The 72,089-nt window shown below is 38.4% G+C and overlaps 1 protein-coding gene and 1 long non-coding RNA gene across 3 annotated transcripts; both read right to left on the bottom strand.

Annotated features, from left to right (window-relative positions):
* Positions 1–28,309: 28,309 nt before the first annotated feature.
* Positions 28,310–28,648, bottom strand: LOC118487141. Its single transcript, XR_004880429.1, has 3 exons — positions 28,612–28,648; positions 28,447–28,500; positions 28,310–28,355 (listed from the first exon to the last, which is right to left on the bottom strand). It is a non-coding gene; the product is annotated as an uncharacterized LOC118487141 (long non-coding RNA).
* Positions 28,649–33,121: 4,473 nt separating this feature from the next.
* On the bottom strand, positions 33,122–56,982 carry LOC110912603. 2 transcript variants are annotated; one of them, XM_022157374.2, is made up of 4 exons: positions 56,693–56,980; positions 55,833–55,943; positions 34,423–34,503; positions 33,122–33,573 (listed from the first exon to the last, which is right to left on the bottom strand). In XM_022157374.2, the coding sequence occupies exons 1-4, from the start codon at positions 56,942–56,944 to the stop codon at positions 33,499–33,501; spliced, it is 519 nt and encodes a 172-aa protein (XP_022013066.1). In that variant the 5' UTR covers positions 56,945–56,980; the 3' UTR covers positions 33,122–33,498. The 2 variants fall into 2 exon arrangements, with proteins under 2 accessions (XP_022013066.1, XP_035839582.1); XM_035983689.1 differs by lacking the exons at positions 33,122–33,573; positions 34,423–34,503 and adding exons at positions 49,673–49,934; positions 50,031–50,077 and having other exon boundaries at positions 56,693–56,982.
* Positions 56,983–72,089: the final 15,107 nt, after the last annotated feature.

Here is a 72,089-nt window from a genome sequence, read left to right as displayed (position 1 = left end):
ACTCCCGGATAAATGTGATATTTTATCACTTATTTTGTATGGACATGTGATTGTTTATTACTTATTGAGGTCGAATGCAGTATGAGATATGTACACGTATGTATGGTATCATGGAAGAACTTAGACTTTGTCTTTTATAGAAACAACCATGATACCCAGATGATAAACAGCATAAACCCCGAATATCTCAGAACCTCGGCAATCTATCAAACGAAATTTCGGTACCAAGACCATATGTCAATGAGCGGTTCCCACGTGGTTTTCAGTTCGTTATGTTTATATCTCCTGCATACTTTAAAATGATCGTGAGTCTACCGGTACATCATTAGTAGAGCTACTTATCATTTTCTTTTTCTTTTGATTTCTAGAAACATGTTTCAACCGACCTCTGATGTAATATCATTTTCTCTTATATTACCAAGAAACTCATTTTTGATTTTCTATTGTTTTTGTGTTTTTCTGAATTTTCTCCCCCTTAAATGCAGAAAGTAAATAAATTAAAGACATATTTTTGTATTTTTGTGGTTTCTCAATGTTTTTGTATTTTTCTTGAAACTTTCTCCCCCTAAAATTCAAAAATAAAATAAAGTAAAAACATATTTTTGGATTTTTGGTTTTAGAAAAATATTTACAAAAACGATTTCCCGATGTCGGTTACTCTTGCTTCACCTTTATGCCGTTTACCAAAAGTAAATAATCGAATCTTGATTTATCAAATGCTTTGGTAAAAAGGTCGGCACGTTGGTGATCGATATGAATGTGAACCACATCGATAAGTCTCTTTTCAAAGCAATCACGTATGAAGTGATATTTAATATCGATGTGGTTCGTTTTTGAGTGCTGTACAGGATTTCTAGTGATCTGTAAAGCAGCTTCATTATCAACATAAATAGGAGTAGTTAGGAATTCAAAACCGTAGTCCCGCATCTGTTGTTGGATCCATAGAACCTGGGAGCAGCAACTAGACGCAGCAATGTATTCCGCTTCACATGTAGATGTAGCCACACATGTCTGCTTCTTGCACTGCCAAGTGACTAGGCGATTGCCTAAGAACTGACATCCTGCTGTAGTTGATTTTCCATCTTTCTTGCAGCCGCCGAAATCAGAATCACTGTAAGCCTTGAGATCAAAGTTATCATCCTTAGGGTACCATAACCCGGTGTCAGGGCAACCCTTCAGATAACGAAAAATCCTTTTGACAGCAGCATAGTGAGAGACCTTCGGATTTGCTTGGTATCTAGCGAGAAGACAAGTTGGATACATAATGTCGGGTCTTGATGCGGTGAGATACATTAAGGATCCAATCATAGCACGATAAAGTGAAGAGTCTACAGCATCCCCTTTTTCATCCGGAGTAATCCCGTGATTCTGCGGAAGAGGAGTAGAAATTGGCTTCGAATCGGACATCTGGAACCGGCTCAAGATGTCTCCGACGTACTTTGTTTGATGGATAAAAATTCCAGATTCGGACTGATTAACTTGCAAACCCAAGAAGAACGTCATTTCACCCATCGCACTCATCTCGAATCGATCTTGCATCACCTTCTCAAATTCCTTGCATAACTTATCATCAGTAGAACCAAAGATAATGTCATCGACATACACTTGTACCAACAGAAGATCTTCACCTTTTTCTTTGATGAAGAGGGTACATTCGATCAAACCCCGTCTAAACCTGTTGTTCAGCAGGTAGGTAGACAGTGTCTCATACCAGGCTCGAGGCGCTTGATGAAGACCATATAACGCCTTGTTAAGCAGTAAAACTCTGTCAGGATGTAATGGATCTTCAAACCCCGGTGGTTGCTCGACATATACTTCCTCTTCGACTACTCCGTGAAGAAAAGCACTTTTAACATCCATCTGGTACACCTTGAATTTCTTGAAGGATGCGTAGGCTAGAAAGATTCTAATAGCCTCCAGACGAGCAACAGGTGCATAAACTTCATTGTAGTCAATACCTTCTACCTGACTGAAGCCTTGAACAACTAACCTTGCTTTGTTTCGGACAACAATCCCACGGTCGTCCTTTTTGCACTTAAACACCCAACGAGTTCCGATCTTCTTGTAGTTGTCGGGCCTATCAACCAATTTCCATACGCCCAACTTCTCGAACTGCTGAAGTTCTTCTTGCATGGCTTCCACCCAGGAATCATCTTTCTATGCCTCCTTCCAAGATCTAGGCTCTTCTTGGCTAACATAGCAGGCGAAAGACCAATCATTTTGTTGTCCCGATTCTCGTATCTCAGCATACAAGCCAGCATTTTCGTTATTTCTGATTTGATTCCTTGTCCTTACACCACTGAGAACATCACCTATAATATTCTGCTGAGGATGAATGTTATGAATTCGGGTTTTAGAAACTGGAGGAATTTCAACATTTGACCTCAAGTTATTGATATTTAAATTCTCGATATCATTCTGAAGCTGTTGAGTTGTAGAAGATGATGCATTTTCTTCTTGGACAATTGGCGCAGACACTGGATCCGTTGCTTCTGAAGTACCTTGAACCGGACGCGGTGCTTCACCATCATTTGCATCAACATACTCCTCATCTTCCGATGACAAATTGTAATCGACAGCATCATTAAACACCTCATTTGAAACGAGATTATTGATAGAAGAAGATGCTTGTGAGTCAACAATGATTGGGCGAGCTAACTGAGAGCCAGTCGCATTCTCGCTTTCAGACAACATTTGAGCAATTGCATTGTCATCATCAAATGTCGGCAGATTAAATGAGTCGAAAAGACCATCATAATCGAACATCCATGGATCTCCAGAAGGCTTCGGAGGATTAGAATATCTTTGAACTCTACTTCACCCCATTCTTCAATCCTTTTGGTAGTCAGGTTCCATACTCGCAGATTAGGAGTAGCATACCCAAGGAAGTAACCTTCGATAGCTTTGGCACCAAACTTCCCGTCAGGCTCAATCATGGTACATGGTGCACCAAAAGGTTCTAGATATTCCAAGTCAGGAGTCTTCTTGTGTAGGAGTTCGAAGCACGTTTTGCCATGTCTTTTCACTGTGAGAACCCTGTTTAACGTGTAGCAAGCCGAGGCAACAGCTTCAGTCCAGAATCGAACTGGAAGCTGAGACTCAACCAACATGGTTCTTGCAGTCTAAATTAAGGTTCTGTTCTTTCTTTCAGCGACTCCATTTTGTTGTGGTGTGTACCGAGAGCTGTATTCATGAAGGATTCCTTTTGCAGTGCAAAATTCATCCATAACCCTGTTTTTGAACTCGGTTCCGTTGTCGCTTCGAATTCGCCTCACCTTTAGATTATAAAGATTTTCCAACAAAGTGATCAAATTCTTTAGAATTTCTGGAGTCTCACTCTTGTGAACCATGAAGTCAACCCATGAAAATCTTGAATAGTCATCAGTAACTACCAAGCAGAAAACCTCCCCGTGCACACTCTTGTGTTTGACTGGGCCGAAAAGGTCCATATGCAGACGTTCGAGTGGCATGTTTACAGTGTTAACCTTTTTCAATGGATGTGATTTCTTGATTTGCTTCCCTTTCTGACACGGCACACAGACATCTTGAAGTTGAAAATTCTTCACATTGACACCTCTCACCAAATTGTTTTTGACAACGTGATTCATTTTTCTGAGGTGAATGTGACCCATCCGTCTGTGCCAAGAGATCGTCTTCTTTTCAGTGGCTTTTGAAATAAAGCAAGTAACTTGTTTGGACTGAGTTATTGCTTGGCTCATATCAAGGACATACAAATCATTAACTCTTGGTGCTGATAAGAGAATCCATTCTGCGGGAATCTTGAATCCTGGCTTTAGCACATAACAACCGGCATCATCAAAATGCACGGTGAACTTCTTGTCGCAGATCTGAGAAACACTCAGGAGATTGTGATCCAACTGTTGCACATAATTGATTTTGTCGAAACTCACAATTCCATTTGAGATCATTCCCTCGCCGGTGATATACCCTCCTTTGTCTCCAGCAAACGCGACATAACCTCCTCTTATACTTCGCACATCGAAAAGAAGACGATAGTCGCCCGTCATGTGCCTGGAAGCCCCACTATCAACAATCCAATGACTATTAATAGTTCCTCCTGGAGCCGCCTGCACATGCAACTAACTTATCAGTTTGAGAGGGGGACCCAAGCCTTTGTGGACTTGGGTCGTCCTTGATCATCAAGGAAGGTGATCTCAATCACTTGATGATTAGGAAAAAGAACTTGTGGTGCTCCCCCTGATTGAATTACCTGCTTTTGCTTCCAAGCTGTTTGTCCTTTACCAGTATTTGTATTAATTGTTTTAGCATTTACTGGTTTTACAGTTGTAGATTTTGCTTGTACAGGTTTTTCTTCTTTGACCTCTGATTTTAAGGCCTTTTCAATTACCTTTTGATTCTTTTGCTTTAACTTCTTTTCCCTATCTTTCAAGACACGTGGGTCTTGTTTCGGGGAAGCTGGTCGTTTTTGGTAATTGATTTCTTAGGGAGCACTCGTTTTTGCCTTCAACTTTTGCAGGTATGGGCAGTATCTTACAATATGCCCAACTGTGCCACATTCAAAGCATGTTCTCCGCTCTACAAACCTCGGAGAAACATGTTGATGACCAGACGAAGAACCAGACAATGAACTTTGTGATCTAGACGTACTAGGACCTAAATCACATCCGTTGGTGTGTTGGGTTTAATTATTTTGATCATTTCGTTTTAAAATTCTAACTTGTTTTACAAAATCAACGTTAGATTTATCCTGAAATGTTTCAAGTTTGTCTGAACCAGTAGATCCAACAAAGTTCATTTTTGGTTCTTGTTTCTTAACAGGAGCTCTTTTGTTTTGCACCTTTTGTTGTTGAACCTTAGGTTGCTCAACCCTTGATTGTTGAATTTTAGGTTGTGCAGCCTTAGGTTGAGTAGCCTTAGACTGTTCAACTTTAGGTTGTTGAACCTTTGGTTGTTCAGTCTTAGGCTGCTGAACTTTAGGTGCTTGAACATTCTTGTTCTGAGCCTTCTTTCCCTGTACCTTACCCTTTCCGGAGTTGACTTGTTGTTTTCGCTCAATTGGTAGTTTTTGGTTTCCGTATTGTTTTCTAATTTGTTCACACGGAATTGGATCACATTGAGTAACTGTAACTTTGCCACTTTTGTTCCCCAAAAACTTATCAGTGCATCCTTCAAAAATTTGCTCAATTAAATCTTGATTTACATTTTTAATTGGAAAATCTTTGTTAGAGTAGATTTTGCTATCTCCTTTGAGCGTATACAACAAGTTATTCCCTTCAGAGCTAACTACAAGGGATTCCATTGCTTTTGACATTTCAGTCTTACTCGGTTTCACTGGTGGATCACACAGAATGTGATTCTCGATAGGAATATCTGTTGTAACCGAGTTAGACTGTTGTTTCACAATTTCTTCCGATTCATCGTCCGAAGAATCAGCATCCTCAATAATGGGAGGACTCTGTTCCTTAACACATGATGAATCTGTCACATTCTCAGATTCTGATTGACCCGAGGATGATGTACCAGTTGTGAACCCGAGGCCTGCTGCAAAGTCATCTAGACCGAGTGGCACAGTAGGTTCAAAACGGGGCATATCCTCGTCATCAGGCAATTTGGAGTAATTGTGATTCATTGGGGGAGGACATGATTTGTAACCAATACATTTTGCATCCCCCTTTTTCTTTTGAACATCAATAATGTGATCCAAAACATAGCGGGAATTGGAATAGCTTTCCAATTTCTGCTTAATTGTCTCACATTCACATCGAGCTGTTGCTAACTCTACCATTTGCTTTTCAATTGTGTCAATTAGATTATTGTTAGTGTGACACCTCGGATCTTTCCGGATAACCTTTCGATGTAACAAACGTGTACGTAATCGACTAACAGTAAAAATGTATGAAAAACTATTTGTTATTTTGTGTTATATGCCGATTTACTTATGTGTATGTATATATATATATAAGTGTTATATATGTAAACCGAAACCTCGACCCGACTCGAGACCCGGAATGGTCTCGAGTGAACAATAGCGATTGGGCCGGTTAAGGCCTTGTAGCCGAAAAACCCAACCCGGAAACCCCTAGCCCAACTCGGTACATTATATAAACCCAACCCCACCTCCCTTAATCATTTTACACACTCTCTTCTCACACTCTCCTCTCATCTTCTTCACTAAACCCTAAAACCCTAAATTTCTAGCAACCAAAATCATCTCCCCATTCCTTCATATCTCTCGGATCAAGTGAGCTATCAACAAGGAAGATCGGCCGAACCAAGAGACCACCCGAACACCCCTTTTCTCTCAACCCCGAGTAACCGGTTAGTGTTTTTATGTTCATGATTGTTGATGATTGCTATGGTTTTATGCTTGTTGATGTGATTAGAGGTTTTAGTATGAATATTAAGCTTGTGGGTTCATAAATATGCTAAGGAAGGTGGCTACTTGATGATGCTTGTGGTGAATGTTTATGATGTTTGTTGTTATGATATCCGGTTTGTGGTTTGTTATGGTTTTGGTTAGATGTTTCGGACCAAGATGGGAAGTGTTATATTGTTTAAGTTGATGGGTTTTGCTATCCGATGATGTTAAAAGATTTATGCTTGATTGCTAGCTAATGTTCATGATTGTGGTTGTTAAAATGCATGTTTGGGTTTAACCTTGTTTATGATTTTGTCCGAAAAATAGGTAGGAGATTTAAACAGGATTTTTGGGTTGTTTATGAATGAAATTTGAATATGGTTGATGAATATATGATGAACAGCTTGAATGTTGCTAAAATGTTTTGAGCCTGCTGACTTTGATCCAAAATGTGCACAAAACCGACCAAGAAGCATGTTTAGTGGCATAGTACAATATTTACATGAAATAGCAATTCCATTGGGTCGTACACTGCAGGTTCTAGAAGGGATTGCCATGCACGTTATCACGGTTGCGAGTCGCAACCTTTGGTTGCTACTCGAAACCACACATGATCAGTCGAAACCTCCCAGTTGCGAGTCGCAATCAGCACGCATCAAACCTAGTTGCGAGTCGCAACCACACCTGCTAAGTCGCAATCTCCGGTTACGAGTCGTAACCAAAACGTGACGGACCGAGACCGCAGTTACGAGTCGCAACCTCGGTTGCGAGTCGCAACCACCTTAGTTTCGACTGGGCTGTTTTATGTTATTGGGCTTTGACTGTATGTCTTGTTGTTTTGGGCTTCAACTGTTGGGCCTCCTATTGACTGGACTTCATTTTGATCTGCCACTGTATGTGTATATGTTACTGTTTGTATTCCTGCCTGTTAACTGTTTGTATACGTGCATGCTATACGTGTTTACTTGTACCCGACTTGACCCATACTTGGTAACCATGCTAGGACGTGGTAACCAACGAGCTTAACCAAGTAACGTATCTTACCGAGCAACCCAAGGTGAGTTCACAACTTAAAAGCATGCGTCCCGGTGGTTTGGGACACGAGACTAAAACAACCCTATCCCCTTGTAAAGGGGATACCGTCTACATTCCTTCCCTAGTTATTGGGAACGAACTTACTTTATCTTCCCTTGTATTGGGAAACCTTTTTAGTTAATTACTGTTTATACGGAATGCAATCAACGGCACTAAACGCAACTCTATCACTCAAGTCCCTACTACATAATACCGATTAGTCGCCGGTGCCAGGCGAACGGGTTATTAGTTGATAGCGCTATTTAGGTCTTACCAGCCTCACACCGTGCCATGGTATGGGATCGGTCGTGAACTAATGTACTCAGGCATCCGTCAATGATGATAGAACATTGACATCGGGGCATCCTGCGGAAACGCAAACGGTTACCTAGTGTTCGGTATTGGAAAAACAGTTTAGTCGCTAACTTTTGGGGTAGCTCCCCATGGCATGTATAAACGGATAAATTAACTGGTGAAACAAGTTTTTGGTAATTAAAACTGGACAACTAGTGAACTCACTCAGCATTATTGTTGACCCCTTTACTGCATGCTTTGCAGGTGGCCAGTGACTGGAGCAGCTGCTTGGGATGTGTAGTGGTCGTCTGCCCGTGTGTTGGGCATTTATCATACTTACCTTATGAATATTGTTCAAAACTATTTAATTATGCTTCCGCTACTTTTTACTCTGAACTTAAGACTTTGAACACTGAACTTGATATTTGCTAATCTTATGGTTAGTAAGTATTACTTTTGTTATTAATATAAGTTGTCAGTATAATTGGTGGCTGGATCCTGGTCAGTCACGCCCTCGAAGCGGGTGTTATCCGCGGGTGGAATTTGGGGGTGTGACAGATTGGTATCAGAGCCATTGGTTATAGTGAACTTGGTTTTAAAAAGGGGAAAAATCTTTTTGAGAAAAACCAGACTATAACCCGTGACTCGTGACGACACTACACTCCAAGTACAAGGCTCGACTTATCTGACCTCATAGCTCGGACCCATATTTACTTGCTTGGTTGTCTTATGCTTTCCGTTTTGCTATACGTACTAGTTTGCCTGATTAGATAGATACATCTTCTCTCTCTTCTATCGTATTCTCGCTATCACACACTCATACTATGTTTTCTGGTTATGAAGACAATGAGTGGACGCGGACGAGGAAACATCAACATGACTCAGGCTCAGTTCACTAGCCTGCTCAACACTGTGGCTGCAGCTTTCGCAGCTCACCCGATAGGTAAACTCGTTGTTTTAGGATGTTTAGATCCTACCGCCACATCGTCTTTTCGCCTCTAAACCTATTTCGCTCCTCACAACAGGTCAGCCTGCACCTGTGCAACCACGTGTCTGTACTTTCAAGACCTTCATGGATTGCAAGCCTCTTCCGTTCAGTGGTACTGAGGGTGCCATAGGACTCCTACACTGGATCGAGAAGGTCGAAGCTGTCTTCGCTGTCTGCGAGTGTCCCCCTGCTAATTGGGTGAAGTTTGCTACTGGTACTCTGGAGGGAAGCGCACTTTCATGGTGGAAAGCGCAAATTCAAATGCTTGGTTTGGAGACTGCAAACGCTACTGCGTGGGAAGATTTCAAGGATATGATCAAGGAAGAGTACTGTCACAGGGATGACATCCACAAGCTGGAGAATGAGTACTATGAACTCAAGATGGTTGGGTCAGAGATTGAGACCTACACCAAGCTGTCCAACGACTATGCTGCTCTTTGTCCAAACATGTCTCGACCTATGTATCGAAGGATCGAACTGTACATCAAGGGTCTGGCTCCAGAAATTCGAAGCCATGTAACTTCAGCTAACCACACTACCATTCAGCCGATCGTTCGACTTGCTCACAAACTCACGGATCAGGCTGTGGAAGAGGGCAGGTTGCCCAAAAGGATCAGTGCTGCGGAAGGAAGTTCTAGTGATGGCAAACGAAAGTGGGAAGGAAATCAGGGCAAAGATGCTAACCCTACTCAAGCCCCAGCACAGCAAAGGAAAACTGACAACAACAAAGGCGCTCAGCAACAGGGTGGCTACCGGGGAAACTACCCTAAGTGCAACAAGTGTAACAGGCACCACAATGGGGCATGCAACAAGGGTCAGTGTCAGCGATGCCACAAGATGGGGCACGAAGCAAAGGATTGTAGAAGTCAGTTCCCGGCAAGGCAGAATCAGCAACAACCCCAACAGCAACAGCAGCAGGGAAACAACAGAGCATGTTTTAAATGCGGGGCAACAGGGCACATGCGAAAGGATTGCCCTGAACTGAATCAGAATCGCAACAACAATCAGGGGGCTGGGAACAATGAGCAAAACAACAATGCTGGGAATGCAAGGGGCAGAGCTTTCGTGATTGGAGCTGGAGAAGCAAGGAACGACCCCAACGTCGTGGCGGGTAAGTTCCTACTTGATGATCGTTATGTTTCTGTGTTATTTGATTCCGGTGCCGATGCCAGTTATGTATCCCTTCGCATTAGTAAGAAACTTAAGCACTCGCCTGCATTATTAAGTTCTAAGCATATCGTCGAGATAGCTAATGGTAAGAACATCGAGGCCACGCACATGGTCCACGACTGCACCTTAGAATTGTCTGGCCACACGTTTAGTATCGATCTTTTCCCTGTCAAACTTGGAAGCTTCGACGTCGTCATTGGTATGGATTGGTTATCCAAACATCGCGCTGAGATCCTCTGTCAAGAGAAAGCAGTTCGTATACCTCGCCGTTCTGGTCAACCCCTCATCGTTAAAGGCAACAAAGGTGGAGAAGTCACAGGCATTATCTCGCTTTTAAAAGCCCAGAAGTGTTTACAGAAAGGGCACACCGCTATCCTAGCACTCGTCACCAACACCCACGAAAAGGAAAAGAAGATTGAAGATTTTCCTGTAGTACGCGATTATCCCGAGATATTCCCTGAGGAACTACCTGGACTTCCTCCTCACCGTCAGGTCGAATTCCAAATCGAGCTAGCTCCCGGAGCAGCACCTATAGCTCGTGCACCGTACCGTTTAGCCCCTGCAGAACTGAAGGAACTCTCGACGCAACTACAAGAACTATTGGATAAAGGATTTATCCGTCCTAGTTCATCACCCTGGGGAGCCCCAGTACTCTTTGTCAAGAAGAAGGACGGCACATTCCGAATGTGCATCGACTATCGTGAGTTGAACAAGGTTACCATCAAGAATCGTTACCCTCTCCCGCGCATCGACGATTTGTTTGATCAATTGCAAGGATCGAGCTACTATTCTAAGATTGACCTGCGTTCAGGCTACCATCAGTTGAGAGTACGTGACGAAGACATCTCTAAGACTGCGTTCAGGACCCGTTATGGTCACTATGAATTTCTCGTCATGCCTTTTGGAATGACCAACGCACCTGCAGTGTTCATGGATCTTATGAACCGCGTATGTAAGCCTTACCTCGACAAATTTGTGATTGTGTTCATCGACGACATTCTGATTTATTCGAAAAGTCAAGAAGAGCATGAACAGCACCTACGCCTTATCCTCGAACTCCTTCGCAACGAGCAACTGTATGCCAAATTCTCTAAATGTGACTTCTGGCTTCGAGAGGTCCATTTCCTCGGCCATGTAGTTAATAAGAACGGAATTCACGTCGACCCCGCTAAGATCGAATCGATAAAGAACTGGCCTACACCTAAGACTCCCACTGAAGTTCGCCAATTCTTGGGTTTAGCGGGCTACTACCGCAGATTCATTCAGGGATTCTCGAAGATTGCACAACCTCTCACAACACTCACTCAGAAAGGCGTCGCCTACAAGTGGAATGCAGCACAGGAATCTGCCTTTCAGAGGCTTAAGGATAACCTCTGTAGCGCTCCTATTCTCTCGTTACCTGAAGGCACTGACGACTTTGTGGTTTACTGCGATGCGTCTATTCATGGGCTCGGTTGCGTGCTAATGCAACGCGAGAAAGTTATTGCCTATGCCTCTCGACAACTCAAGACGCATGAAAAGAATTACACGACGCACGACTTGGAACTAGGAGCAGTGGTTTTTGCTCTTAAGATATGGAGACATTACCTGTATGGTACCAAGTGCACTATTTACACCGATCACAGGAGTCTCGAGCATATCTTTAGGCAAAAGGAATTGAACATGAGACAACATCGATGGGTCGAACTCTTGAATGACTACGAATGCGCCATCAAATACCATCCGGGCAAAGCCAATGTCGTGGCAGACGCCCTCAGCCGAAAGGACACTATACCAAAGCGCGTGCGAGCACTACAACTTACCATTCAGTCTAACCTCCCTACCCAGATTCGAAATGCTCAAGTTGAAGCATTAAAGCCGGAAAGCATCAGGGCTGAATCCCTGCGAGGATCGAGACAGCAATTGGAACAGAAAGAAGATGGTGCTTACTATGTAACGGGGCGTATCTGGGTTCCACTCTATGGGGATTTACGTGAACTCGTGATGGACGAAGCCCACAAGTCCCGCTACTCAGTACATCCTGGTTCGGACAAGATGTACCATGACTTGAAGACTACGTATTGGTGGCCCGGTATGAAGGCCCACATAGCAACATACGTCAGCAAATGTTTGACTTGCGCGAGAGTCAAGACAGAATACCAGAAGCCAGCCGGTCTACTCCAACAACCAGAAATCCCGAAATGGAAATGGGAGCAAATTTCCATGGACTTTGTTACAGGGCTACCTAGATCTCAACGCGGAAATGATGCTATTTGGGTAATAGTAGATCGATTGACCAAGTCCGCGCACTTTCTGGCTATTAAGGAAACAGACAAGTTTTCTACCCTGGCGGAGATTTACTTAAAGGAAGTAGTTTCGAGGCACGGAGTGCCAACCTCAATTATTTCCGACCGAGACGCTCGATTTACTTCAGAATTGTGGCAAGCTATGCACAAATGCTTTAGCTCACGTTTGGATATGAGCACTGCTTATCACCCGCAGACGGATGGACAGTCCGAACGTACCATCCAAACCCTGGAAGACATGCTTAGAGCGTGTGTGATCGATTTTGGCAAGAACTGGGAGAAGCATCTACCGTTAGTAGAGTTCTCATACAACAACAGCTACCACACTAGTATTCAGGCAGCACCTTTTGAGGCATTGTACGGTCGTAGATGCCGGTCACCTCTCTGCTGGGCAGAAATCGGTGATAGTCAAATCACGGGCCCAGAGATGGTGGTGGATACAACGGAAAAGATTGCCCAGATCAGACAACGCATGGCGGCAGCTCGTGACCGTCAGAAGAGTTACGCTGATAAGCGTAGGAAGCCATTGGAATTCCAGGTCGGTGACCGGGTTCTACTTAAAGTCTCACCCTGGAAGGGTGTGGTTCGCTTTGGTAAACGGGGCAAGCTTAATCCGCGATATATCGGACCATTCGAAATTACCGAGAAGATCGGTAAGGTTGCTTATAGATTGAGTCTGCCTAAAGAACTGAGTGCGGTACACAACGTTTTTCACGTATCTAACCTGAAGAAGTGTTTGTCGGATGAAACACTTGTGATTCCTTTTAAGGAACTAACGATTGATGAACAGCTACACTTTACTGAGGAACCGATTGAGATCACTGATCGAGAGATCAAAATCCTCAAACGTAGCCAGATACCTCTTGTACGAGTCCGTTGGAACTCGCGACGTGGCCCAGAGTATACCTGGGAGCGGGAAGACCAGATGAAGCACAAGTATCCCCAGTTGTTCCCTAACGAAAATCCCAGCACTGAAGCTACGAACGAATTTCGGGACGAAATTCCAAACTAACGGGGGGATGATGTGACACCCCGTTGAAACGCTTTCACTTACACTAGCTTGACAGTGGCTGCCTTAACTTTCGGGACGAAAGTTCCTAAAACTTGGGGATAATGTGACACCTCGGATCTTTCCGGATAACCTTTCGATGTAACAAACGTGTACGTAATCGACTAACAGTAAAAATGTATGAAAAACTATTTGTTATTTTGTGTTATATGCCGATTTACTTATGTGTATGTATATATATATATAAGTGTTATATATGTAAACCGAAACCTCGACCCGACTCGAGACCCGGAATGGTCTCGAGTGAACAATAGCGATTGGGCCGGTTAAGGCCTTGTAGCCGAAAAACCCAACCCGGAAACCCCTAGCCCAACTCGGTACATTATATAAACCCAACCCCACCTCCCTTAATCATTTTACACACTCTCTTCTCACACTCTCCTCTCATCTTCTTCACTAAACCCTAAAACCCTAAATTTCTAGCAACCAAAATCATCTCCCCATTCCTTCATATCTCTCGGATCAAGTGAGCTATCAACAAGGAAGATCGGCCGAACCAAGAGACCACCCGAACACCCCTTTTCTCTCAACCCCGAGTAACCGGTTAGTGTTTTTATGTTCATGATTGTTGATGATTGCTATGGTTTTATGCTTGTTGATGTGATTAGAGGTTTTAGTATGAATATTAAGCTTGTGGGTTCATAAATATGCTAAGGAAGGTGGCTACTTGATGATGCTTGTGGTGAATGTTTATGATGTTTGTTGTTATGATATCCGGTTTGTGGTTTGTTATGGTTTTGGTTAGATGTTTCGGACCAAGATGGGAAGTGTTATATTGTTTAAGTTGATGGGTTTTGCTATCCGATGATGTTAAAAGATTTATGCTTGATTGCTAGCTAATGTTCATGATTGTGGTTGTTAAAATGCATGTTTGGGTTTAACCTTGTTTATGATTTTGTCCGAAAAATAGGTAGGAGATTTAAACAGGATTTTTGGGTTGTTTATGAATGAAATTTGAATATGGTTGATGAATATATGATGAACAGCTTGAATGTTGCTAAAATGTTTTGAGCCTGCTGACTTTGATCCAAAATGTGCACAAAACCGACCAAGAAGCATGTTTAGTGGCATAGTACAATATTTACATGAAATAGCAATTCCATTGGGTCGTACACTGCAGGTTCTAGAAGGGATTGCCATGCACGTTATCACGGTTGCGAGTCGCAACCTTTGGTTGCTACTCGAAACCACACATGATCAGTCGAAACCTCCCAGTTGCGAGTCGCAATCAGCACGCATCAAACCTAGTTGCGAGTCGCAACCACACCTGCTAAGTCGCAATCTCCGGTTACGAGTCGTAACCAAAACGTGACGGACCGAGACCGCAGTTACGAGTCGCAACCTCGGTTGCGAGTCGCAACCACCTTAGTTTCGACTGGGCTGTTTTATGTTATTGGGCTTTGACTGTATGTCTTGTTGTTTTGGGCTTCAACTGTTGGGCCTCCTATTGACTGGACTTCATTTTGATCTGCCACTGTATGTGTATATGTTACTGTTTGTATTCCTGCCTGTTAACTGTTTGTATACGTGCATGCTATACGTGTTTACTTGTACCCGACTTGACCCATACTTGGTAACCATGCTAGGACGTGGTAACCAACGAGCTTAACCAAGTAACGTATCTTACCGAGCAACCCAAGGTGAGTTCACAACTTAAAAGCATGCGTCCCGGTGGTTTGGGACACGAGACTAAAACAACCCTATCCCCTTGTAAAGGGGATACCGTCTACATTCCTTCCCTAGTTATTGGGAACGAACTTACTTTATCTTCCCTTGTATTGGGAAACCTTTTTAGTTAATTACTGTTTATACGGAATGCAATCAACGGCACTAAACGCAACTCTATCACTCAAGTCCCTACTACATAATACCGATTAGTCGCCGGTGCCAGGCGAACGGGTTATTAGTTGATAGCGCTATTTAGGTCTTACCAGCCTCACACCGTGCCATGGTATGGGATCGGTCGTGAACTAATGTACTCAGGCATCCGTCAATGATGATAGAACATTGACATCGGGGCATCCTGCGGAAACGCAAACGGTTACCTAGTGTTCGGTATTGGAAAAACAGTTTAGTCGCTAACTTTTGGGGTAGCTCCCCATGGCATGTATAAACGGATAAATTAACTGGTGAAACAAGTTTTTGGTAATTAAAACTGGACAACTAGTGAACTCACTCAGCATTATTGTTGACCCCTTTACTGCATGCTTTGCAGGTGGCCAGTGACTGGAGCAGCTGCTTGGGATGTGTAGTGGTCGTCTGCCCGTGTGTTGGGCATTTATCATACTTACCTTATGAATATTGTTCAAAACTGTTTAATTATGCTTCCGCTACTTTTTACTCTGAACTTAAGACTTTGAACACTGAACTTGATATTTGCTAATCTTATGGTTAGTAAGTATTACTTTTGTTATTAATATAAGTTGTCAGTATAATTGGTGGCTGGATCCTGGTCAGTCACGCCCTCGAAGCGGGTGTTATCCGCGGGTGGAATTTGGGGGTGTGACAGTTAGCATGTTGTTTTCTCAAAACAGCCTTTTGTAATTCAGAAACATCATGTTTTAATGACGCAATTGTTGCTTTAAACTCCTTTTCATTTCTGGTTAAAAACAAGTTAGCTTCGGTTGCTTTAGAAAGATCTACAATCAATTCTTGATTGTGTTTGTGTGTGATTTCAAACTGAATTTCCTTTTCTGCATATTCTAAACACTTTGCACATTCAATAGGAGCAGAAATAGAGTCAGAATTAGTATCACATACCTGAGAGGTTTGACTTTCTACGTGAGCCATAAAGGCTGTATGAAAAGAAAAAGATCCATCTTCAGAGAAAAACTGAGCAAGCTTCTCGGAAGTTCCAGCAGATTTCTGGCAAAGAATAGATCTCCTTTTGCATAATGCTTCAGCTTCAGCCAACAGCTCATCAACCTCCAAATCTAAAGCATCACTTGATAAATCACCAGCATCAAGTGATTCCCCATCCATGCTCCCACTATAACCCGAACTATCTTCATCTTCTGAAGACTCACCAGCAGACACGGGTTCCACTACCTTCTCAATCACTTTAGCATAACATGTTGTTCCACCATTTCCTCCTTCTCCAAGCTGAAGGTTCCAGTTACAGATTTCATCTGCTTGAACAACCAATCCTCTGTGGGGATTAGTGTTTGTGGATCCAGATGCATTTCCTCCAACAGGAACCATTGATCTGACAGTATTGTTGTTCTGTTGCTGTTGTGGCTGTCCTTGATTCCTGAAGGGATTCTGATTTCCTTGCTTAGGTGGCTTCTGACACTCCCGCTTGAAGTGACCCTTTTCACCACAATTAAAGCAAGTGACAGCATTCTTATCAAAACCATACTTGGTGTTGTTGTTGCTTTCCAAGTTGGTTCTCCCCGTCCTTTCCATAAACTCCCTTGCTCTTCGAATTGCACTAGCAAGAGCCCATTTGATATCCATCATTTCAAACTCTTCTTTATCCACTTGCTGATAATCTTCATTGGTTAGATTGATATTCCCAATCTGACCTGCAACTAATCCACAATAAGCACTAACCAAGGTGTTCAACATCTCCATATGCTCCTTGGCTATTTCGACACTGACTTTTGAAAAGTTGGAAGTGTCCAATATGACTGTGTTCGGATTAGAAGTAGCTTGAAGGTTTGAAGAGCTTCCATAAAACCCTTGCTGTTGCGGTTGTTGCTGCTGAGCTCTGCTTGGATTTAAGAAAGGCGGTGGTGTGAATTGCTGAGCTGTCTGTTGTTGTTGAGAAGAAGAATCTGGTCTTGAATACATCATCGTGTATGCTGAAGGATCGAACTGATTTGTTGTGGAAGGTCCGGTGTTTGAGATGAAAGCTGTTTGAAGCTTCGCGTGTTGAGAGGCTGGTTTTTCTCCACTAATACCACCTGCAATCCCATAGTACATCTCTGGATTCTGAGGAGTTATTGTTCTTTTTGCCTTTAGCTTTTCTTCTACATCTTTGTTCTCCAATTTTTGAATTAACTCATAAACGGTGATTGTGTCCAGAACACCATTTTCCTTGAGAATTTCAAGATAACCGCTCCATTTTGTTGGTAAGCTATCAGCGAATCTCTTCACCATTTCTTGTGGAGTGGCAGTGACTCGGAAGGCAAACATCTCACTCAACAAGTGATGGAACCTTGTAGATAACTCTGCCAAACCCTTATTCTCCATACACGTGAAACCTTCAAACTCTTTCTTCAGCAATTCTTGCTTGATCTTTCTAGATTGAGCATTTCCTTCACATCGTAACGTGAGCATATCCCACAAGCTTTTAGTAGTCGTGCAGTAAACAAACTGGTGGTAAATGTCTCTATGAAGAGCTTGTGTGAGAATCATGAATGCTTTCTTTTCTAACTCAAATTTCTTCTTATCATCATCAGACATAGTGCTGTAAGTTTCTGGATTGGATCCTGCAACTTCCAACTCATTTTCAAATGGGGTGAAGAAACACATCCATAGATCTTGACCTTGCCCCTGAACATTAGTTCTCAGCCTTTCTTTCCACCATCCCCAATCATTGATGTGATTTAGCTTTGGCGGTTTTGTGCTTGTACCAGTTTCACTGCCGTTCTGCATCATTGCTTGAATGCTGCTGCTTTGATTTGTGACCAATGCCCATTGATTTGCAGTTATCATTGCAGCTTGAGGTGGGGCAATAGCCTGCATCCATGCAGTTTTGTTGAACTCTGACGCAGATTGCGTGGCTGATGATTGCGTAGCTGATGATTGTGGAGTTAAAGTTGTTGTAGTCCACGCGGATGGATCCCACTGACCGTTTGTTCCCATTTTATAAAAATTAATATTTTAAGTGAAAATTGATTTAAAATTTGAAAAACAAGTTTTTCTTTTTGAAAATTCAATGTTCACAAACTATGTTAATATGTTGAAAAGAAACAAACAGCCGAAAGATCCTGGATCGAAAGACCTGAAAAAACACAACTGTTAAACTTAAACAGATAAGGATCGAAAGATAATACTTGTTCGAAGGATCAACAGTGTTCGAAAGATCACTGTTGAATTTCGAACAATAATTTCGAAAGATTCTCCAAGACGAAGGATCCTTATCTTTCGAATGGTAACAGTAGCTCGAATAATATATCCTTCGAAAAGATTCCTTTGATCGAAAGATAGTCTTTCGACTTCGAAGGATATCTTTCGAACAGATCTGACACAGTTGACAAAAGGTGACAGGTTGGTGAAAAAGGTGATTGGTTGGTAGACAACTTTCGGCAGAAGGTATGTTCAGACCTTACCTTTTCACCAACTCAGATTTGAAAATAAAAAATTGCCCAAAATAGAAGGTTCTTATCCAGAAACCGGTCACCGGAGTAAGCCGGAATTTTGGCCGGAAATTACCAAACCTTTTAAAACAAGATTTTAAGTTACCCAAACCTTCCTTTAACACACCCGGTTAGTTTAGAACACGTTTTTACGTCAAGAAATCCAAGAAAAACACTAAAAACGGGTGCTAAACCAAGTGAGTTTTGTCCAAACACACCAAGATCTTGTATAAACTTGGTTTTTAACATGGAAAAGAGCCACGGCTCTGATACCACTTGTAGGTCCCTCGGAGGTTGAGGTTAAACCTTATCCTTGTTATGTTTAACACTCTAGCAAGTGCGGAATCCAAGCTAGAAGGCAAACCGATAGTTTAGATGAGAACAAAAGCTACAAAGAGAAAGAGTAGACACACAAGATATCAAAGTTTTCCCTTGTATTTCAGTGGACACGGTTACAGCCCTTGACCAAACTGAAAATGCTCTCTACAAGACTTGGTTCACTCACATACACTGTCTAACTACTTTCGGATGTCTTACTGATGTCTAACTGTGAAGTGAACCATACATGGGTATATACACCCATAACAGATTGATTGTGTCGAAGGATCAGAATGTCTGTCGAAAGATCATCTATCGACCAGAAACCTTCCGAAGGATCCACATATACCTCAAAGGATGGTATATCCTTCGAGGTCCATTTGAATCCATCGAAGGTTATCTTTCGAGGTCATCGAAGGATATAATCAATCCTTCGATGACATCCTTCGAAGCAAACAAACTTACAAACTGAGTGTTGACTGTTTGACCAAGTCAAACCAGGAGGATGGTTGACTTGGTCAAACTTACATTCAAACACTTATACAAACTAACAAATGTCGTAAACAAGACTAACAAAAGACATCGTTTTATAACATTACAAAATACAGACAAAGTACAGACACAAGTGCACCAACAGTTTTTATGCTACATCACAAACCAAACCGAGTCCAGCAATTCCAGTCTTCTGATAGACGTCACTCATTTGGATAAAAGGAACAACATCACAAACGTCTATCAGGTAACACATGTTAGGCAATTTCATTATTACCCATCCTCTATCATATGTTAGATCTAAAGGGCTTTTCTTTTTTGCTGTCTATGTTCAAAACAGGTTACGTATAACACTGTAGACCAATCCGCCAGTTGCTCATGCAGGAATTTCACACGTATCGGATATCTGTGTCGCCATGTCTTTTGCGTCTATCGATTGAAAAATGTTGAAAGGATTCCACCACAATACATAAACGATAGGTGGCGTCGAGATGCCCTCCCCAAACATGTTTTTTCAATTTCCAGTCGATACGGAGTCAACCCACACGCATCGTCCGTTATGCGGAATGAAATCCTCGACCTCGTTACTGAATGCGTTGATGTGGCCAGAACCGATGAGGATGCGTTGGCAAAATTGGTTGACCAACTCAGGGATTTCAAGATCAATGTTCTTTCCAAGCAACCTTTGTTAACAACTGAAAATGAATCAAACGAGTGTCAAATGGAAGAAATAGTTGGACAGCCAATCAACATTCCAGTCGAAGTTGCTAATCCAGAAGTTGCACGCAATAAAGGATGTGGTACTCATACTCACATTTCTGGGCCCGGTGAGAAGGCCAAAGCAAAACCACCAAAACGTCCAAAGCAGCTTCGTTTATGCAAGCGTTGTGGTCTGTATGTCGACGACCACGACTCACGCAACTGCCTTAAGGTGGCTGCAATGAAAGCAGCAAAGGCAGCTGCTGAACAACAAAGGCAGACCGCCACTGGCGACTGATCCTCTTATTAAAATCTTTATGTAGTACTATGTAATGGGAGACTCTCTTCATTTTGGCCTTCTTACACACATGTAACAGTCTTTTGACATCATCCTGCTCTTCTCTGTTACGTGTGTAAGAAGGTGGAACTATTTTGATCCCATTAACCATAAATAGGATTGTAAGAAACTCTATGGCCTTGGCCACTTTTGTGTTTGTAGGACCGAAGATCTTTGGGGACCTCTGTTTTCTATTAACGGGTTTATCTTAATATTATCTGCATTTTGATATTTGTTTTTCTGTGTTTTATTTTTTTACAATGGCATAAAAACAGCTGCTTAACACATGTTAGTCCCCATAATGCTTGGGTCTTTTTAACTTGAAAGGATCAAAACAATCTGTGTTAACCACACAAAAACAGCATATATATTTACCACACAATCTGGCATAAAAACAGCTGCTTAACACATGTTAGTCCCCATAATGCTTGGGTATTTTAACTTGAAAGGATCAAAACAATCTGTGTTAACCACACAAAAACAGCATATATATTAAACCACGTCAGGTTATATAAGTATACTTCACCTCTAGACAACTTTACAATGGCATAAAAACAGCTGGTTAACACATGTTAGTCCCCATAATGCTTGGGTCTTTTAACTTGAAAGGATCAAAACAATATGTGTTAACCACATAAAAACAGCATATATATTAAACCATGTCAGGTTATAGAAGTAGACTTCACCTCTAAGCAACTTAAACAAACATTCTACTAATAGGTTACAAAAAAAAAAAAAGAAAAAAAAAACAACATAATAAAATACCAACAAGACGACATTCGTATGTCGTTTTGTTACAACATCGGGTCATCAGGTTAACACATTTCAACCATTTTCAACATACTAACTACCCATTGTTATCCTCCATCTGTAACAAGCTTTTCATCATGGTGTGGGAAATTCCTCATCATGAAAGTACAGAGAAGAGGGGCTGCGCTCACTCTCCCATGGGTCATGGTAACACCAGGACTGGATTGTTTCGGGTGAGTATGGACACAACGGGCAACCACATAATTCATGGTCTGGATCCGTCAGTAACCTAACCAACTCATCTGGTAGCCCCTTCAACTTTTCAGCTTCTGGAACAACATGTTCCCTACGGCGTGACGTTTCTTGCGACACACCAGCTACATCAGTTACATTTTTTGTTCCGCTTTCTGAAGCATCTTCACCAGAAGCTACTCCAGTTTTCCCGTCTTCTCCATTCTGGTGAGACCCTTTTCTTTCGTAGCACACCCCATACCAGCCCTCACATGCTTCCTTCCCCTTTTACTTCCGCTTCTCCATGCCTGGTTGGGTAGCCGTAACCTTACCTTCACACGGGTCCATCACATTAAAAGACTTTGGAACCGCTAACAATTTATGGTTAACTGAAGTGGTGAAGTATTACAGTATATGACTTTGGTTCTTCACTACAATACTTATAGAGGTTTTCCCTGGCTACATTTAATATAGGTCTTTGTGACTTGACTTTGATGTGACCATAAGGTGACAAAAAGCAATTGTTCCTTTTCCCAATAAAGTTGTTTTATAGACACCAACCCCTATGCTTGTAGTCTTCTACCACCAACTTTCCCCAATTTCCAATATTCGTACTACCTTTTTAGAAAGACTGTTCCCCTTGGAAGCAGCATTTTCTCATTTTCTATAATGTTACACATACCTTTATATAATTTCAAACAACCTCTAATAAAATATTATCAACTACGTCAATCAACTAGATTAACAATATTCTTACACATCTAACAACACATCAATATTCTTTAGAGTATAGAATTACTAAGTTACTAAACATCAGATTGAATATAGATAGTATATCCCCAAAAAGACATCGTGACGATGCCATACCCAACAAAACACCTACCCCGCAATAAGTTTAAAGCAACATCCCCAAATCCATCAAAGTACATTACATGTTTCCAAAAACATAGCTGGCGCAATTAATGCACAATGGTTCTACAGTAACTTCCATTTCACCCCCCTAACACGTGTTACTCTATTCGGCAATCCTCCTTGATTTTGGGCAGCATCACATTCACCTCCGAACATAATATGTGCGCTGCATACCTCTTTCTCAACTTTCTAACCTCTGCCATCTTCCTCGCCCCACTCGTGCTGAACCCACAGTTAAAACTTTTGTTTTTCCCCATATAGCACTCCATATGCCGCATCAAGAAGACCCCACAATCAGTTGTGTTTGCGCTGGTCGCCCAAGGAACCGGCATACGCTGGATGTTGCAGTACTCTATGTCATCGGCTCGCGGATTCCCAACCTCCCGAAGATATTGCACAAACATATCTTTCTGCATACGCATATACAAGCCATGGTCAATAAAAAATCAGATCCTCAATATTATCACACTTATTTGTTCAACAATTGTCAGTTTAGTAACTTACGATCTTATACGTTGTGTCCTTGTGTAGGTAGTAGACACTATCTTCTATCAACTGACCTTGTCGGGCTTTGTCATTATCAACGACATAAATCCCGGGGTCGCGTAACTCAAACACTAGCAAGTAAAAGTGTTTGTGCTCCAATATCGGGAAGAAAACAATGTCTTGATTTCGAAAGTCAGGAACGTTTTCACCGCTGTTAACCGCACCTTTTATTCCAAGCCGAAACTTGTGCATCCGCGCCTCGACTCCGCCTTCCTCAGATTTTAGCATCCACGGAAACTTTAAGCACAACAGAGAAATTAATAAGGTCAAAAAGTCGCCACACTGTAATCTCTATATACATGACACTCACCACAACTTTAGTACCAAAGAATTGCCTACTGTAAGCCTCCCGTGATTTTCGTTTCTCTTGGAAGTTTAGCACCTCCGCCCAACAGTCGATAATACCATCTGAGACCTCATTGCCAACGTTTAAACTCTTGAACATAGCCCGAGACGCTTGTACATGGGTAGGGCTTCTAAACAGCAACTCCCTGGTGTCAGATGTACAAATTATAAATTAAATTGCATACGTTAACACATGTAATTTATTGTTTTACTAAATTTTGGTACGGTGACCCCCCTACTTACACAGCCATGTGTATCGGACTATCTACATCAACCACCGACGACGAACCCTGTTCCCTCCTGCGGAAAAAATCAAAATATAACGAAATATCTAGTGTGGAACTTGGTTGATTGTTTACCCTATTATTATAAAACAATAAACCACGTTGCAGTTCTACTTACACGTTTGCCTCCATTGCCCGCTTCCTACGAGAATACCCATTTAAAAGGTGCAATGGGCATTCATCAGTGTATATGTACTGCCACAGATTTGTCTCCTTCTTAGTTATTGGCTGACCCATGTCAACAGACCTTATATAGTAAGGTGATCTGTTTGGTTCCGCTGCCACTTTCTCTCTGAAAGGGAGCTTCCTTTTTTGGGCCCCCAACTCAGCCAACATACGCACACGGTTTGCAAGCGGAATATTGTCCTCCACCTCATACATATCACCCCCACAAAGTTCCAGACCAGTTTGCCCTTTGTGGATTGCAATGGCCGGGTCATAGGAGCTAACTGGGTCTACCATTATAACCATACTCAAGTCTGTGGTAGCCTCCATATCGCCTAACACATATAAAATAAATAACTCACGTAACGCATTAAAGATTACAACACTTTTCACAGTAAATGAATGTGTTTCAGCTCACCGGAACGCTCGGTTTCTGTCCGAGGAATATCATCCATCTTCCCACTTGTGCAACCTGCACGTTTAATGCAAATAAGTATATTATATATGACTTGAACAAACCCATCAATACTAAGTTTGTTTAATGCTATATCGTACCGATTTCCTGTGACACGTTGAATTGACCCCCAATTTGTGTCATTCCAAGACTCCAATTGGGGCCATCTAAATTCCGTTCATCAAAAACAGTATCGCCTTCGCACACTGTGTGTATGATTAACACATGTTAACTCACTAAATGATACAGGTGGGGAACCAGTTAACACATGTTAGAGCATGAAAGTCTTTACCGTTCTTTTCCGCAGGAGGGACCTCTTCAGCCGCTTTCCCTTTTCCCTCGACATCCTGGGCCTTCTCGAAACCGTCGCCCGAAACTAAGTCTACCCACGCGCTACTGCACCCTTGCATATTTACATCAGTAGCATGCATCCCATCATGCTCAATCTTACCTTCTGCAGCTGCATAAAACAATGTTGTCACATCTCATGCACAACTTAGTACCAGAAGCTGCAAAAATAATTACCGTTAAAATCACGGTCACACTCATCAACAGCCCCCTTGCCTTTGCCATCCAGAACCACATGTTCGTCCTTATCATTAACAGCACCTTCCACAGATGCAAACACGACACCACCACTCTCTTCTTTTCTTCCATCAGATGCAGCCCTAACTTCATTCTCAATCTTACGATCTGTACTTGCATAAACATTTTTCGAATAAATTAGGCATGGCTAAGCATGGCTAAACAAATGAAACGGTTTCCGAAGATTACCTTCCTTCTCATTCCATTCAACCTGTTTGCTATCCTTAACCTCCATCTCGACCATTTTGGCCACCTCTTGATCACAAACAAACTGTGCTTCGAAAATCTCATCCTTTTTGGCGTCATTCGCTTCCAGATCGGTATTCTGTTCATCATTGTCATTCGCAGCCACTTTATTGTCTGTATCCACTCTATGTTCATCTTTACTAACAAACTCCATGTCCGAACCACGGTAATCTGTCCAAACAAGATGCCCCATGTTAAATCAAATAAAGTAATAAAGCACACTTTTAAAGTCAGACATTATGAAAGGGTACGGGAACTACCACGTGCACCATGCACTTCTGCTGCTTTAATACGCAGTATTGCACGCATTAAACCCAGCGGCTTATGCACTTCATTAGCATCACTTTTATCCACGCCTCCTGCTCCTTTATTTGATTCGGCCCCACCAACACTACAGTCACCTCCACTTGAATTACCAGCATCATGAACACTCTTATCAACTTCGATGACTTCATTTGTTTTTTGCCCAAGTTCACTAAACCCCAGTTCTCTCTCTTCCAGTTGCTTCTTAGTCTTGTTCAACCCTATAACATCACAGAAATATTAAATGGGTTTCAGACACGTACGCATATTAGAGGGTAATAAATTTTAACGAGCAACAAACTACGCGTTTAATTCTAAATCTAAATGTATGATGAAACTGGTAACACATGTTATAGTTTACCTGATTCGTTGCCATCATCCGTTTTTTCCTGATCAATCTTTATATTTGTCTTCGGGCAATTCGGGGTCACAAAGCTTGCTTTCATTTCGGGAGCATCCTTTAACTTATTCAGACGGGGAGATCTCCTTACCCGCGACGACATACCACCTTCTTCCAGCGCTCCGGTACACTCAGTTCCATCAGCAACTACGCATGATTCCCCCGCACCATCTGCTGCAATCACAAAGGAAGGTTATACTATACGATAATTATCACCTTAACATGTGTTAGACTAAACATTTCATTCGATAACATATAGTAAAGGTACATAAACTCTTTTTGCGCTATAAACGTACTCTTAAAATGGTAATACATGTAACAATTTACCTTTTTCTTTGCCACCATCCGTGTCTTGTCCACCAAACTTCATAGTTGTCTTTCTTCTTTTTGGGGTCACAAACCCTTCTTCTGTCTCACTAACATGCTTTAACTTCCCGAGTCTTGCAGATCTCCGCACCTGACCCGACTTTCCACCATCTTCAATCTTTTCAGCATAGTCTTCTCCACCATCATCTACGAATGATTGGCCCGCAACTCAGCTGCAACCCCAAAAAAATATGTCAATCAATACAGGTTGACACACCGTCAAATGTGTTACAGTGATGAATTTAAGAATGATAACCAACACAACAGGTATAACATTTAACACGTGGTTCCGTGTTCATTTCATAAACATTGTCAGCACACCTTCTTGGGCATCAAAGTCTATTGCTGAAGATCCTACTGCTTTCAATCTACTTTTACTGATTTTTTTGTTTTGCCGGATAAGCGACTTCCTGTACAAGCTCGCTATTGGTGACCCATCCAAAAAATCGTCGTCCATGCCATCCCCTACGAAATCGTTTGCACAACGATAAATGGATTACAAAATATTTAACTAAATAACATAAACAATAACAGTTACTAACAGCGTTCTCTCCTTCGTTGATGTGAAACCTTTCATCATTTCTCAAATCTCCCAAGACCGAATTGATCTTGTGTGACGCTAAATCTACCGCGTCATCGTGATCCTCCCTTTCACTAACTTTCTTCTCAAACATACTTTCAAACGTTGCCTTCAACGCTTGTACTTCTTCGTCTTCATGGCTCTCCACCAATAGCGATTCTAACATACCCTCAATTTTGACTTTGTTCTTCTTTGTCTTGTATATTAACTGTCGTACTATCGTCAACCTCTCCTGTTGAAAATAGTTTTTCAACATTTTCATACTATGAACATATACTAATTGCAAAAAACACATGTTAGAGCATATAACTTTACCTCTTTACTTGCCCAGTGTTCCACGTTATAGTTTCTGGGACGTGTTAATCCTTTAAACCGTCCTGTTCCAAACCCACCAGCAAGGATTTCAAGCCTTTCTCTCTCTCTCAATCTTTTCAAGTTCCAAAAAGCTAAAGGACACACCGCACTGTCTACCTCCATCCCCGTGCACTCAATGCTATCAACGTACAACAACTACAAGAAACAACGATCCGTTCAGCCCGAAAATAATCAACTATTCTAACACATGTTAGTTATCTAAAATAATTAAAAGTACACTTACCATCAGAATCGTTAGAGGACCGACGAAGAAACTTTATGGGTCAAGCCGATTCCAGGTATCCTTGCAAGTTCTCAGCTTTTCTACATCAAGGTCACACCAGTCTATTGTTGCAAAGTCCATTTCTTCATCCAGATACTCTAAGATTTCTTCCCGTAAACAACTTTTTTTATGACAATCAACCAGCACTGCCACAAAACACATTACAAAATCCATCCTGAAATCAAAACTGTCTTCGCCATCGGACTCATCTATCATTTTCACCATCTTTGTTGGGGGCACCATTGCCCCCGGGTATCTCGCCCTCCAATCCGCAATGGCATCAGTCAGCATCGGCAGCTTACCAATCGAACTAAACTTTTGTCCACCAGTCGGAATCCCTAATAACTTATGTATCACTTTCCTGTTCACCTTGATATCACCGGCAGGCGTACATATCACCATCTTATCGGGATTAAAATTGTCCACAACAAAATAACCTAACTTAGCCGGCAAACCATCAACGCTGAAAGTTAGCAAACGTCCAAAGCCCATTTCCCTGACTGCGTCACGTTGTTGTTCTGTCAATGCCCGTACACACTTATAAAACTGCAATGGTGCAGATCTTGTCCTTACGCCTGGAAATTCATCCTTTTTTGCTCGCTTACGGGCTTTCTGAACCTTTTCCGGTTTGTTACCAACTACCTTTGGTTTCCCTGCTTTACCTTTCCCATTGTCAACCGAACCCTTCTTCTTTTTGGTCCTTAACGTCCCACCCTTCGATGTAGCCGTAACTTCTGCCCTACTTACTGAAATAACATTTTATACGAAACAACAACATCCCAAACAATTAGTCTACTTTACAACCAACGATGACAACATGTAACAATTTTTCATTCGTAACATCCAAATTTTTGAAGGGCTTAAAAAATAACTAACCACGGTTTTCTCGCATTACATTGCCAGAATTATCATCGGCGCTGTTTCTTTCACCTGCTGATTATCACATGTTAGTGAATTTTCAACCTCATGCCCAATTAACACATGTTAATCAAAGCCAACAATATTTAACTAACCACGTTTTCTTTTATTTCCACACCCAGAACTATCCCCGACAATGCTTTTCTTCCCTACAGTTTCAAACATGTTACTCAGATTTATCTGGATACGCAATTAGCAACTATTGCAACAAAAGGAACTTACCACTGTGCTTTTTGTTATGTCCCCGTTTTCTTTCCACACAACCTTCATTTAGCACCGATAGATTCGTAACGAAAACGATTAGCCCAACAAGACATTATACAAATTATAAACAATATTACTGCTTAACCGTTACCTGTTTTCCGTCTTTTCCCATGGCTTGCTGACACACTATCGGTATCATCATACACTGCAAGGCATCCAACAAAATTCTGTTATGCACAATTTCTTATCCAACACACTATCCATATACAGATCACCTTGAACTATGTTAAGTGTTTAGAAACATAAAAATTCTAACCTAACTCCCGTTGGGTCGGACCAAAGTCAGATTGCTGTTTGGAAGGTCCTGGCTTGGGTTCGTCGGATATAATCACAACGCTAGGGCTCTCAGACCTTTTTTGCCCTAACCTGTGTTTCGAAGTCCTACATATATAAAAGAAAACTAACTCAGGTGCCATTTTCCGATAAATCGGTTGAAGAAAACCACCATTTACATGACCGATTACAACAAACTAACCTTTTAATTGAAGTCTGAATCTTCCTTAATCGTTTCAGCTTCACCGACGACGACAAGATTATGAACGACTTCCTCATTCTCCAAGCTGGACACTATCGGCTTCTGTGTTAGGGTTTGGGAAGTAGCTTTTCAATGTTTCTTTTTTGAATGAGAGAGAAACATGAACAGGAGGGGAGAAATGAGTATAATGGTAAAGAAGAAAAACTTTTGAATTGTGTTTACAGTTCTTTGATTAGACGGCTACTGCATGGCAGTGGTTTCTGTTTCCCAATGTGTATGTTCACTTCCGAAAATGCCCTTGGATGGTACTAAATGGCAGTCCTTTTTATTTCTTTTTAATTTTATTCATACCAAAATAATCATAGCCATTGATCAAGTTTGATGTAAGCTAATCCATGGTTCACAATGGGTTTCCATAGTTTTCTTAAAAAGATAGGGTTTCTTATATAACCAAGCCCTATATATATATATATATATATATATATATATATATATATATATATATATATATAGGGAGCCGCTAGAATGAAAACCACCTCGAGTTGTAAGAACCGCGAGAACTACACCCCACGGAGCGCCGTTCGCCATGATTTTTTTTTTACAAGTAGATGTGTATATTATAAACACAGCCGTAAAAAATCATGGGGAACGGCGCTCCGTGGGGTGTAGTTTTTTACACCACAAGTTTGGTGAAAAAAAAAAAGAAAAAAGAAAAAAAATTAAAAAACACCAAACTTGATATTAACTTTCAAATAATTATAAAAGATATCCACCTAAGATCACAAATATTTCTGTTAATTCGATTAATTAATTTGTTCAACAATCACTATTATCTTTATCATTCAGATTTTTTTTTCAAAAAATCTGGATGATTACAAAAATTGGTGATTAAAGGTTTCAATAGATATCTTACACAACATAATAATGAAATATAAATATAAATCATTGGTGAATATAGTTACTAAATGTCCTAGAATATACAAATATATACTTTTAAATTTAAATTAGTTTTATAAAACTATCAAGTGATATTTTAATCTGCGGTTATACTTTAATATCAATAATAATTAAAAGATTTCTTATTGTTATAGAAGACATTTACATAGGTTCTTGAGTTTTTAACTAATGTAATAAACTAATGAGATGAGTTTGATTTATTTTAGTTATTGACAATAACAAATATATAATTCACAGTAATATGTATTGGAATCCCTCACACGATGTAGAGGAAATTCAATGTTGGTCGAAATCAGTTTGGTTAGTTACAGTATCGGCACTCTGTATGGCAATTGAAATTTATTTTAGTTATTAACAATAATAAATATATAATTCAGAGTAATAGGTACTGGAATCCCTCACACGATGGAGCGGAAATTCAATTTTGGTCGAAATCAGTTTGTTAGTTATAGTATCGACACTCGGTATGACAACTGAAAGAAAAAAAACCAAAAGGAATGAAGTTGTTTAACTTCAGAGTACAAACATTTTGTGGTCATTTAAAAAAAAATAGAAACTTTAATATGTGCTAAATCTATTGTTTAAGATTTAACAGTACTTACAGATTCTTTTGTTCATGTGTAATTTTTCATTTCAAATTATTTATAATTAATGTATACTTCTCATTTATAATATTATTTATTTGATTTTTTATATCATGTTATCTTCATTGTTTATATTACCTAACGTGTCATGCAACAACTATATTTTTTAGTTTCCTTTTACCCAAATTATTATTTCTTTTTGACAGACACCTACTTTTTATTTGTAACATACAAATTTACTCTTATTCTTTTCGATGATGTGGTTATCTCTAATAAACTTTAAACTTTTACCATAGTATATATAATGCTAGACATAAAATCAAAAAACATTTTGAATGCCATCAATAACTTAAGACATAATATAATTATATGTACAATATGCACTTTTTAATGAAATAATATCAAACAAAATTACAAATATAAAATCATTGATTTTACTAACAATAACAAAGTCTTAATTTTTTTAAAAATAATTCAAAAAATATATAACTAAAAACATATGACATTATAATACGGTTAACCGATTTATCATCATACAACCTCCCACCTATTCAATCATATGATTTTTCAATCTTATATTAACTAAATAAATAAAGATTAATATTCAATCTTATCCTACTTTAAATATAAAAAAATCCATTAGTTTTCTTTAAATATATTTTTAATTATTTGTAATATAAAATCATATTTATTCAACCCATGTAATACACGGGGGGTTTTAAAAATATATATTTTTTTGTTATTTGGTAAACAATATTACATTTATTCAACCCGTGTAGTATACATGGTTTTAAAGATATAGTTTTTTATTATCTGGTATATAATATTACATTTATTCAATCCGTACAATACATATGGTTCTTATAGATATAACTTTTTTATTATTTAATATATAAAACTACATTTCTTCAAACAGTGAGGCTTTTAAAAATATAATGTTTTATTATTTAGTATATAAAATTTATTTATTCAGCCCGTGTAATATACGGGGTTATAACCTAGTATGTATATATATATATATATATATATATATATATATATATATATATATATATATAGGGGAAGGATGTATAGAAAACCCACTTTAATTTAGAAAACCCGGGAAACTCAAAGCTCCCAATGTTTTTTTTTCTTGAAAAAATTTACACATGTTATATACATGTTTTTAAGGGTTTTGGTCAAAAAAAATCAAAAAAGCGCCAAGTAGATATTTTAAAAAAAAAATAAACAAGTTTTGATGTAACACATGTTACATTCATCTGACATATTTGTAACATGTGTTACACCAAAACTTGTTTATTTTTTTTAAATATCTACTCGGCGCTTTTTTGATTTTTTTTGCCCAAAACCCTTAAAAACATGTATATAACATGTGTAAATTTTTTTAAGAAAAAAAACATCGGGAGCTTTGAGTTTCCTGGGTTTTCTAAATTAAAGTGGGTTTTCTATAGATACTTACATTATATATATATATATATATATATATATGATAAATAGAGGAAGAATAAATACGATATATACATGTCACTGGTAATCTTTGAATAGAATGAAGAATGAATTGACTGAAACAAGGCTAGGGTTTATAGAGAGAAAAGAGATAGAGAAAAAATTTGAATAATCCGATGGTTTCTTTTCATTTCTTTTTTTGAGCTAGCTTGTTAAGAAAGCTATTTTTTTAGCTAGCTTGTTATAAAAGAGCTATTTTTGAGCCATAATTTATAGCCACTCAAAAAACCATTAATTTGTGCGTGGTATAGTTATTTTGGGCTAGGTTTGTGTTCGGTGAAATAAATTGTAATGATTTTGAGCGGTTTAAGTGTCTAATCGCCCAAAATAATATTTTTTGAGCTTAAAAAAAATCCTAATTTCTATTGGTGACGTAGAAATATTGTAGTGAAAGCATCATCAGGAACGCATTGACCTTTATAACATATAACAGTGGCAATTGGTCTGGGTGCAAAGTTTTATGGAAAAAGGGAAAGTGGTTTTTAGTTTGTTAGTTTTATGGTGAATTTCAAATTAGTTTTTAATTTTTTGGTTATTTTCTCTACATTTTTTAGCTAGAAAAATCTAGATTTTTCAGGGTTTATTTTTTATTTTAGTATGGCTTTGCAAAAAAAAATAATGTTTTTTTAATTGTTTTGTTGCAAATGCGTAGTTAACTTTACTAAAGCATAATTGGGAAGTGGCGTAGGAAAAGCGGTGCAAATTTCTGACACCGTATTTTCGTCGGAAGTACGTTAAAAATTGCATAGTAAATGCGTAGTAAGCAGTTTCCAACAGGGCTTTTCCAAACATCAAGGTTTTGTTGGAAATTTGCTACGCATTTGTAATGAAAAAAGTGCGTTAGAAAAAGCCAAAATATTTAGTAGTGACATAACCTATTAGGTTAAACTATTTTGTTGCGCTAACCAAATTTCTAGCAGTGACATAATCTTTCAAATGAGTTTGAAAGACTTCCCAAGTGATTTTAGTATTTGATTTAGGCCCCCCAAAATGATTCAGCTGCCAGGCTTGATCTTTATATTATTTGTGAAAATAATTATATTACTTTTGTGGGTTGGAATTAACTTTTTATAATTTGTTTTTGTAATTACTATTTATAATATGGGTTTTGAACTTGTTTTTCATATATTCCCTGCCTGTTGACCGAGTACAAACAACTTCATTGGATTAAGGATATTTATAGAAGAATCTTGCAAATTATAATCTTTTGCACTAGGTATGTCGTAAGAAATTTATAATTTATAAAGAAAATAAATTGCAAACTATAATTGAATCATTTATGAGAAAAACAAGAAACACAAACCACTGAATGTTTCACATATTTCACTAATTAAACAATACAAATGAGCAAAATATCCAGATAACTTGTGAAGATTATATACAACAACAACAACAATAACCATATCCAGTAAATCCCACAAATACCATAGCTACTTATAGGGTCTGGGAGGATGGGATGTAAACAGACCTTACCTCTATCCCTGAGGATAGAGAGGCTGCTTCCAAAGAGAGACCCTCGGCTCCAAAACAAAACAAACAAACAACATACCCGCACACCAAGTCAAAGAATATTGAAATAAGAAGTCACCAATACTTGTGAAGATTATATAAGAGTCACTAATCAGTATGAAGGATCTATGTTCTTGTTCAGTTCTTCTAGTTTTCTCATCCTTATATTCTCACTTTCTTTCACCAACTGAAAAAAAAGGGAAAATTTTAGCAATGAGTAAATTGCGGTTTCGGTCCATGATGTTTAGTGGTTATTACTATTATTTATAAAATCCAAATGTCTTGCAATTTTAATACCAATGTTTCTATTTTATTGCGGTTTTGGTCCATCACACTAACTCCATCTAACTTATAGTTAAATCCTTGTCACATGAGAGGCATGTGCAGGGTATTTTGGTAAATAACCATTCATGAGAGGCATGTAAACAAAATGTTGGTAATAAAATAACCATTCGCAGCGAAGGTGGGTTATCTAGACCGTTCCAACGGGCTGATGGGTATTAATTAAGTTGTAAACGTGCTAGTTGGGTTGACGGGTAATCAAGTTGTAAACGTGTTAATTGGGTTAGTGTGTAATGAAAAGGGGGCTTAAATTGATGCCAACCAGGTTAACAACTCAACAAATTAAATTGCTTGTCAAGTCCACCTGGTTTATCAAACTGGTTAAATAGGTTAACCCAAACACGACCGTTTAACTAATGTGGTTAAATCAAACACAACCCATTTATTAGATGAGAGTGTCAGAAATTGCAACCCAAAAACCGATTATTTTCGGGTCCTTGTTTCTGGTAGTGTTAAAAATTGTCACTACTAACAAGTTGGTAACTTCGACCAATTTGTTATGTGAATGGGTCAACTTGGGTCAAAGCCAATATATTATAGTTTATAATTTCGAGAAATGGTTATCACAGTTATCGCATTATTTCCTTACAGAAATTTTTTTTAACTTTACAAAAAGAAAATGCTTACAGGCAAATACCCGACCTGAGTCATTTGGAGTTTCGACTCAAATAATGAAATTTGTTACTGAATTTACCTCCATTAACGCGGCGGTTAGTTGATTCTTTTCGTTGTTCTTGTGGTTGAAAGCCTCCAATGCTTCTTTATATTCTTTTTCCTGTGCTCACGTTATAAAATAAATCATTATACATACGCAAACGCATGCAGGGATTTATATACAACACGAAACAATACACATAATAATAAATTATTCATTATTTTAATCTTAAAAACCTTTAAAATAAAATTTATTTGTTTTAATGGTACCATAGAAATGCAAGTTTCTTTTATCGATAATATATAACGTGCTAATCATTTAGGCTGGACGGTATGGGGTTAGTCCCAGTCCCGTCCAGGACCGGCGACGGTTCAAACACCGTGCCGCCCCCCTCCGTCCCCGTCTTGACCGTGGAGAGCTAGACGTTGGAGACGGCCCATGTCAAGACAAAAAATCCCCCCTTTTTAGGCCATTTTACCGTTTAAAAAAAAGAGTTAACTGCTAAATTCGTCCCTGAGGTTTGATCCAAATTGCTAGATCAGTCCAAAATCAAGTTTTGTTGCTAAAATAGTCACTGGGCCTAAGTTCTGTTGCTAGATCAGTCCAATTATTTAACACAGTTCAAATTCTTGGTTAGTCAGGAGGGCAAAGTTGTCATTTTACCTTTTAGTTTATTTTCCCATTTATTTAAATTTTAAACCTACACCCACACATCAGACATAACACTCTCTCTCTCTCTCTCACTCTCATCTCTCACTCTGCTCTCTCTCTACTACCGCCACCACCACCCCCCACCACCGTATCATCACCACCACCACCGACCACCACCACCGTATCATAAAGCTGTCAGGCACGTTTTGCTTAAAAAAGAAAGATTTGCAAACGGTGCCGTCGATGTCCACCATCATCTTCATCATCGGATCATCATCATCCTCAACAAATCATCATCGACACTGTTCATCATCATCATTGCAGATCATCATCCTATCGTCATCATCCTCAATCCACTGCCGCCACCTCCACAGCCTTCTCTCTCTCTCCGATCTACTCTCTCTCTACAGCTTTCTCTCTCCTGCAGGTTTTAGATGTGGGTGTTCGTGTAACGTGGTGCAAGAGGGAAGAGGTGTCGGGTGTTTTAGGGTAGAAGGAGGGTCGGTTATCGGTTTTGAGTGTGGCTATTTTTCGATCTGGGTTTAGGTTTCGATCTAGGTTTGGATGTGTGTCTGTTTTTCGATTTGGGTTTTGGTTTCGATTTGGGGTTGGGTTCATGCTGGTGGTGGTCGGCGAATGGTTGTGGATGGTGGTCAGCGAATGGTTGCGGATGGCTATGGATGGTGGTCGACAAGTGGTGGGGTTCGATTTGGTGGTAGGTTCACGCAGGTGGTGATCGGCGAATGGTTGTGGATATTGGTCGGTGAATGGCTGTGGATGGCTATGGATGGTGGCCGGTAAATCGTAGTTGGTGGTCGGCAAATAGTTGTGGAAGGTGATGGGTTCAAGCAGGGGGCAGTGGCAAGTGGTGGTGGAAGCCGGTGGAAAACCTGGTTGGAGAGAATGGGTTTGATTTCGTTAATTGGGTTTTTAATCTGCTGATGGTGGTGGAGTTGAGTTGGCGGCGGTGCTGGTGGAGGTGGTAGCGGCGGTGGTTGTAATGACTCTCACAAAAAATTAATACTTATTATGTTAATTATATAAAATGGAAACCCTAATTGAGACACCCAAGTATCTGCATAAACCCTAAAATTTTCAGAACATTTAAAATCAGGATCAGGGCCCCTAAAACTCAAAGGGGGTTAAACCCTAATTGACGATTATCTTCGAAATACGTTGTCAAACTTAAAATTCGTTCGAACGTCGACTCAGCAAGGCTATGCTAGTGACGAGGCTACCCTAGGCCATAGGGGCATGCCCCGCGATACGCGACAGGGGGAGAGGATCCCTCCGCGACTCGCGGGCGGCTCAAATTTTGGGTATAAATATAGGGGCTTGGGGCCTGAACTATTTGATCAGTTCGACGGTCTAAAACGTCGTCCTACTCTTTGTATCTCCGTTTCTTTCTATCAACGCCCTAAAACCCCGAAACTCTGCTCGTTATTAGGGTAATAACTCTAATCGCTGCTACGATTCAATCTCCGATCGACTGAAACTATCCGACGGGATGTTTAAGTGCTATCCTTTGTCATTAGTCGTGATTCCGACGGGATATTTAAGTACCACCCGAACTCGGGGAATACTTTGTCATTCGTTGTGAGGGTTTTATCTCTTGATTATCGTTAAAGTTGAATTGAGTTAATACACTAATACGAGTTCCATTGTATCGAGAAATTAGAACTCGTAAGCAAGGAGCTGCTAGAGTACTTAATAGCTAAGTAAACTTAATAGTTAAATAAACTTAGCAGCTAAGTTAGCTGAGTAGATTAATTAATCTATTAATTAAGTTAAGTATGATTAATTAATCAGTTAATCAAGATTTATTCAGTTAATCAAGATAAGTTAAGTTAATTAAGATTAATTAAGCTAAGCAAGATTAATTAAGCTAAGTAAGTTATTTAGTTAAATGGATAAGCAAACTTAATAGTTAAGGAAACTTAATAGTTAAGGAAACTTAATAGTTAAGGAAACTTAATGGTTAAGGAAATTTCCTAGCTAAGAAATAAATTTACCTATAAATAGGAAGCTTAGGATTCATTTTCCTTTGTTCATTTCTTCTTTTCTTCTCTCTATACGTTGGTGTTCTAACCAATAATCACCAAAGCGATATTCTGTCCGATTGATTCAGGAACCAACTAACGAATGCCAAAGTGTTGTACTTTGTGAATTTCGTTAAACGGAATCCAAAGTATTATACCTTGTGAGTTCAATAAATGGATGCCAAAGTACTGTCTGAATAAGACTATACTTTGTGAAATTCGTTAAGGTTCGAATCTCGTGATCATCGTTAGGTTTGATATGGTTTTACACAAATACGTATTCCGTTCTGTTAAACTATATGTTTAACCATCCGAATACTCCCAACTATACACTTACAATCAAACAAACTATTAAATCATCAGAAGATCCAAAATAATAAAGTGCATGCTTAATTATCGGAAGAAGTAGAATCAAGAAGCTTGTTAAATCAATAATGCATGCTTATACTGTGAGTCATTCTCTTTTTATCAACTGTTTTACAATACCTCAAATTATTTTCAAAGGTTATAATTACAGGGATTAAGTCGTGGCTATCTTAATCACTGGCTAGTGGGGTAAGTGCACATTACTAATTTGCTCCCAGTTAGGTTCATTGACCTACTAGGGATAATCATCACTATTTAGGTTCATTGATCTAATAGTGGTATGACCATCGTCACCATTGTGACTTGTCACCATTGTGACAGAGCGCCAGATAAATATAAGATATAAACCATTGTAATCGCTCTTAATACTGTGAATTATAGCAAATGTGTCGTTTTCAGTAAAATGAATGATTCACTCAGTATTTCCCGCTGTCAAAACTTTTTTTAAAACGCGTTTCAGGTAATTACAGTAGAATGGAGTAAGAATTGGATTCGGCACTGAAGGACTTCAAGAAGTGGCTTATTTTATTAATTAAATCAAATTAAGAAATATTATTTTTATCAAAAGCTATCTTTGTAAAAATGGAATTTATTCCATCTATTTAAACAAAATCCGGTGTTTCTAAACTCTGATACTTTTCCTAACTCACGGTTCTGATGAAATTTCCGCTGCAATATTTTTCAAAATAATCACCGGTACCACTGGGCTGCTCACGGCACCCGATTCCGTCCAGGGTGGGTCGGGGGTCGTGACAGTGGTGGAGGTGGAGTTGAGGTGGCGGAAGTAGTGGTGGAGGTCGGGTTGTGGTGGCTGATGATGGTGGTGGAGTTGTATGTCTGTGATGTGTGGGTGTAGGTTTAAATAAATGGGAAAACAAATTAAAAGGTAAAATGACAACATTGCTGTGACAACCCGAACCTTTGAGGTTGTAACATTTTTATCTTACGATCTTAATCCCTTGCCATTCAATCTTAATTTCTCTAAATTAACGTGCTTGACAACTCGAACGATTAACCCAGTGACAATTATCCACGTAAACCCTTATATTTATGCCTTCTATGTTGACCCAATTGTGCCAGGTCCGACTAATAAATTATGTGGACTGTAATTATTCCAAATAGAAATCGGCCCATTAGTGTCCTCATACTCATGCCCCATTCGGTTATTACTAGTATATTACAAGGTTGCAAGGGTTGGATTGTGATCAAAGAAATAATAACAATCTGTTAGTAAATTTTATATAAATAACATATACTTAGAATTATTAACAATCGGTTAGTAAAATCTTGTCCCCCCCCCTTGTTATTACATCCGGTAGCCCAGTCCGATTATTAGTCAATATTGAGGTGGGCTTAGGCCCAGTTCGATTATTAGTAAAACAAACCGCCCCAAATCCCTATCAATATGTATACGTAACACATTAGGATGGCTTTACCATAAAACAAACCCTACCCCTTTGGATTTGCGGCAACAGGAGACACCCCCCCTTTCGAGACAACATCTGGGGCGACCAAATCTTGGTTAGTTATTTTATATATCCTGATTATATGTTATGTGAGATAATGGATCATTCATTAATAGCTTTATGTGTGATTAATATGTTATAGATGATCTTTTGAATGTATGATGATGTATATGCTACATGTAATCTTTCAATTGCGTGAGTAAATCTGTTGATCACATGATGAAAATGGCGGCCATGTGTGATCAAATCAAATGACAATACTTGGTGTGCATGTGAAACCATGGCCAAGGTTGTCAGCCATTTTCTTGAAGTGGTCCAATCAAAGAAAAGGTCCAATCAATTAGAGGGATCTTTTAGGTATCTAATTAATGTGGTCAGAATGTGTGATGATATGTATTGTGGAATAATTGAAAGTGTTTGGTCTGATTTGATTAAACCATGTGGCCGCACACATAAAATAGTTCATCAGATGGGCTGCTACCTGATCAGTGGGCTAACAGTATTGGGCCGCACCTTCTAAAAATCATTCACATGTTACTGGCCCACGATGGAATATAGGATAAGGGAACCAATTTATTGGTGATAACTAAACATGAGAATCACTAGGCTTCAATGTTAAAGATGGGCTGAGTACCGTGACAAACCACATGTATGCTAGATAGGTTATTATATGTACATTATCTATTGAACTATTGACCACACTAAAGAAACAAATGGAATGGGGAATGATAGGTAATGTTAGGGCCGAGTTGACTTGCAAGTTTATATTCATAAACAGATAGTCAAGTGGGTATGGTGAACTAGATTATACATGATATGAAAATGGTTATAGGACTAGGATCTGAGTAGTTACCATGCGTCGAGTAATACTCGTGATTGAATGCGTGTAACGGTTTAGAGGAAATGAATTGATAATTGTTTTCGTGAGACGTGTACACTGATCAATACCTGATACAACTTACATGAACTTCATACACCTATTATGCGACTTTACGATAAATGTTACGGATCAATGTATTGTGTGATTAACAGCTACGACTTGTATATATGTGCTTTACTTGTATGCTACTTGTGTGGCGTGTACGTGGAATAAGTGATCTATATGTAACTGACTGTCTCTATTAAACACGATAGGATTTGATTGATCAACTGTTTAACGAACGTTTAATCTAACCGAGCAAACCAAGGTGAGTTCATTGCTCTTTTCTCAAGCATGGATCCCAGTGAAGGGATAACGGGTAACGTTCCGATGAGGAATGCATGGGTAATGGGATGTTGGTTATTGTACTCAGTTTTCTATCATCGTAAGACCACTACATCTACCGGGTCGTTGCTTGTAGGGCAACGGGGGTTATTAGTTGATAGCGCTATTAGGTTTGGCACCCTCACGACGTTCGAGGAGAACGGGCGTGAACTAATTACCTTAAAACATGACCAATGCTTTGATAGAGGCATTGGGGTTGGCAATCACATATCATACGACCATTCGGTAATCGAGTAATAACAACATCGAAACATCAAACATCATAACAACAAACAACATATCGTCTTGTAAACTGTTTTACTCACATGATTGATAACACAACTTGGTAAACGAACACAAACCTTGAACTCACCAGCGTAGTCTGACACACTTGTTTACATGCTTGTAGGTAATCATTGAAGGAACTTGGGAACTTGCCGTCTGATGCTGCTGGAGTGGTTGTGGTCATGATAAACAATTACATTGATTTGGTTTTGATACATTCACACACTTATACATTTATGCTTCCGCTCAATACTTTGGTTTTGGTTTAATCTACAAACAATACATTTCTTTCAATTGAGTGTTTCAATACATTATTACTTGTGTTTGATATGATTGGTGGCTCTTTGTTGGATCGTTGCCCCTCCATTAGGGACATGCCCTAGGTGGTAATTTGGGGGTGTGACAGTTTGGTATCAGAGCCACTGGTTATAGAGAACTCGGTTTTAAAACGTTTTCATAAAACCAGACTATAACCGAATTGATCCAAACGATGACCATGACACTCAGCTTCAGACTGCAAGGTTCGTTCCTCGTTAGTTTATGCTTTATATGCCTAGTAAACGTAACTATATTTATAGCATGCACGATACGACATGGTAGGCATCATGACACATTGATAGTGTAACATAACACCCGCATCTAGTAAATCCTAATCTTGTTGGTAGTGCATATTTTGTGTTGATTGGGGTGGGAGAAACTTCAAACATAAGTTAAGAAGCATCGAGAGGAGCATGCAAACCGCCTTATTATCATGGGTGCACACATAATAATAACGCGTGGTGCATGCAAATCCCAATGAGGCTTAACGAATGTAAGAGGGGTTCTTCCCTGTCTGTGTATTAACATGGTAGTTAATCGTTCTTAACGTGATAAACCTGAGCACCTTCCTCGTTTTCGACACCTAAATTAGTTCATTTCCATATATAGAAACATGAGTCGAAGAGGACACGGACGTGGTAGCATCAACATGACTCAGGCCGAGTTAACAAATCTGATAAACACACGTGTGGCTGAGGCTCTGGCAGCCTACCAAGCTGCGCACCCAAACAACCAGCCTGCCTGTACGTTCAAGATGTTTATGGATTGTAAGCCACAGACCTTCAGCGGGACGGAAGGGGCTGTGGGACTATTGAGGTGGTTCGAGAAAGCCGAGTCAGTGTTCGCTATGTGCAACTGTCCCGTGGGGGACCGCGTGAAGTATGCGACAGGCACGCTCGAGGATGGTGCCTTAACCTGGTGGAATGCCCAGGTTCAGCTGCTGGGTATCGATGCAGCAAACGCTACTACTTGGGACGACTTCAAGGAATTAATGAGGGAGGAATACTGTCCTCGTGATGAGATACAGAAGCTAGAGAACGAGTATTACGACCTGAAACTGGTGGGATCTGAGGTTGAGGCGTACGTGAAGCGGTCGTATGAGTTGGCTGACTTGTGTCCGAATTTGTCTCGACCTATGTCTCGAAGGATCGAGTTATTCATCAAGGGGTTACCTCCACGAGTGAAGGGTTTGGTTACCGCTGCAAACCTCAATAACTTGACCCAGATTGTCCGGTTGACTCACAAGATTATTGATCAGGAGGTGGAAAGCAACTCACTGCCACCGCGTGTTTCTAAAGCTACTACTGCCGCCACCACCGCCACTACTCCTGTCACTGATAGTAAACGCAAGTGGGGTGATATGGACAAGGCGTCCAACTCGATTCAGCCCCAAAAGAAGACAGATACTGGCAGTACTCGCAGCTTTAGCCAATCATCCTCAGTGAATCAAAATCAGAGACCTTATGTGGGAAAGAAGCCGCAGTGTAGCAAATGTGGGTTTCATCATTATGGGCAGTGTGATCGAGTTTGTCGCAGGTGCGACAAGGTAGGCCATGAGGCCAAGGATTGTAGGGCTCCTCAGCCAAAGCAGCAGCAGCAGCAGACTCAGCCGAATCAGAGACAGCAAGGGCAACAGTCTCAACAGAACCAGGGAAATCAAAAGGGGTGCTTTCAGTGTGGTGATGAGGGTCATTTTAAGAGGGATTGCCCTCAGCTTAATCAGAATGCTGGCAACAACAACAATACTGGGAGCGGCAACAATGGGAACAATGGTGGGAACGGAGCACGTGGAAGAGTATTTACTATTGGCGCTGGGGGAGACTCGCAATGATGGCAATGTTGAGACCGGTACGTCTTCTTTGAATGAACTTTTTCTGCTCCTGTTTTATTCGACTCTTGTTTCGATTGGAGTTATGTGCCTTAGGGTTCAGTCGTTAGTTAGGACTGACTTCCACCTTTCTTGTAAAATAAGCATGTAGTAGAACTAACTGATAGTAAATCGATAGAAGCTTCACATGTTCTTTTTGGTTGTAAACTTGATCTCGTGGGTCAAGTGTTCGACATTGACCTACTTCCCAATACTCTTGTAAGTTTTGACATGGTCGTTGACATGGACTTGGTTATCTATGTATCAAGCAGAAAATTCTCTGCAAAAAGAAAATCGTGCGTTCCCTCTCCCCAGTGGGGAATCCTTATCAGTTTAAGATCATCGTAGTGGTGCCGTTGTTGGCATTGTCACAGTCGTGAAAGCCCAGAAGTGTCTACGGAAGGGCTACTCTGCTATACTAGCTCTTGACACCGATTCGCCACTTTAAGAAAGGAAGATAGAGTATCATCCAGTTATTCGTGAATTTTCTGACGTGTCTTCTGAAGAGTTACCTGGTTTACTTCCACATCGTTAGGTAGAATTCCAGAATTGACCTTATGCCAATCCTAATTTCCTTGGATTCGCTGGATACTATCACAGATTCATCACGGGATTTTCGAAGATTGTGTAGCCTTAACCTCGTTAGCACTGCGGGGAGCGGTGAACTCTTGGGAACCAAATTAGGAGGACGTCTTCTCAGCTTTCTCAGCTTAGGGAAGTGGGGTAGGCGAAGCACATGGGCCTCGATATCCTATTCACCTGAGTTTTGATAGGATGCATTGAAACCTGAAGACCAAATGTGGGTGACCGGGCCTGAAAGCCACGCATGGAAACGAAGTTTGACATGTGGGAAAGTCAAGGTAGGATTTTAGCAACCAGAAACACATATATGGAAATGAGAACCTAGTCACAGATCCAGGATTTGTACTTGAACCCCTTGGGAAGCTGTTAAGCTTAAGAAATAGTGGAAATTCGCGGTGGGAGAACGCAAAGATCAGGTGAAGCTCTGTTATCCCCGATTGTTCAACGGTGGGACCAACTTTCGATATCCTTGGCGAATTTCGGGACGAAATTCCCTTTCAAGTTGGGGATGATGTGGCACCCAACTGACCTAGCAATCCTGTTTTTACAATTTGGTTTACGTAGTGCCTGTGCAGTACTTGGATGTTTAGTGATTGCGTGTAATGCTTGATTTTTATTTGTGATTATTATTTGCGTAGTAGTGATTGCGTGTAATGCTTGACTTTTATTTGTGATTATTATTTGCGTAGTATTACATATAGTTTAATTAGAGTTTTCATCACTTCATTCCTCTGTGCTTAGTTGCCAATTTCGGGACGAAATTTCCTTCAAGTTGGGGATGATGTGACAACCCGAACCTTTGAGGTTGTAACATTTTTATCTTACGATCTTAATCCCTTGCCATTCAATCTTAATTTCTCTAAATTAAGGTGCTTGACAACTCGAACGATTAACCCAGTGACAATTATCCGCGTAAACCCTTATATTTATGCCTTCTATGTTGACCCAATTGTGCCAGGTCCGACTAATAAATTATGTGGACTGTAATTATTCCAAATAGAAATCGGCCCATTAGTGTCCTCATACTCATGCCCCATTCGGTTATTACTAGTATATTACAAGGTTGCAAGGGTTGGATTGTGATCAAAGAAATAATAACAATCTGTTAGTAAATTTTATATAAATAACATATACTTAGAATTATTAACAATCGGTTAGTAAAATCTTGTCCCCCCCCCCTTGTTATTACATCCGGTAGCCCAGTCCGATTATTAGTCAATATTGAGGTGGGCTTAGGCCCAGTTCGATTATTAGTAAAACAAACCGCCCCAAATCCCTATCAATATGTATACGTAACACATTAGGATGGCTTTACCATAAAACAAACCCTACCCCTTTGGATTTGCGGCAACAGGAGACACCCCCCCTTTCGAGACAACATCTGGGGCGACCAAATCTTGGTTAGTTATTTTATATATCCTGATTATATGTTATGTGAGATAATGGATCATTCATTAATAGCTTTATGTGTGATTAATATGTTATAGATGATCTTTTGAATGTATGATGATGTATATGCTACATGTAATCTTTCAATTGCGTGAGTAAATCTGTTGATCACATGATGAAAATGGCGGCCATGTGTGATCAAATCAAATGACAATACTTGGTGTGCATGTGAAACCATGGCCAAGGTTGTCAGCCATTTTCTTGAAGTGGTCCAATCAAAGAAAAGGTCCAATCAATTAGAGGGATCTTTTAGGTATCTAATTAATGTGGTCAGAATGTGTGATGATATGTATTGTGGAATAATTGAAAGTGTTTGGTCTGATTTGATTAAACCATGTGGCCGCACACATAAAATAGTTCATCAGATGGGCTGCTACCTGATCAGTGGGCTAACAGTATTGGGCCGCACCTTCTAAAAATCATTCACATGTTACTGGCCCACGATGGAATATAGGATAAGGGAACCAATTTATTGGTGGTAACTAAACATGAGAATCACTAGGCTTCAATGTTAAAGATGGGCTGAGTACCGTGACAAACCACATGTATGCTAGATAGGTTATTATATGTACATTATCTATTGAACTATTGACCACACTAAAGAAACAAATGGAATGGGGAATGATAGGTAATGTTAGGGCCGAGTTGACTTGCAAGTTTATATTCATAAACAGATAGTCAAGTGGGTATGGTGAACTAGATTATACATGATATGAAAATGGTTATAGGACTAGGATCTGAGTAGTTACCATGCGTCGAGTAATACTCGTGATTGAATGCGTGTAACGGTTTAGAGGAAATGAATTGATAATTGTTTTCGTGAGACGTGTACACTGATCAATACCTGATACAACTTACATGAACTTCATACACCTATTATGCGACTTTACGATAAATGTTACGGATCAATGTATTGTGTGATTAACAGCTACGACTTGTATATATGTGCTTTACTTGTATGCTACTTGTGTGGCGTGTACGTGGAATAAGTGATCTATATGTAACTGACTGTCTCTATTAAACACGATAGGATTTGATTGATCAACTGTTTAACGAACGTTTAATCTAACCGAGCAAACCAAGGTGAGTTCATTGCTCTTTTCTCAAGCATGGATCCCAGTGAAGGGATAACGGGTAACGTTCCGATGAGGAATGCATGGGTAATGGGATGTTGGTTATTGTACTCAGTTTTCTATCATCGTAAGACCACTACATCTACCGGGTCGTTGCTTGTAGGGCAACAGGGGTTATTAGTTGATAGCGCTATTAGGTTTGGCACCCTCACGACGTTCGAGGAGAACGGGCGTGAACTAATTACCTTAAAACATGACCAATGCTTTGATAGAGGCATTGGGGTTGGCAATCACATATCATACGGCCATTCGGTAATCGAGTAATAACAACATCGAAACATCAAACATCATAACAACAAACAACATATCATCTTGTAAACTGTTTTACTCACATGATTGATAACACAACTTGGTAAACGAACACAAACCTTGAACTCACCAGCGTAGTCTGACACACTTGTTTACATGCTTGTAGGTAATCATTGAAGGAACTTGGGAACTTGCCGTCTGATGCTGCTGGAGTGGTTGTGGTCATGATAAACAATTACATTGATTTGGTTTTGATACATTCACACACTTATACATTTATGCTTCCGCTCAATACTTTGGTTTTGGTTTAATCTACAAACAATACATTTCTTTCAATTGAGTGTTTCAATACATTATTACTTGTGTTTGATATGATTGGTGGCTCTTTGTTGGATCGTTGCCCCTCCATTAGGGACATGCCCTAGGTGGTAATTTGGGGGTGTGACAATTGCCCTCCTGACTAACTAAGAATTTGAACTGTGTTAAATAATTGGACTGATCTAGCAACAGAACTTAGGCCCAGTGACTATTTTAGCAACAAAACTTGATTTTGGACTGATCTAGCAATTTGGGTCAAACCTCAGGGACGAATTTAGCAGTTAACTCAAAAAAAAATTCCAATGTCAAAAAATAAACGGTCAAAAATCAAATTTTTACCAAAATCCCTCCTAAAACTATATAAAACCTCCATTTTTTACACCATTCTTCTCAATTTTCATCTACCACAACTCATCTCTCTCTCTCTCATTTTTTATAAACATCTTCCACTTTTATAAAATTATATTCTATCATGGATACCTTCAACAACCTGAACAACCCGAACGTCCCCAACGACCCGAACAACCCGACCCAACCGAACATCCCGAATGTTTTCTTGGTTCCGGGATACTATCCGACGATCGAACCAAACCAATTCTCTCAATATTCCTCAAACGCCTTTGCCGCATTCCAACACTCACCGAACGTTTTTGCTCAACTGCAACAAAGTCAAGCCCTACAACAATTGATGATCTGGGGGTGCTTTTAATATCCAACCTCTCAACCCGAACCGAACCCAACGCAACCATTTCAACCCGAACTGAACCCGACGCAACCCGAACGATCCGAACCTGACGAGGATTGGAAGTTGTTCCCGAGACCCAACCGCAAAAAGGCAAACGAAGAAAAGGCAAGCAAGTGGTGGGTGAGCAACCGTCCAAACCAAAGGCGAAACCGTGGACGCAACTCGAGGAAGAGGCCTTAGCGAAGGCTTACATAGGCTCGTCTACACACCCGATAAAATGTTCGTAAAAATAACTTTTTTTTTTTAAGTTTATATTTTGTAGTATTAGTTTTTTTTTAATTTTTTGTAACATATTTTTTTGTAACATATTTTATAGGTAATAATCAAACGGGTGAGGGGTTTTGGAAGGCGGTTTTGGTGAAGTTACTTGAGCTAATAGACCAAGGCCCGTATCGAGATGTCGACTCGATGTCATCTAAGTGGCGAAAAATGAACGGGTTCGTCAATAGGTTTTGCGAAGAATATAATAAAATATATTCAAGTGGGCTTCTTAGCGGCATGAGCGACGAGTATGTGTTTAAAAAGGCGTTGGAGATGTACAAGGCGAACACGGGTACCACGTTCGCACACGTTCGCGCGCGGGAAATTATGCGAACGCACCAAAAATGGGCGCCGATTCCGAACGATGTGGAGATGGCGAAGCAGCAAAGGACATCGGAATCCGGTAGTTATAGCGCCGGTGGATCGAACGCGAGGTGTCACATAAACTTAAACGATGACGCCGAGTTCGACGAAGAAGAATACGCCGTACATGAAGCGGAGCGTCCCCCGGGCCGGGACAAATCAAAGAAGGAGCGGGCGAAGGAGAAAGAAAAGCAAAAGGTGGACCCGAAGATGGACGAGTTTATGACACAATTTAAAACGTACACCGAGGTCACGGCCCAAAAGGCGAAGGCGAAGGCGAAGGAGCGGGCTATCGAAGAAAAGTCACGCCTAGCGAGAGAAAAGTTACGCGTGGCGGGAGAAAAAAATCGATTGTCCGATCAAAAGATCCGATTGTCTGATGAAAAGATTCAGCTCAAGGAATGGGAAATATTAACGATGGATGTTGATAATTATCCCGAGCGAAACGTTCGACTTTGATAAAACTACAAAACGACATCATGAAGAAGCATCAAAGTGGTTGATTTTTTTTAAGTTTATGTTTTTTTTAATTTATTAGGATTTTTTTAAGTTTATGTTTTTTTTTAGTTTATGTAATGTTTTTTAATATTAATGAAAATATTTTCTTAATTTATTTGTTAAATGTTAATAAAAAGTGGAAGATTAAAAAATAAAAAATAAAAAAGTTGGGGGGTAGGATCATCCTCCCATTTCCACTAAATTTGTGGGATGAACCATCCTTGTGAGGACTATGATGTGGCGCCTAGGTGGCGGATCATCCTCCAAGGGAGGATGGGCACCATACCATGTAGCCTTAGAAACCACCATTTATCACGTAAACCACAAGAACCACTTGTGAACACATCCAAGACTACCTTAAAATGCTTAAAAACACACAATTTTTTTTCTTTTTTTATAAAAATATTTCCATTAAAATCGTAACTTTTTATTAATATTTTTTATTAATAAAGAGTTGCGATTAAATGTAAAAAATTAAAATAAATAATAAAAAATGTTTTCTTTAGCATTTGGTTTTACGGTTTAGCTTTATGGTTTAGTTTTTAACATTTACCTTAGGTGGGGGTGGGGGTTTAGGTTTTTTAAGTTTTTTTTATTTTATTTTTTTTGGGTGGGGTAGGGGATTCATTACAATCCCCATCTCAATGGTAAACAGGTATTTCATGTTAGTTTTTCTCTCTATCTTCTGTATCTCTCTCTTCTCACCACACAATGAAAATCCAATCTTAGATCTTGAAGGTCCGAATGATGGTTCGAATGTGACAACTGGCCCAAAACCGGTAATTTCTGTAGTACTTTAATTAATATTTATTACCTGCATTTATGTGTTTACACGTCAACATTATATGCTCATTTGATATGCAATTGAATTCATGCATGATTCATACATTAACTATCACATTATGCTATACTGTAAGCGTTGCGTCAAATTGATTAGTAAGCTCACTGGTTAGACAAGTTGTGTCAGCATGTCTGCAGAACACAATCAAAAAATAGATTTAAGACTTAGAAGTAGGTCCAACATCAAAAATACATTGGAAACTAAGTAGGTAAACAAAGGTTAATATAAACACTTTCCGGAAGCTAAAACTGACACTAAAAAGTACCCGAAACGCACTTTAAATGCAGAATTCTGCAGAAAAATAGCAAAAACAGCAATTTAACATCAAAATATTTTGTAGAATTTTTGTTTAAATGTCCAGAATAACTTGTAAAGTGTCGAGAACGAAAACTGTCATAAAAGATACCTCATAACTTACAAAACTGCGCAATTTAGCACTTTAACGAACTGATAACCGGACACTACCTAAAACACCAAAAATAGACTAGAAGCATTGTTTTAGTGATATAAAGCTAGTTATGGTGCTAGAACACATTAAAACTCATAAAAACTCATAAACACACTTAACCTTCCAATTAACACCTAAACTTACATAAATAACCTTTAACTTCCAAACTTTTACACTTTAGCCCTCCCCCCCTTATGTTGACCGGCCCTAAACATGGTCCCATAACCTTTCCATTAAAATATTGGTAAATGCTAGCTAGATATTGAGCACAAGGTCCATGGAGTAAGACTTGGTTGGAAGATTATATTAAGAGACCATAAGACCATTCTTTCACATAACCTCATCTCAAAACTTCATCTTTTTCCCTCTCTTCTCCTCTCTTGCTCTCGGCTACCCACACCCACACTACCATCTCCATTTTCATTCATCCTACAAGTAATCCAAGGTTAATACAAGGTGTAAGAAGGTGATCCATGAAGGTGTAAAGCATTGGAAGTTCAAGGACCACTTGGAGGAGCTTTTAACCTCTTGATTACTTCATTCTTCATCTTCATCTTTGTTGAGCCACTTCCCTAGCCATTAGAGCTAGTTGTAAGCTTTAAAAACTCTATTTTACTTCATATTAGTGCTATGTACAAGTTACACTTTCAAAGAAACTAAACTTTAAAGTATGAAAACATGAAGATCTAACATAATCTAAAGAAAAAACAAGTGTTTTTAGTGAAGTTTGATGTATGTGATGAAATTGATGTTGAATATTGTGTGCATGTGTAGATCTATCATGTTAAAGCATGTTAGAAGCTTAGAGCTAAAAAGTTTAAGCATGGATCTTGAAAGATCCATGGTTAAACTTGAAGATGAACTTGAAAAACCTTTATGTAAACTTGAAAGATGATTTTTAAGCATGATCTTGTATTCTTGAAGAAACTAAGACCATGAAAAACTAACTTATAAGAGTAAACATCATAAAAAGTTTGTAGAAAGTTCATCAAGAAACTTATTTTTAAAAGATTCAAGCATGTTAAGCATGGATCTTGAAAGATCCATGAAGAAACTTGATAATGAACATAAAGATGTTTTAAATGAATATAAAAATGGTTTTAGAATATGTTTTTCATGATTTTAAAACCCTAAAACTTGTGAATGATTTACTTAGTAAAATAAAGTTTCACACAAAGTTTGTAGAAATTAAACAAGAACACTTACTTTTGGAAGATCTTTGTATGTAAAGTGTAGATCTAAAAGACTACACATTTTTAACAAAAATCAAGTTCATCATAAGGTTTTTCATGATGATTTTGGTGTATATTGTTTGTGAAATTTGTTGGAAATTGATTTTGATGATGAAAAGAAAATAAACACATGTTTTAAAAACATGGGAAACCTCCATTTTTAGGTGAAACTATGTCAAAATTTTTATAAAATTTTGACACTTAGAAAAATGTAAGTTTTGGTGAAACTTATCCCTAAAAATTCACCTAAAAAGATTTACAAAGGTTTCCTAATTTCTATACAAAAATTACAAGTAAGAAATAAGGATTTCTTCAAGTATAAAAACAATATTAAGTATGTATATTTTTAGGGAAAAATATATATATTTAGTGATCACAAGATTATGTGCTAAGTGTATAATATGTGTATTATATGTATTAGTATGTTAGGAACTTGAAAAATACATTAAATACTTCCAATGAGTATACTCCAAAAAAAATACACATACAAATACTTAAGAAATACACAATGATACAAGTACATAAAATTACATATAAGAAATGATACACGGACAAACATAAAATATATATCCATATACATATACATATATTTCCTACAAAAATTAAGGATTTGGACAAGTATTGGACATATTGGACAATATTATATATTTATAGACTATACAAAGATTACTACAAGTAATGGAAGAATTATAAAGTGTGACAAAATACATATAACCCATAAAAAGTTAGTTAAAATAACCACAGATGGCAAAGCTTTCACTGAATGGATTCTTCTCTGAGGGGGTTATCTCTATAATCTTTTGCTGAATGAGATGGACAAATATTCAAGAAAAAGAGACTGATGACAGTGATATGTCATCATGTGAGCTTTGTTATTGATGAATATATGCATGGCATGAAGGGATCAACACAAGTGTAAAATGCTATTTTGGACTCCATTATTATAAATAGCATTCAAGCAAGAGTTGATCTTTAATGACATACCACCAAACGAGAATATCACACCAAAACACAAGATGCCACTAACAAGCTTCGTCTAAAAAAGACGGCGCTTATGTAGGAAATTTGGCATATGGCTAAGGTATTCAAAGATTCAAAATGCCAAAACAAATTCAAGAAGAAGAGGCTGATGACAGTGAAGATTCAGATGAGAAATTAGATTACCAATTTTTATTTTTTTTTCTTTTTCATTTTATATTGTTTTGTTATCAAATTATCTGTTGTTTTCTTATCTAATTCTCTACAAATAAAATACATTATTATATAAAACGCCAAAAACTACAAACACCAAAACGCTAGTAGTATGAAAACTGTGAGAACGGGTACTGGCAAAGCACCTTGTCAATGTATTAAACACCAAAAAATTGACTAAACGCCATAAAAACATTTGGTCTTATTGTAATCTTATGAAAATATTAATGACTCGTAGTGAAGTATTATACAACGCCACAAAACGCCAAAAAGTTGACCAGAAAACGCTATAACGCCAAAAAAGTTATCTGTGTGATACAAAAACAATTAATTCAACGCCAAATATTTAATGAATACAATTAACGCCAAAACAATCTTAGACGTCAAAAATGAAGCAGCATAAATTGGGAAAATAAAAGAAGATTGAAAAGACAAAAAAAAACCCCTCACGCCCTGATCATATTCTGCGCCACATGTTGGGCCAGGATGTGTTCTCACCGTTCTCACACTTTTGGGCGTTTTCTCCTGATTCCGTACCTATATATATATATATATATATATATATATATATATATATACACACACACACACACAATCGTACAATTGGCCTTAACGTACGACGTGTACGCGATTAGAAATCACATGTTATACACAAACCCGGACATGTCATAATCGCATGCTTCACAAACTCGGACCTGTCATAATCGCATGTTATATATCAAAATCGCATGACTGAAAAACCCAGACATGTTATAAACTCGCATGGCTCACAAACTCGGACTCACAAAAATGGTTGTTCGCATGTTATATCTCAAAATCGCATGGTCATAAACTCGGACTTACAAACTCGGACATACAAAATTACAAAATCGCATGTTATACACAAATCGCGTACGCGTCGTACGTTAAAGGATATCGTACAATAATCGGCCTCTGTGTGTGTGTGTATATATATATATATATAGGGATAGGATAAAATGAGAACCACCTTTAGTTGTGAGAACCGTGAGAACTATGCCATCCAAAAGCTTTTTCCAAAGTTTTTTTTCTCAAAAGTCATAAAAAATTACTTGTTTCAGCAAAAAAAATTAAAAAGAATTGCCGCATACCCACATTTACATGAGGCGTAAAAAAATATTTATCTTCGTACAAAATTTACACCAGCGCGTAAAAAAAACTTGCATCAGTGAAACTATCGACTGGACAAATTTGTTTTTTTACTTTTTATTACAGATGTGTTTATAATATTTTCATATATGTTTGTGCAAAAAACATTTGGCCCCGCGGGAAGAAAAAGTTCTCACGGTTCTCACAACTCGTGGTGGTTCTCATTTGAATTGAGCCCTATATATATAGGATTCGGTTCAAGGAGGAACCACTACCAGTTGCGAGAACTATGAGAACTCCTTCCATCCAATAGAATTTTAACACATCACCTATAATCAATTTAATTCAAAAAAGTATTTTATTCTTTTTCTCTCAATATCACATCATCTCTCTCTTATCTCTAAGACACATCACATCATACATAACAATATCTCTCTCCTTTCATCTCTTTTATATTTTTTATATTTAAAATTGGGAAAAGATATCTTAGGTTTTGAATTTAAACACCAAAAGTATTACGTAATTTAGAAATACAAAAATATCGAAAATGATATCTATTTCTTTTTGCTCTATTTTCCCTAATTATGACATAATCTTTTTTATAAAATGCATGCTATATTTTTCTTATATATTTATTAGAAAATACAAAATTATCGAAAATGATATCTATTTCTTTTTGCTCTATTTTCCCTAATTTTGACATAATGTTCTTTATAAAATACAAGCTATATTTGTGTTATATGTTTATTGAGAATTTCTATTAATTCGTTAACGTTTGATGACTTTGCACTACAACTTTAAAAAAAAAATTCGACAATGTGCGTAAAAAAGTTTTAACAACGTGCGTAAAACAATTTTGACAACGTGCGTAAACATTTAAACGAACTAAGTATGAGAACACCACTATATAAAAAAATAAACAAAAAAAAATGTTTTGACAACGTGCGTAAAAAAAGTTTTTTTACGCCCTTGATCGTCGATCCGAGTTCCTCTAAACGTCACGCGTAAATCTAATTTTCAAATGTAGCGTCTCTATTCCTACGGGGTAGAGGTAAGGCTGTCTACATCTTACCCTCCTTAGACCCTACCTTAGTTTTGCTATTGGTGGGATTTACTGAGTATGATGATGATGTAAAAACAGAAGGAGTAAAATAGTTTTTACGTACGTTTGAAGAATGTTTTTACGTAAGTTGTCGAATGTAAAATATTTTTTTTTTGCATACGGTGTCGAATGAAAAAAAAATGTTTTTTACGCCCCTGATTGTCGGTCCGAGCTCCTCTAAACGTCACGTGTAAATCTATTTTTCAAACGTATGTAAAAACGGCACGCGTAAATGTTTAGTTTTTGCATACTTTTGAAAAATTGTTTCTCGTACGTTGTCGAATGTAAAAAAATTTCGCACAGTGTCGAATGTAAAAAAAATTTGCGCAAGGTGTCGAATGTAAAAAAAATTATTTTTTTTATTACACACGATAAAAAATGTTTTTTACGCCCCTGATCGCCGGCCCGAGCTCCTCTAAACGTTTGTGGAATGTAAACGCTCTGGTTTTTTCCATTGATTTTTGTAGGTGTTGAGAATTTTACGTTAAAATGATGATGATAACGAACAAAAAATGAAGATAAAGATCAGATATTGAAGACGTTTTCTTTTTATACAAGTAGTGTAATTTTTTTCTATAAAAATCATGTGTTATAACTAAATCTTTTTTGAATAGAAAAACGTAATTAATGTTGACATGAAGTGTGATGTAGTCTATGATGTTTGATTGTCAGTTTGACAAGTTGAGATGAATAGTAGACAAGTCAAATTTTTAAAATTACTCTTCTTGTACTATTTATTATTTTTTAATCAATAAAATCACTACAACAGAAATCAAACTTCAAAATTCAATCTCAACCACTCATACATGAGAGATCTAGCGTGAATAATGGTTCCTACGGTTCTCGCATCTAAAAGTGGTTCCTATTTTACCATCTAAATGTGGTTCATATTTTAACAAAGTCATATGTAGTTTATATTACATTCAAATATGTAAAAAAACACATAGTTTATATTACATTCAAATATGTAAAAAAACACATAAATAAATTAATTTTATAGTTTTTATGTAATAAACATACGTATTTTTAAGTAAGAAATACAAAATTTTGTAAATATTTCTTCATCATCTAACATACTAAAAAAAGGCAAACAAGTTATAGCATCGATTGTGTGGCAACATATAAGTAGTTGGTGCATCGATTGTGTGGCAACACATGATTATGTTGGGGTTTGTTGGGTTATTCGGAGAGCAAAGAAGACTAGCTATTTTAAGAATGAGCTGTGGGGAGATAAAATCTTTAAGTTTCCTATGGATGGATGAGAAATCGTTCCAATTCAGTTTTGTTTGATTGTACTAAGGGGCTGTTTGTTTACCTGTTAATGGTTCAGACCTTGTACTGGTTCAGCACTTAATGGTTTAGACTATTTGTTTCGCGATCAGATGTATGAGGTTCAGACTCAGACATCTGCCTCTAAATGGTTCAGACATTTGTCTCTGAATGGTTAAACATTATACTGAGTCTAAATGGTTAAGACTTCTAATCTGAATTAGTCAGACATTTACTCTTTGCTCAGAACGGTTAAACATTATACTGAGTCTAAATGATTAAGACCTCTAATTTGAATTAGCCAGACATTTACTCTTTGCTGTGAACGGTTAAAAATTATAGTGGCTCTTAATAGTCAACACTTAACTATTAAAAACTTGCCAAACACCCTTAGTTGGTCGGTTTTCGATGTTTTTTTAAACATACCTTTTTCTGACAGCTTTGACCCAGTGATCTCACTTCACGGTTAGCCACGTCTATCTTTTTTCTAACCATTGCTACTTCTTTCCTCATAGGATCTGTTAAAACTTCAAGCTCCTGAAATATGTTTTTACACAATTAAAACAAAAAAAAAAAGATAAAAATATGTTTTTACACAAATAAAACAAAACGCTTTAGATAATATTATGTTACTTTGTTTAAATAGGTTCTATTTGACTTTTTTTTTTTTGAAATTATGTTACTTTGTTTTGCTGTAGAGGTTACAAGATGGAAGAATTGATAACACGTCAAAACAGATAAATTCTAATGTACGGGACAAAATGGCTCTCACATGAGTTGACCCGCAAACAAAATATTGATTTTTTTTTCTTTGTAAACAAAAACAATTAACACGCTACCTATGATATAAAAACCTGCATTATTATGATAATAATCTAAATGTTTTCAATATGAATGATGTAGTATCGTATACATTAAAGTTAGTCTTTAGGCTGGAATGCCTTAGACCGACAAACAAGTTATTATTTTCATTAATTGTTGTGAGTAACTAATAAACCGGTTATAACAAAAAGATAAATATTATTCGAACAAAAATTTGCATATTTGAGTAAAGGGGATTTAGAAGATTGTATGTTTTAAAAGTGGTCTTTTTGTTTACTTACATAATTTTTCTAACATGTTCTTGTGCAAGATGAAACTCACGTAATTATAAAATGACACGTTTATGGTTAAAAAAACAACCTTTCTTGTTCCAAAATGTAGTGGTCTTTTTTTTCCTTTTTGTATTTTTACAAGAATGTTTGATTGCAAATGAAAGATGTAGTATTTTAAGGGGATGAACTTACTTCCCAAACTTGGGCCAAACGTCGGGTTTCTTCTTCCGCTCGGCCCAATTTCAACTCGACCTTCTCCTTGACCATCATTTTCTTCTTCTCTATCTCTTCTTCACGGGCTTGAAACGATGCAAAAGCCGCTCTTGCAATCTCTTCTTCCTCATTTTCATCAATCAATGCACCGCTTCTCATTCCCGTAGTTGCTGAGTTTTTCATTTCTATGAATTGAGAATATATGTGGTTATACCATTGTAGCATGGCCATTTTTGTTATAAGTAAATAACTTTAATGATAGTTTATGCGTCTACCAAACCAACCATTGCTTGAAGCATGAGCAATTTAATGATAGTTTATACGTCTAACAAACCAACCATTGCTTGAAGCATGACCAAGTTTGCTGACCAAATTTGGTATTTCTTTTCAAAAGCCCATTTCCCATTATGACTAAGTTTGGTGGAATAATATCACAAGTTTAACATACAGATTTTACATTTTACTTTTTACAATAGTAACTAGTAGGATTCCTAGCATGATGGGGCGGGAATTCAGGTTCGGTCGGTATTGATTCATTATGACACTAATACGAAACTGATTTTACGATATCATATATAAATACAACTTCAGTTATAAAAAAAAAAATTATATCATAATACAGCTCAGTATTCAATTTTTTTTTTAAAAGTTAACGGATTGAATTAAAAATTGGGCAAAAGTGCACATGGTTGATTGGATTGGATTGTGTAATTTTGATTTTTGTTCTTGATATTATAAAAAAGCTAATTAACCGAATTAGGGTCGGGTTTTATTGTAAACTAGTAGAAGCAACTAGTAGAAGCATCCGCTGCGATGCGGCGGGGTACATATTAGATTCAACTTCCGTTTCAGTTTATAGGGATGTGGGTTGAATCTAGGCATTCCCTGAATGTTTTAGACAATTATTATAGCAGTGAAGTAGCATGTCTTTATTTATACCCAAGCGAACATTTGAGACAATTATTAGTGACAATTCATTAGTCCAATTTTTACTTTCCGAATCCCATTTCCTTGATGTGAGAAGAAATGAAGGTCCAATAAATTTATGCCTCTCACGATGCGGCGGTTACATCAGAAGATTTTCAAACAAACTTTATACTACTCAAGATTTTCCAACTTTAAACTACTCGTTTATCACTTATTTTTTAGCTTTTTACTTTAATCTCAATAATTAGAACATAAACATAAAATTACCACTAAAAAGTAAAATTTAATAGAAGTCAAAAACTTCCACCAAATAAGACTTTACGTTAACTTATTATTAATTATTATTACTATTATTATTAACTTGTATTAGACTATCTATATATATATATATATATAGAATTGCGCTAAAATAAGAACCACCTCGAGTTGTAAGAACCGCGAGAACCACACCATCCGGGTCGCCGTTTACCATGATTTTTTTTTACAACTAGATGTGTGTATTATAAACACATCCGTAAAAAAAATTTTAAACGCCGCGGCCGAGGGGGTAGTTTTTTACACCACAAGTTTGGTGTAAAAAAAAAGAAAAAAGAAAAAAAAAATAAAAACACCAAACTTGTGGTGTAAAAAACTACCCCCTCGGCCGCGACGTTTAAATTTTTTTTTTTACGGATGTGTTTATAATACACACATCTAGGTGTAAAAAAAATCATGGTAAACGGCGACCCGGATGGTGTGGTTCTCGCGGTTCTTACAACTCGGGGTGGTTCTCATTCTATCAGCCCCCTATATATATATAGGGTAGGGTTCCAGCGTGAACCTAATCCCATGCGTGAACTGCGTGAACTAATCTGGACCATTGATTTCCTTTTTAGTTATTAAGAGTATGATTGTGATTATATAAAAATTAGATTTAAATCATTATTTTAATAATTGAATTAAGTTACATCTTTCCTATTTTAAATTCATTATCCACATTATCTTTTATTTCATTTTTATTTTTTACATTTCACCACCAGAATTCGGATTATGATTTTTAAGATTCACGTAACCGTCATATTTCAACGGTATACACATGTGTACTTTGATATGAATTGAACAGTACACATGTGTACTCAGCATGGTACCTATGTGTAATTAGCTACATAATACATACATATAAACAAAACTTGTAAACCTATTTTATATTAAGCAAATAACAATTTCCATAATGTTTGCCAAACCAAAAAAAACATACAATTACAAGTTCCAGTTTCGTGAAAACAATAAACGCAACATAATCGGAAAAATAAAAAAAGACATAGTCTTTTACAACTATTCGTCGCGTTGTATGTGGAATCATCCTTATCGACCAAGCAAACAAACATACGTGAATCATCCTTATCGACCTCATACGTTAATCATCCTTATCGACCTTCTATCTCCACTTTCCTCGTTTACGACGTCTCCTATAAAAACACAAAAAACTCAGCAATTAGTACTTCACATAATTCACAAGTGTACATCAACTTTACACATTCAATACACAAAAAAAAAATATGAGATATCACAAAAACAGACGCTATACACATGTGTACATCGCATTAAAAACATAGCAAAGCCAGAATACACATGTGTACATCGCATTAAAAACCTATTTTGATGGAGGTGAGAGAGAAAGTTTGATGATGAAGAAAGATTGAATAGGAGAGAGAACGAGATTTATGGAATTAGTTTAAAATGGAAATTACACATATACCCTTATTGATTTAATTAAATAGTAACAATTAATCAAATAATTACCATCATGCCATTGACTTAAAATCTCAAGATCATAAAAATCAAGGGCCCAGATCAGTTCACGCAGTTCACGCTCGAGAAAATGTTCACGTCTGAACCTAATCCTATATATATATATATATATATATATATATATATATATATATAGGGGACCGCTAGAATGAGAACCACCCCGAGTTGTAAGAACCGCGAGAACCACACCATCCGGGTCGCCGTTTACCACGATTTTTTTTACAACTAGATGTGTGTATTATAAACACATCGTAAAAGAAAAATTTAAACGCCGCGTCCGAGGGGGTAGTTTTTTACACCACAAGTTTGGTGTTTTTATTTTTTTTTCTTTTTTCTTTTTTTTTACACCAAACTTGTGGTGTAAAAAACTACCCCCTCGGGCGCAGCGTTTAAAATTTTTTTTTACGGATGTGTTTATAATACACACATCTAGTTGTAAAAAAAATCGTGGTAAACGGCGACCCGGATGGTGTGGTTCTCGCGGTTCTTACAACTCGGGGTGGTTATCATTTTAGCGCAATTCTATATATATATATATATATATATATATAGAATAATGCTATATAGAAACCCTTTATTTTGAGAAAACCTTGGAAACTCATCACATGGCCTACATTTGGCCACATGTCCCACCCAACTTCATCTCCTTTTTTGCTTTTGAGGGCACTATGGTAAATTTACATATGCCTACCCCACCCCAAAGATCTATTGATGTTAGGATCGGAGGCTCTCATGATTGTGTTTGTTTGTATAATTTGTACATTAAGAGAATATGAAATAATGTAAAGTGCAGCGTAAATGAATACAAACTTTGTAAACACAATCAAAGAAGAGAATAGTTTGATAAACAAATGTGATGTGTGAAATATGTATTAATTAAATTCAACAAGTTTTAAAAACTGGAAAAACCGTAAACCACACACTACCGGCAAGTGTACCGGTCGTAAGTAGTAAAACAAGTAAGTCCGAGTATCGAACCGTGGACACAATCTAGCGACTCTTGATACTGAACCTCTATCGAGCCCTAGCCTAATAAATTGGTTTTGTTTTGAGAAAAATATTTTTTAAACTAAAAAGCAATTTAACTAAATAGACGATCAAACAGCAGCAAGCGCAGGCGACTAAAGACTGGACTGAAACTCAAGTATGAGAAAAATAGGTTACCTAGGTAAGAATCCCTAGACTCATGAATAAAATCCTAACCTTGGTTCTGAATGAAGACTCTGCCTAACCCGATAAACCCCTGAAAGGTAAACCGAACCTGACAATATGACAAGTGATGAAGTGCTAAAATGGACTGACTCGAGTTATCGACCACCAAGTCCCACAACTATCAGGTATAAAGTAATTTTTTACTAAAACCCTCAAATTATGAAGCAGAAATAACTAAGAACACCGAGACCCTAGGAAACTGTAGACGCGGTTAAACAGATGAACCCGAGTTATCGGCCACCCAAACTGCCAAACAACGCCCAGCTAATAACCTAGCAATTCTAGATTAGATTTCTCACCTCTAGAAAAGATTGCACGTTTTAATTAATTGGTTTTAATAATTATTAAACTTGAATTAGATTTCTCACTTTCAAGGTCTAGACCGAAAGATTACAACCTAGACTGACTCCCGGCTCTAAAGTATATTTCTAAGTATCTAGAGCAATGGAACCAACAAATAAATTATTAAGCCAATCAATACCAACACACAAATAATTAGAACCGGGTTCAAAAATTATAACTTATAAATCATCACATTCATTCAAAACCAAAAGTTAATCAATTAAACAATCATCTAGTTTATCAACCCTAGGCAACCATAAGAGTTTAGCTACTCATAGTAAGAAGTGAAACAAAAATAAATTTAAAGACTACTAATTCAGAAAACATGTTCATTGTATCGCGTTCAAATAAACTGAAAAACAATAAAACAAGTCTAACCCGAATAAAAGCAATGAACTTTAATCTATTTTTCTTGAAGTCTTCACTCTTTTTTTTCTTGCGTCCAAAAGCCAGCCGTATATGCTTTTTCGTCTGCCTCTCGCTGCCGTGCGTCTGATGTCGTTCCCCAGTAGTCTCCCCTTTTCTCATGTATGCGTGGTATTATAATATAGGTCCAATACAAATTCTAGCGAGCTGGGCTCGTTTTAGCGGATCTTGAAAGTGGGTTGGGCCTATCTAGTGTTGATCCAAACCCCATATCAAAGAGTAAAGACAAACAAAATCGGTCAATTAGAACTCTCGGTCCATGCATATGCTCTTTTTTTTTCTCTCTGTGGTGACATCATAACTTCTTTTATAATAATCCTTCACCATCTTTTGTAATATGTTGACACCCTATAATGAATTCTACCAACTCCTTTAACATCCTGCATTTTAACCATAAAGAAATTAATTACATTCTTTTAGAAAGTAGAATTAATTAACTCATTTAATTACATTCATATCTTTTTCCATGAATTACACGTCCACTTAATCAATTTCTATAAAATCTTTCCAACACAAACCACTTCATAAACAATTATCACCATTTAACTTTATAACTAATAATAATAATTGTTATTATTAGAAATATTTTACTCATTTTAGCTCATTTTCACTAAAAATCGTCAAACTTCAACCCTGAACCAACTACCAGTGGATTTTTAATCAAAAACAACCAAAAGGCCACTCAAAATTATAGGAATAATGACATAAAATATGTATATTTTAGACCCCATCAAATATCCCCACACTTTACCTTTTGCTTGTCCCTAAGCAAAATCCCAAGCAACATGTCCAACTTAAACACTTAACAATAACGCAAGTCTCAAACAAATTATAACGCGAACTACGAAATCATTAAACACAGCGGTTTCGCAAGACTTACAACGTTCAAAAGGTTGACGAATCATAATATTTAAATGAAAACGGGCCTACCTAAACAAGTTTTTCTTACCTTCAAGCAATCAATTATGCACTGTCAACACCCCTCACAATGTCACTCATCTCTCGGCTAATATATATATATATATATATATATGTAATTTCGAGTGAACTCTCAAAACCGAACTATGAAGCATACTATCATAAGCTTGTACGTCAATCAGATCTCCACCTAAATGTTAGAATTCGGCACGGATCAAGAGGGCTTTAATGGGTAGGTAAGGGCTAAAGGTAGGTTTTTTTTCTTTTTTTTTATTTGGGAAGAAATGGCTAAACACGTAATCACACGATAAACCGGATAAGCACGAAACAAATACTAACATATTGGTCATTTTGACCCACAACTTTATTCTTTTTTTCTTTTTCTTCTTCTTCTTGTTTTTTTTTTTTTTTTTCATTTTCAAGATAAAGAAAACAATAACATAACACGAACCGGTTATCAAATTAACAATGGGTAACAAACGAATGGTTTAACAATGGGTAACAAACGAATGGTTTCAGGCTCAAAGTGGTGTCTAAAGGTAATGGCGAAACGGGTCAAACACAAAGGCTACACAAATAGGGTGATCCTAATGCCTCTATCACATCCATGTTAAATCCTAACCGAAGGTCTCAAACTGTATCAAAACGCACAAGTTCTAAAGTAATGCAACAAGTCGGTAAACACACATGAAACGAAAATAGTGATCATATATATGAAACATGTAAAGGCTCAAATCTCACTATCATGTGGAAAATATGGCTACCGATATCGACAACGCACAACTAATTAACTCTTCGGCTCCATCCACTATCCTAGGCATCCCAAAATCTTTTACTCCCAAAAACCGATTCAGTCAACCTACTATCCCGCAACTTAAAGAAACATGCACTCTCGACTCGTAAATTCGACAATTAAACCGTTTTTGACTGACGTTTTGAAAAAGTTTTTTTTTTTTGTTTTCTATGCGCTAAAGGATCGGGACTCGCAACAACCTCACCTTTTTTTCTATTTTTTTTTTCAATTTTTGGATTTTTTCATTTTTTTTTTTTGACTCAAATCTAGCTAAAAAGACGTAGTCTCCCATCCCCACACTTAAAGTTTACATTGTCCCCAATGTAGGATGAAAAACAACTAAAAATAAATAAGAAATAAAAAGATAAAGGGCAAATCGGAAAGGACTTAGCTGGTTTTATCATCACATATGCTCAAAATCTCTCGTCCAATCCAGCTCGATCGTATAGCATTTCGGTCGCGATCGGCTTTGACTCTGACTACTACACTTGGTAAATTCCTTGAAATTGGTATACAGCTCCGAAATCACCCGAATGGAGATTGAGTACGGGTGGTATATATCCAAACCTGCATAAACAAAAACAAACAAAGACCCAAGCAGTACTGACTCGACACAAAACACTGACTCATAAACTACTAACTAAGACTCAAAATAAAATAAAACAAATACGAAACACTACAAAAAAATATATACAATTCTACAACAAGTTATCATAACTCACGGGGGATCATAAAGATCAAACTCACCACTGAACCTCTCACCAGGGCCTCTAAAACAATCACTCATACCGAAACCCTTCTTTCTCCAAAAGTCGCCATCAAACCAACTTGACTTATGCTCGCTCGTGGGGAATTTATACCTCGAGTTACACACTAAAATACCATCCCCACACTTAGTTTCCTTGACACCTCCCGAACTAAACTCTCCCCATTCATCTTCCTCTACCGAACTCCAAGAACTATCTTTACACTCAACCTCACCTCCTACTACTTCCACCTTTTCCTTAAACCTAACATGCTTCTCCTTCTTCCTATCATTCTCCATTCTAACATCTCCAATTCCCTTTAACTCTTGCCTAATTACCGAGGGCGTCCCTACCTTCTCGGAATTCTTTCCATTAACATGGAATGTAACAGTGTCATCAGTGACACCAAGAGTTATCCTACCACCATGAACATCTATTATAGCTTTCGCGGTAGAAAGGAATGGACGACCTAAGATGAGTGAAACACAAGAGTGTCCACTAGGATCCTCGCCCATGTCTAGAACAACAAAATCAGTAGGAAACACAAACTTACCTACTTTCACTAGCACGTTTTCAACTATACCTCTAGGAAATTTCACTGAACGATCGGCGAGTTGAACATTCATGTAGGTCGGGGTAGGCTCTCCAAGCTTAAGCTTCTTAAACACAGAATATGGCATCACATTTATACTAGCTCCTAGGTCGGCCAAAGCAGTCCTAAACTCATAACCCTCTATCTCACAAGGAATGGTGAAACTTCCCAGATCTGGCAACTTTGTTGGAAGTTTGTTTGAGATCACTGCAGAACATTCCTCGCTCAATGTAATAACAGAAAGATCCTCAATTTTCTTCTTATTAAGCAGGAGTCCCTTGAGAAACTTGGCATATTTAGGCATTTTAGCCAAAGCCTCAAGGAAGGGAATGTCTACGTGGAGGTTCTTGATCATCTCTAAAAACCCATTATACTGAGCAATTTGCTTCTTGTTCAAAAGCCTCATAGGGTATGGAGGAACGGGCTCATACACTTCAACCGGTTCTTCTACATTCTCGACTACCTTTTCCGGTTCTACCTCTTTCTCAACAACCCTCTCAGGTTCTATCACCTTTTCTATCTCAAACCCTGCATCAACAAGTCCTGTGCTCCTACCACTACGTGTGAACCATAGTCACCTAATTCGTGGTTCGCTCCGGTTCGGGTACGCGGTTCGGGTTCGCGATTCGCTAGATAGCATGAATTCGGTACGGACGGGGGTAGGTTCATTTCGGTACGATCCGGTATGCTATTCCGATACGGTGTACCATTTATAATGTTCATTTATATTTTTGTGTATAAACTTATAAATTTGAAGACCAAATGTAAACTAGTGAAGATAGAGGGGGTTAAATGTTAAAATAAAACAACTAGTTTTACACTTTATATGTAAAAATTTAAAGCTTTACAGACTAAATATAAAGTAGTAAAAGATGGAGGGGTTAAATGTTAAAAGTTTCTAAACTTATTTAAACCTAAAGCTGAAACCCAAGTTACGCACAGCTGCTATTCTCCTTCTTCTTTCCTGCCGATATTGCAGCACCGGCACCAGGATTCTCTGTCGAGATTTGCTATTTGGTCGATAATTCAATGTGGTCGAATCACCTTGTAGTGGCTTCAGTTGAAGCTCTGGAAACACGAATTGGAACGATCCAAATGAACAAATTGAAACGACGAATCAAACCCTAAATTCGGGAATTGATAGCGAATTGGGTCGTATACGAATTCCGTACCATACGAAACGTACCAATTCGAAATTCGTGCTATTTTGGGCGAATTCTGTGACTATGGTGTGAACACGGCATGTAACTGGGCATTAGGGTTAAGCTGGGTGGTGCTAGGGAATGTACCTGCGGGCCTCTCAGTCATCCTACTGGCCATCTCTCCTATGGTCCTCTCTAGACTCTGTATGGTGGACCCCTGATTTCTAAACATCAACTCAAACTCCTGGTTTTTCTTCAGCTGCTCCTGATGTCTAGCCTCACCCTGCATCACTATCGATTCTAGGAGTTTGTTCGTCCTACTCTGGCTCTCCTCATTCCTCGTTAAAAACTCACTCAGCTCAGACTTAGGCTCTCCACTACTCTGTCCATAAACAGGGGTCTGAAAGAGACTCTGACGTGGTTGGAATCCAGGGGGATTACCGCCTCGCCAGTTCGAGGTTTGGCGTTGCTGCCATCCAGAGTTGTAACCCTGGCCTTGTCCCTGGTTCTGAACAAAACTCAACTCCTCCTCGGATCCTACCGGGCAATCTATCGTCTCATGCCCACCTCTACACACCTCACACTTAGAGCTAATCTTAACCTGAATGTCCTTGACCATCTTTGTCAAGGATTCGACCTGGGCGGCTAAAGCTACGCTATAATCTACCGTATGAATACCTTTAGGGGCAGCAGTAACGCCCCCAAAGCCTGGCTCGGTGTAAGTACTAGTGGCTAGATCCTCCATCATCTCAAGACACACAGCAGCTGTCTTGGTCTTAATCATGTTGCCTCCTGCTGTGGAATCAAGCAGTCTCTTAGTCGCTTCAGAAACTCCATTATAGAATTTCTCCACGACTCTCCACTCCTCAAGGCCATGGTGTGGGCACTTGTTCAGCAGCGCCTTAAACCTATCCCAAGTCTCGTAGAAAGACTCCCCAGGCTGCTCAGTGAATGCGTAGATGAGATTTCTAAGACGAGCGGTTTTCGCAGGTGGGAAGTATTTTTGAAGGAATTTGGACTGAAGATCATTCCAAGTGATGATTGCTCCCTATGGGAGGGAGTCCAACCAGATAGCAGCTTGATCAGTGAGTGAGAATGGAAACAAACGAAGGTGAATGGCCTCTTCAGTGACGCCCGTAAGGCGGAAAGTACTACAAACCCTACCGAATCTAGTCAGATGAGCATGTGGATCCTCGTCTCGTAGACCATGGAACTGGACCGAATGGGTAATGGTATTGATCAATGTGGGTGGGATGGTCCAGTTGTTCGCCTCTACTGCAGGAAGTGTGATGCTCGAGCGAACGGTGGTGGGAGCAACACTAATGTAATCAGCAACAGTCCTACGATCAGCCATAACTATTTCGGGTTCTAACAATTAAGCACACAGAACTAGCAAGTATCCTAAGAAAGAAAACAACTATTTTTTTTTGGTATTTATTATTTTTTTCACTAAGAAATAACAAAAACAACTAATCTAAGAAAGCAGTAAAATGGCTAAATCCCCGACTCGGGTCGTCCTCAAAAGCGCACTGTGTCCCCGGCAACGGCGCCAAAAACTTGATGTGTGAAATATGTATTAATTAAATTCAACAAGTTTTAAAAACTGGAAAAACCGTAAACCACACACTACCGGCAAGTGTACCGGTCGTAAGTAGTAAAACAAGTAAGTCCGAGTATCGAACCGTGGACACAATCTAGCGACTCTTGATACTGAACCTCTATCGAGCCCTAGCCTAATAAATTGGTTTTGTTTTGAGAAAAATATTTTTTAAACTAAAAAGCAATTTAACTAAATAGACGATCAAACAGCAGCAAGCGCAGGCGACTAAAGACTGGACTGAAACTCAAGTATGAGAAAAATAGGTTACCTAGGTAAGAATCCCTAGACTCATGAATAAAATCCTAACCTTGGTTCTGAATGAAGACTCTGCCTAACCCGATAAACCCCTGAAAAGTAAACCGAACCTGACAGTATGACAAGTGATGAAGTGCTAAAATGGACTGACTCGAGTTATCGACCACCAAATCCCACAACTATCAGGTATAAAGTAATTTATTTACTAAAACCCTCAAATTATGAAGCAGAAATAACTAAGAACACCGAGACCCTAGGAAACTCTAGACGCGATTAAACAGATGAACCCGAGTTATCGGCCACCCAAACTGCCAAACAACGCCCAGCTAATAACCTAGCAATTCTAGATTAGATTTCTCACCTCTAGAAAAGATTGCACGTTTTAATTAATTGGTTTTAATAATTATTAAACTTGAATTAGATTTCTCACTTTCAAGGTCTAGACCGAAAGATTACAACCTAGACTGACTCCCGGCTCTAAAGTATATTTCTAAGTATCTAGAGCAATGGAACCAACAAATAAATTATTAAGCCAATCAATACCAACACACAAATAATTAGAATCGGGTTCAAAAATTATAACTTATAAATCATCACATTCATTCAAAACCAAAAGTTAATCAATTAAACAATCATCTAGTTTATCAACCCTAGGCAACCATAAGAGTTTAGCTACTCATAGTAAGAAGTGAAACAAAAATAAATTTAAAGACTACTAATTCAGAAAACATGTTCATTGTATCGCGTTCAAATAAACTGAAAAACAATAAAACAAGTCTAACCCGAATAAAAGCAATGAACTTTAATCTATTTTTCTTGAAGTCTTCACTCTTTTTTTTCTTGCGTCCAAAAGCCAGCCGTATATGCTTTTTCGTCTGCCTCTCGCTGCCGTGCGTCTGATGTCGTTCCCCAGTAGTCTCCCCTTTTCTCATGTATGCGTGGTATTATAATATAGGTCCAATACAAATTCTAGCGAGCTGGGCTCGTTTTAGCGGATCTTGAAAGTGGGTTGGGCCTATCTAGTGTTGATCCAAACCCCATATCAAAGAGTAAAGACAAACAAAATCGGTCAATTAGAACTCTCGGTCCATGCATATGCTCTTTTTTTTTTCTCTCTGTGGTGACATCATAACTTCTTTTATAATAATCCTTCACCATCTTTTGTAATATGTTGACACCCTATAATGAATTCTACCAACTCCTTTCACATCCTGCATTTTAACCATAAAGAAATTAATTACATTCTTTTAGAAAGTAGAATTAATTAACTCATTTAATTACATTCATATCTTTTTCCATGAATTACACGTCCACTTAATCAATTTCTATAAAATCTTTCCAACACAAACCACTTCATAAACAATTATCACCATTTAACTTTATAACTAATAATAATAATTGTTATTATTAGAAATATTTTACTCATTTTAGCTCATTTTCACTAAAAATCGTCAAACTTCAACCCTGAACCAACTACCAGTGGATTTTTAATCAAAAACAACCAAAAGGCCACTCAAAAGTATAGGAATAATGACATAAAATATGTATATTTTAGACCCCATCAAAATGCTTCTCATTAAGTTGAATGATTGAATTACAAAGCAAATGATTACAAGCATGCTTACAATACTAAACTCCCCCTCAGCCTGATGCTCCAAGGTTGGTTGCACAAGATGAAAGGATTAGACATGAGAAGAAGAACTTGCTCAGTCAATCAAATGTAACAGTACAGGGTACTGCTCCATTTATAGGCAAACCAAACCACTGAAGCATCTAAGCTGACGTCACCATGAAAGTGACATCTAACAACCTAACAACCTGTAAACACTGTTCTATACAAACTGCTGATGTCTAACAACTGATTATCAGTAAAATACAAAACATAGTAAAACTAATGCTTCACTTTCCACTGATGTAGCCTGAGCACTGATGTTGAGCATCAGTGCTTTCTTCAAAGGTGATCAGTCTTTGAATGGGCAGTGCTTGTGTCTTCAGCAGTACTTAGGAAACATCAGTAGATAGAACGTCAGTGTTTGTCTTCAGCAGTCTTTGGAGTTTCATCAGTGTTTGGTTCATCAGTTGTTCTATTGAGCAGTACTTGAGATCTATCAGCTTGTTAGATAACCACTGTCAAGGGGAAAGCTTAATGTAAACAGCTGCTTATTATGAATCCACTGTCGTGATCCGGTTTTGGCTTTCATTATCTGTTCCTCTGGTAGGGTTCAATCCCAACAATCTCCCCCTGGAACAGATAATGCCAAAACCCTTCATTATTCTGGATTTTTATTTCTCATCAGAAGTTCCTTAGCTTTTCTTTTAAATTCCACTTCAAAATCCTTGGAACTTGAGTCATCCTCATCCCTACACAGTGTAAGTTCAAGGAGATCCTGCAAGTCTTCAACACTACGGCCTAGTGCTTCTTTCCTTGATATGTACTTCACTTCGCCATTGGATCTGACCAAGGTCAATACGTGGGTCTTTTGATCAGACATCCACTGTAGTACTTTTAATCCTAATGGGTTTCTTGGGAGAGATTTATTTCAAGATGAGTTTGGAGATGTTGGCCTTGTGAAAAGTTGTAAGCTATCAGACATTTGTTTGAGGGCCATCTCAATGACATCATTTGCTGCAGCTATGTCTTCTGCAGTTTCCTTTTCAATCTGCTCTTGTCTCTTTTGTTGATCTGGCTCAATGTCTGATATTTCTGCTGAGTCATTTGGTGATGCAGGTTTGGTTAATACCTTTTTGGCAAGGTCTTGAAGCTTAGCTGATCTATCTTCTTTTAGATCCATTTTCTTGATGGCATCCTTGAAGAACTCAGCTTTCTTCTCTTTCACATCTTCACTGGTCAATGATTTCCCTTCTTCTTGGTTTGTCACAAGGATAGGATTGTCTACTGATGAGACCAGTGATTGAAGAGCATTTAACTGTTGTTCCAACTTATTGTAGTCGGGCTTGATTGGAGTGCCTGAGACAGTTATTCTCCTTTTCTTAAGCCTTTCATAAGCTTCATCAGTGTACTGCTTTGTCCATTTTGCTATGGCAGTGGCAGTATCCACTTTTGCATCCACCAGTTCTTGCTTCTTTCTTTTATATTCAGATGTGAGGTCAACAATGTGCTTTTTGTATTTGATCCAATTTGGAGCTGTCTTCTTCTTTCTTGGATCATTTTTAATTCTTTCAATCATGTTTGCCTCATGCTTTAAAGCAACTATTGGCCATTCTTCAAACTGTTTTTCTTCAGCAGGATAGAATTTTTCTTTCATGATATAAGCAAGATATTCTTTTCTTAATTTATTTCGTTGATCAGCTTTTTCTTTGCTTAGTTCTTGTGCAAAATCTTCCATCTGCTTAACTTTTGTGAGCAAGAATTCCAGTTTTTCAGAGATTGCTTCATCACTTTGACCTTCACATTCAATCTTAGCTCTTATCTTAGCCTGCCTTGCTTTGAGCTCAAGATATTCATCCATGTCTTCTGGGACTATGAAGCCTATGAGTGAAGGGAACCTTCTGTTTGAAGGATCATCATCAGTGTAGAACTGTCTCATCTCATTTTTTATAGCTTCTAGTTCCAGTGGGTATTTTGCAGCAATAGGATCATATCTGTCCTCATTTGCCTGAGTAAGTTTTCTTTTTCTGGTGTAAAGCTTTATGGATAAAGGAGATTTTGGTTGTGATGTAGAAATGGTGAGAGCAGTGGTAGATGATTGACTAACAGTGGTTGAAACAACTGGTGTTTCAACCCCTATTGTCATTACAACTACTAATGTGTCAGCAGGTGTCTTCTGCTTTTGAGCAGGGGTTGTAATGGCAGTGGTTTGAGTGGTGATGAGTGACTGACTAACAGCAGTTGAAACAACTGGTGTTTCAACCACTGTTGTCATTACAACTGATGTTGTAACATCTGTTGTCTTCTGCTTTTTGGCAGGAGGTGATGATGGGGTGGCTGTTTTTGGTGGTGAGTTTGGTTTTGGTAGTGGTGATGTAATCATGGATGATGATAATGGTATAGCAGTGGTTGTGGTGGTGTGTGGTGATGTGGTGTGTGTTGATACAACAGCTTTGGTTTGGCTATCTTTTTCAGGTTCAATGTAGATACCATCTTCAATTCCCTTTTTCTTCCACTTGATCTTCTCCCCCTTTTTGGCATTATCTGGAAAGGGTTCATTCATGAAGAGAACAGTGAGAGGAACTTTTCCAGTGGTACTTTGAATATGAGCCTTGATAGCTTTGATGTCTGACTGAGTATCTTTAAACCTTGATTCCACCATGTTTGTCAGCATTTATACATGTATAGCATGCTGCTGATCAGCCATCTATTTTTGTTTTTCCAACAGTGGTTGGAATATACTCTATAGCTCATTTGCAGCAGGTGTGGGTTGAGCAGATGCTTGAGCTGGAGCAGTAGTGGATTGTGCTTTTTGAGCTTTTAAGAGCTGTTGCACCATATCCATTATTTCAGCAACTGATGTTTCAAGATTTTCAACTCTCCCCGTCAATTCCTGATATTTTGAATCATCACCCGAGTTACTGGGATCATCTGAATCCCCACCAGCAGTGGTTGTACCAATGTGTGACTTAGGAACTGAATCCCAAAAGTCATTCATTGATGCCCCTTGTTCTTGGTACTGG

Source organism: Helianthus annuus, chromosome 15 (genome assembly GCF_002127325.2).
Source record: "Helianthus annuus cultivar XRQ/B chromosome 15, HanXRQr2.0-SUNRISE, whole genome shotgun sequence".
NCBI classification, from domain to species: domain Eukaryota; kingdom Viridiplantae; phylum Streptophyta; class Magnoliopsida; order Asterales; family Asteraceae; genus Helianthus; species Helianthus annuus.
The sequence above is the reverse complement of the archived record's forward strand: the minus strand, read 5'-3'. Positions and strand labels throughout refer to the sequence as shown.

Coding starts and splice junctions, on each gene's coding strand:
- LOC110912603 (XM_022157374.2), bottom strand. CDS start 56,944: ATGGCCATGCTACAATGGTATAACCACATATATTCTCAATTCATAGAA. Junction 55,944..56,692: donor GTTTGGCCCAAGTTTGGGAA/GTAAGTTCATCC, acceptor AACATATTTCAG/GAGCTTGAAGTTTTAACAGA. Junction 34,504..55,832: donor GTCAAAGCTGTCAGAAAAAG/GTATGTTTAAAA, acceptor ACGTGAGCACAG/GAAAAAGAATATAAAGAAGC.